The sequence below is a fragment of the Piliocolobus tephrosceles genome, chromosome 6, assembly GCF_002776525.5.
Source record: "Piliocolobus tephrosceles isolate RC106 chromosome 6, ASM277652v3, whole genome shotgun sequence".
Classification (NCBI taxonomy): domain Eukaryota; kingdom Metazoa; phylum Chordata; class Mammalia; order Primates; family Cercopithecidae; genus Piliocolobus; species Piliocolobus tephrosceles.
The window spans coordinates 95,086,551-95,158,639 of NC_045439.1; the positions used below are offsets into that span (position 1 = coordinate 95,086,551).

At 45.2% G+C, this 72,089-nt stretch overlaps 1 protein-coding gene across 5 annotated transcripts; it reads right to left on the reverse strand.

Annotated features, from left to right (window-relative positions):
- Positions 1 to 1,844: 1,844 nt before the first annotated feature.
- On the reverse strand, positions 1,845 to 57,641 carry ZNF592 (zinc finger protein 592). 5 transcript variants are annotated; one of them, XM_023187162.3, is made up of 12 exons: positions 57,333 to 57,641; positions 42,042 to 42,150; positions 35,726 to 35,809; positions 29,662 to 29,791; positions 23,146 to 25,384; positions 17,117 to 17,295; positions 9,652 to 9,828; positions 9,223 to 9,382; positions 8,823 to 9,110; positions 8,488 to 8,600; positions 7,723 to 7,858; positions 1,845 to 5,920 (listed from the first exon to the last, which is right to left on the reverse strand). In XM_023187162.3, exons 5-12 carry the CDS (start codon positions 25,363 to 25,365, stop codon positions 5,390 to 5,392), a joined length of 3,804 nt encoding a protein of 1,267 aa, XP_023042930.1. In that variant the 5' UTR covers positions 25,366 to 25,384; positions 29,662 to 29,791; positions 35,726 to 35,809; positions 42,042 to 42,150; positions 57,333 to 57,641; the 3' UTR covers positions 1,845 to 5,389. The 5 variants fall into 5 exon arrangements, with proteins under 5 accessions (XP_023042930.1, XP_023042928.1, XP_023042931.1 ...); XM_023187160.3 differs by lacking the exon at positions 35,726 to 35,809; XM_023187163.3 differs by lacking the exon at positions 29,662 to 29,791.
- Between the last annotated feature and the right edge of the window lie 14,448 nt (positions 57,642 to 72,089).

Here is a 72,089-nt window from a genome sequence, read left to right on the forward strand (position 1 = left end):
CAAGAAAAAAATTGGGTTAAACTCCCAAGGAAATAATTCTGCAGAAGCAAGAAGCTATATGCTCAGGACTCTTCATAGCATTGATGAAGTAGAGAATTTAAATGTTAAACAGGAAATGGTCCATTATATTGATTTGGCATGATCAATAGAACTCTATCTGAGAAAGCATAAATATAATGCAAACTGAAAAACAAATGTAAATAAAAGTGATATTGCCTTGGAGGGGCTGAGTACCAAAATTTGCCTCTAAGGCAGTATTACAATTACTGAATTATTGAATTCAATTATTGAACATGATGATTTAGGCCGGGCACAGTGGCTCACACCTGTAATCCCAGCACTTTGGGAAGCCCAGGTGGGCAGATCACGAGGTCAGGAAATTGAGACCATTCTGGCTAACATGGTGAAACCAGGCCGGGCGTGGTGGCTCAAGCCTGTAATCGCACTTTGGGAGGCCGAGACGGGCGGATCACGAGGTCAGGAGATCGAGACCATCGTGGCTTAACACAGTGAAACCCCATCTCTACTAAAAAATACGAAAAACTAGCCGGGCGAGGTGGTGGGCGCCTGTAGTCCCAGCTACTCGGGGAGGCTGAGGCAGGAGAATGGTGTAAACCCGGGAGGCGGAGCTTGCAGTGAGCTGAGATCCGGCCACTGCACTCCAGCCCGGGCGACAGAGCGAGACTCCGTCTCAAAAAAAAAAAAAAAAAAAAAAAACATGGTGAAACCCCATCTCTACTAAAAATACAAAAAAAAATTAGCTGGGCGTGCTGGCAGGTGCCTGTAGTCCCAGCTACTCAGGAGGCTGAGGCAGGGGAATGGCATGAGCCCGGGAGGCAGAGCTTGCAGTGAGCCGCGATCACACCACCGCACTCCAGCCTGGTCGAAAGAGCAAGACTCTGTCTCAAAAATAAAAAAATTTAAAAAAAAGAAAGAAAAATAAAATGATGATTTAAAAGCCATATAGAAACATGTACTGGACATTTTCCGCGTTCAGTGGAGAAAAGTAGGGTACAAAATCAGAGACAGTATACTGTTAGTATACTGTCTGAGTGTGAATTCCAGCTCTGAGTGTGAATTCATCCCTGAGTGTGAATTCCAGCTCTGCCCCTTATTAGCTCCATGGCCTTAAGGAAGTCATTTAACTACTCTGAACCTCGATTTTACTGTCTCCAAAAGAATAGTAGTAGTATGTATCTTACAGGACTGTTGTGAAGCTAAATAAAAATGAATGTGAAAATAATGTCTGCCATATAGAAATGTTCAATGTTAACCACTGCTACTGTCATAATTATACCATAAATTCAATTATGAATGTGCTGAAAAAGGATTGGAAAGTTATAGGCAAAAAAGAAAACAACTGCAATGGTAGGAGGAAAAGATTATAAATTTTATGTGTGCTTTTTAATTTTCTCTAAAATGTTACATCATTTTCCAATAAAGAAAAAAGCATTTTAAGTAGGAACCTTAAAACCAAGCATTTTAAGTAGGACCTGGGTCTCAACTTTTCCCTCCAGGGGCCCAAGACTTCCTGTGCCCAGTTCCTAAGGCTCCTGTGGCATCTGTTGGAGAAGGTGAATAGTATCCTGAACCCCTTAGTCAGGAGAACACATTCTAGAATCTAAAAGGTGCTGTCTTGATCAGATCAGACCCCAAGAGAACAGCGGTAGCTACCAATTGAATCAGATTCATTCATTCATGCAGGCATTCACTCATTCATCCATATACTTTTTCAATCACTGTTATACGCAAGGAACTTTTAAAGAATTACTCTGACCCAATGTATGAATTTGGAATAATCTCCAAAATACTATATAAGAAAGCAAGCTTCAGAACACTGTGTATAGAATTCTACTATTTGTATTAAAAATAGATATATAAATATACATATTTATAAACTTGTAAATGCATAGAATTGCTCTGAAAGGATACACAACATATAGATAACAGTGATTAACTCTGGAGAGGAGACTAGAGGCTGACCTCCATGGGGAAGCTTACCATTTATTGTATACCCTTTTGTATTGTGGAATGTCTTACCATGTATATGTATTAATTTTTCAAAACAAACAAACAAAAAATAAAAGAAATTGCCTGGTGCTGAATATACAGTGGTGAACAGGACAGAGGTTCCTCAGTCTTGGGGAAGGCAAAGTTTTGAGCTTACTGGGCCACAATTATTAATTTTTTTAAAACCAGACTGTTTACATAAGTTAAGGGGAAAGTTATTTCTACAACAATTAGCTTATAATAATTCAGCATATCATTTTACAGAGATAAAGCAGTTGGAAAATAAATACTAAGTAATTTGTCAAGTCTTAGAGTGTATTAAGTTGTAGTTTCTACAAGGGTAGGGATCTTATCTGTTTAATTTGATCAGTAGAGCATTCACTGCAGCATAATGTGCAGATAAACGCTTGTTACAGCAAGCATTTTCTGATGATGACAAATGATAGCACAACCATTTAAAAAAATCTTGCAAAAGAAAAGACCAGAAGATATTGGACTCTGTGTTCCCTGTGAGGGTTAGGCAACCTTTTCTAGATAGTCCTCAAAAAATGATGGTGTTCAAATGGCAAGGCAAATCCCAACGAGAATGAAAGGTTGTAGAGATACCACATGTGTTTTGGAATGTCACAGCGTGATGCTCGAGGTCCTCCTTGGGGTGACAAGGCACAGATGGACTCCAAAGAGAACCTGGCACTTGGCGGGGCACCTCAACTGCATGGGAAGTAGGAAAACAAGTATCTGGGGGGCTGCAAACCACTGACAAGCTGGCAGCCTGTCAAAGCAGCCTTGGTCACTAAGGAGCACAGTGGTTGACAGGCTTGACTCAGCACCATCACTACAGGTGGCCTCTGCACATCGTTTAACCTCTGTGAGCCTCGGTATTCTTCTCCGTAAAATGGAGGACAACTGTGAGATCTTTGTGAGGATTAAAGGAGAGAATCACCAGAAAGTGTTCAGCAAGATGCTGGGCACACAAGCAGGGCTTAAAATGCTATCTTCACTCTTACTAAAGAATGGCTAGGTGTCTGGGCCACTTCATAACTGCTCATCAGCATCTAAGTCCGAACAGCAGACAAAATGTGCTCCACCCTCCATGCCCTAAGGTCAAGTAAAGGTTTCCCCACATTCATATAGTGTTTTATAAACTAGAAAAGACTTTCACATTCATGAGTTCACAAAAGCCCATGAAGCCAGTTGGATGGGAATTACTAACTGTATCGTGAAGGGGAGGAGAGAGTGAGGTTAAGGGATTTGTTAAGAGCTGGCTAAGGGCAGAATCCAGGCCAGGACCCAGGTTTTCTAGGGAGTGGCTCAACATTTTTCCAACTCATGTTCTTCCCAGGAAGGAGATGTATATCTGGGGTCAGTACAGGTGGTCAAACCTGCAATTCTACCATCTCTGCCTGCTCTCCAGCTACCACTGTGTCTGAGCAGGACGGGTTCAACCAGTCATTTCAAACCCTTCCATCAGCCTTCTCTGGAACCTGTTCCTGTGAATGGACCCAGGGTACAGGGATGGCTGGGACAACAGCTACGGCAGGGCTAGGTCTGGCTTCGCAGGTAACTGGAAACACGCCTGGGTTGCCCCACTGCCAGTCTGGGAGGCCGAGAGGGGGCAGCCTTGCCAGGAAGAGCAATTATTAAAAGGGTGCAGACAGTGAGAGTCTCTCTGAAAGTGAGGCAGCCTTTCCCACTGCCATTAGTATTTCCACTAAAAACTTGGCATTTGATAGAGGAAAAAAATGTATTTTTTTCAACTGTGAAAAGGCCAGGAATATTTATCTGACTTAATAATTTATAATTTATATTTAATGCCTCCTTGAAAGATGACCTCTAGGCACCCAGCTAGCACCCTCTTCCCTTTACTCTACTAGATCCTGCTGGGCCCAGCCCCATGCCACCTGGGTTAAAGGTCACAGGACACCTCCACACAGCCTGTTCCTCCTGCTTGGGTGGGCCCTGACTCCACCATCAGTGAAAAGACAGCCAGTCTTCCAAGTCTAATCCCAGTTCTGCCACATCTGAGTTCTCTGTGGCAGCAGCAATGCTGTAAGAAATAAGAAACCTCTTGAATGCTGTAAGAAAATTATAAAATTCCTCTTCTCCACCCACTTTTCCCTTTTTACCAGTAAGGGGTTCTGTTAGGTTGAAAATCATGTGAAGGAAAGATGAAGGTGCCCAGAAAATTTCGATAGGCCCTAAAGCCAATGCCACTAGCCTAGGGGAGATCTTAGAGGTCTCCACATGGTGGAGTCCCTCCCCTCACCCCTTCAGAAGGTCTCTAGAGAACTAAAAAGCACAGGGCTCCTGGCTTCCTAACCACAAGCTCCAGAATCTAGAGAAGACCTTCCTTAGACAGTAGGAAGTGTTGTCCTCCCTCAGAGATGGGACAAACAGGGGAAGTCTGGGAAAGACCCTTGGGTGGAACAGGGTGGGGCCAGGCTCACTTGGAGAGGAATACAAGAGCCTACCTGCATGGTGAGAAGATTTTTTATTTGAAATATAGTCTGAGCAACATGAGTGTAGCCAAGAGGAGGAGGGGCTGGCCTGCCTGGGGCAGCAGCCTCTCAAATGGCACGGGAGCAGGAGTACAAATATTCCAATGTCTGTGTGCCCCAATCCCACCTGTCAGGAAAGGCAAAACGGCAGAACAAAGACCCACCCACAGCGCCTTCTCAAGGGGTCTGGCTCTTGGTACCTGCCTGCCTTTGCTTTACCTCCTGCTCTCCCCAGGTTCCAAACAGAGGTGTGCAGCAGAGGTTTCTCCCACCCCACCCACAGAGACATGATAAGCCAGTGTGACAATTAGTTCTCAGGACTATTTTGAGGGAAAAGAATCAAAAACAGGGAGGAGGGGCAAGGCAATCAAGGGCCCTTGCCAAACCAGGCTAGGCAGAGCTCTCCCAGAGGGACTGTGTCAGCACCCCTCGTTTCCCTCCTTCTCAGGATCTAAAGGCAGGAAGGAGAGCTGGTGTCTGCAGGAAAATAGAGCTCTGAGGAGCGCCCTGGCTGAAGGCAGCAAGCGGGAACCTCCCAGAAGAGCACAGCCGCTGTGGCGTTCAAGCCTAGTTGACAGCATCGGGGTTGGGCCACATAAGCAGCCTGGGATTGGAAGGACACAGACAAGAGATGGGGTACCAAAAAGCAGCACAAAGCCATAAATAACAGAAGCAAATTCAGAGCTGTGAGAGTCCTGGCCAACCCCACATTTCCTGGGGCTGGGGGATACCCAGCACTGGCAGCTCAGGGCAGACACTACTCCAGGGTACAACGGGCCACACTCACACCGGGGGCAGAGCCTTTTATTTTCCACGGTCCGCACGGCAGGTGGAAGATGCTTTGGCACCACCCCTGACTATGCACACTGCAAGGTCTCCAGTCACACCTGAGGGGATAGTGCGTGGCTGTCCTGGTCCTGAGAGGCCTGTGGTTGACTGTGATCATTGTGGCCACCATCGTCCTCAGGGGCCTGGCCCAGCAATCTCCTCACCTCTGGGTCAGCCGACAAAGGCTCACCGGCACATTCTTCCAGTCCATTCTCTGTAGTCTCCATGGGCACCTCCTCCCCGGAGCCCTCCTCTGGCTCTGCCACCTCCACTGCCATCTCTGCTGCCACCACCTCCTCTTCCTCTTCCTCCTCCTGGTCTCTCACCTTGTGGACAATGAAGAGGTGACGGCTGAGGGAGCTGGCAGAGGTGTAGCACAAACCACAGAGGAGACATTGGGCTGTGGAGCTGTCCGCCTGGTGCTGAGGTATGTGGCTCTGAAACTCGAGCCCCGAGTCTGTGGCAAAACTACATTTCGCGCACTGAAAAAGGGACTTGTGCCTTTTGGTGGAAGAGACGGTTGCGCCATTGCTGGTGCCTGGAGCGTCCCCTACTCCACTGACTGGTCTTTTCAGATGGTTCACCTAAAAGGAGAGACAGCGTGAGCAGAGTCCAGGCCAAGCCCTGGACATGAACCCCCAGATGTAACCATGAGTCCAAGGACTCAAAGAAAGCACCACCCAGGCCAGGGTCACCCCAGCCCTGAATGCTGGTTTATGTTTGGTTTGTTTCAATTCTTTGTTTGTTTTGTAATGTAACATATGCATGTGTCACAGGGTATAGAGACTATCCCACTCCCCAGGCCTGCTCGCCGAAGAACATATTACCTGGGTTTGTGGCTCCTCCAAAAGGTATCCTATGCATATACAAAAACAAAACTATTGTCTTTTGCAAAATGATGGCACGCCATGCATACTTTTCTTTTTATTTTTGAAGCAGGGTCTCACTCTGTTGACCAGGCTGGTATGCAGAGGCACAATCACAGCTCACCGCATCCTTGACCGACTGGGCTTAAGTGATCCTCCCACCTCAACTTCATGAGTAGCTGGGACTACACCTGGCTAATTTTTTTTATTTTATTTCATTTCATTTTTGAGACAGGGTCTCACTTTGTTACCCAGGCTAGAATGCAGTGGCGTGATCACAGCTCACTGTAGTCTCGACCTCAGGACTTAAGTGATCCTCCCACCTCAGCCTCCTGAATAGATGGAACTATAGGTGCACACCACCACACCCAGCTAATTTATTTACTTATTTATTGTAGAGATAGAGTCTCCCTATGTTGCCCAGGCTGGTCTTGAACTCCTAGGCTCAAGTGATCCTTCCACCTTGGCCTCCCAAAGTGATGGGATTACAGGCATGAGCCACCACACCTGGTATATGCATGCTTTTCTTCACCCTGTTTTGTTTTTGTTTTTTTTTTACTTAACAACATATATTGCAGTGTGTCTCCATAGGAGAACATAGAGACTTCATTCTTCTACAGGCAGCACACTAACCCACTGTGGGAATGAGAAGTACCCAATGGCTGACATTTAGCTGAGTTCCATCTTTGTTACGGCACACAGTGCTGCAGCAAACATCCTTTAGCAGACTTCTTTATGCCCAAGGCAAAAGATCCCTAATAGATAAATCCTAGAAGCAGAATTGCTGGATCAAAGGCTATGTGAATTTTGGGGGAAGGGAGGATGTGCATTTTACAATTGGACAGGTTTCGATACCCCCAGCTCCTATGCATGAAAGGGCCTTTGCCAACCACTGACTTGCCTTATCAGATGGTTCTGATTAGGCAAGAAAGTTTTAAGAATGCCCTGAAACTCCAGGCAGCTCTTAGGGCTTCCCAGACACACCTGACCCTTCTGTGGAACAGCCCCCCACCATGGTATGGAGAGAGGCTGCAGTGAGGAGGAAAAACCAGGCTGCTCCAGAAGCTCACAAGAAGGGCAAGGGGCCAGGATAGCAGGTTCTAGGCCTGGCTCCTCCTATAACTAGTGAGAAGGTTGGGGGGTAAGTTGGTCAAACATTATCCTCATCTGACAAGGAAGTCCTACGTGCACACGCCTCAGGGCTGCTGTGAGACAGAAAGAGAATGGTATGTGTGAAAATGTACCAATGTCCACAGAGCACAGCACACTGCTACAGACGGGGCCATGGTGACAGGAAAGCAACAGTAACAAAAGGCTGACAGGCCACCTTATGGGTCTTTGTCCTTATCCCCTACTTGTGTCCAGTGCCAGGTGGGTCACACAGGACTAGAGAGTGACCCACATTGAGGGAAGCTGTCACTCTGGTTGCTCCATGGCCGCAACAGTAGCCTTCCTAATGCCCTTCCAGCTCCAAGCCTCACTGAGCAGCCAGCTCCAGTGGGCAGGGAGCCCACACTCACCTGAGGGGAATGTCCACCTGGAGGTTTGACTTTGGACGTTTGGCTCAAATCAGGGTTTCTGATGCCATGCATAAGGCTGATGTGGCTCTCCAGGAGGGAGGGCCGAGGAAAGCTGGGGCTGTCCTCTGTGCAGTACCTGCAGAAGCACAGCAGAGAGGTCAGGTAAGTGCCTGGGCTGCAGGCTCCCTCAGTGCTATTCACACCAAGGCCAGGAGGGAGAGAGTCTGGAGCAAACTCCTGGGCTGGCTGGTGCTGGGATCCCCAGAGAGATCCAGCCAGCAGGTCAGCCGAGGTGGCAGACAATAGCACGTTAGAATACTTGTATTCTTGACACCTGGCCCTCAGCCACAATCTCACTGAACACTCCCTGATGTCACCGCCCACAGACCCAAGTGCTAGGCTAGTAGTCATAGTGAAAGGGCCTGGGTATATCCTAAGGCACAGGCAGACGGTGTAGAAGCCTCTCAGTCCCAGGGGTGCATGGTCACATCACCAGCCCTCCTCCTAAACCTCAGGGTGCTTCATGACTGATGGGCTGTGCAGTCCTGGGCTAGAGAGTGACGCGGCAGGGCTCAGGAGCTACCAGGTTCTGGAAGCTGACTTCTGACCTGCCCGATTTCTGACTTAGCTGCAATTTCTTCCAGTTGGAAATCCCTTGTCTCTTGTCTTAGACACCTGATCTTGCAGCAGAGAAAAGCCCCAGTGGTGCCATGGACAGAGTCTTTTGAACCTCAGGCCTCCTCACTACTATACCCAGGGACTCACCCGCAGGTGTAGACCTTCTTTACTGTGTCGTGGTTGTTGCGGATGTGTTTGCGCAGGCTGTTGGGGGTGTGGAAGGATAGTTCACACTGCCGACACGGGTACCGCTTCAATGTCTGAGGAAGGAGGTGGCAACACACAAAGCATCAGAACTGTAAGATAGTTCTGGGTGCATCTTTTTTCTCAGATGCTATAGGCAGAAAGGAGGATAATCCCAAAGACCTCAAGATCTGTGGTACCCACGCTGCCCAAAGCACCAGGAACACTAGGAGTTCTGGCCTCACAGAAAGAAGTCCAGAGGACTGGGCTCTGCATTATGACTGTGTGGCTGCACTTACCCGACCGTGGCTCTTTTTCATGTGGGACACATAGCTCTCCCGATCTGGAACCCACTCCTGGCACTCCTGGCAGGTCCAGCCAGTGTTCCTCAGCCGAGGCCTGGCTTCCACCCTGCGGTGGGCTTCAGGCCTACCCCAGCGGCCAGAAGGCAGGGAGCTGCTCCGAGCAGCCACACTAGTGGCTGGGGGCTCAGTGGGAACTCGAGAGCTGGGGCGGCTTGAGGATGTGTCCACTGAAGACTGGAGGCTTGACAGCTCATCCACATTTCGGGGAACACCGTGAGTGCTCTGGGGATGGGGAAAGCGATTACTGATGGGCAAGGGGAAAGACGCACAGAGTCAGACCCCCAACCTGAGGCATGTGCCCTCCTCCCCAGCCTCCTCCCACAAGGCATCCCACCTTGACATGTTGCATCAACTCCGGCTTTTGCACGAACAAGAGTGGGCACTCAGGGCACTTGAAGACGCCCACCTGCGTCTTGCTGACATTCTGGTAAAAATGCTGCTGAATGTGCCTCTTCTTATTGAAGACCATTTCACAGGAGCACTTATAAATGAGCCTGATGAGACAAGCCCCAGGGTGTGAGGTGGCCAAGGCACCACGCAGCCCCTCCACCCATCTCTGCTCTCTCTGAACCAGGGTCAAGTTTGGGAAAGCACTACCCCGAGCCAATGTGGATGCTCCCCTGCCTCAGGACATCCTTAGTATGACCCCAGGCACCTCTGCCACTAACCCTAGCTCCCTCACCCATTCCTATGCCACCCACTACAGCACCCAGGCTACTCCTCTCTGCCCCACAGGGCCTGCTGGCCCTGGAGCTGCACTCACTGGGAGGGTCTGTGGGGCTGGGTGGGGTGCTGGGTGGCACTGTGGTCCGCGGTACTGCTGGCAGTCTTGAAGGCCATGGGGCAGAATGCACATTTGTGGAAAACCTGGCAGTGTCGCTCCTGGATATGGCTTTTCAGCAAGGCCAAGGTCAGGTGGACGACACCACAGTGGATGCACCTAGACAAAAGTGGGGTAGTGTGGGTGGAGTAGAGGGAGTACCAGACCGAGAGGAGGTGCTGCAAGAGGAAGGATGGAGAAGAGGAACAGAGCTATCCAGGCACCTTCTCCCTCCCTCAATCACTCAGACTTCCACCCTCCACAAGTACATCCTGAGGGTCTGCTTGCTACAGTCTGGCACAATGTGGCCACACAGGGGCCCCCAAGCCCAAGACCATGCCTTGTACAGAAGGGAGAAACCCCAACCTTCCCTGCACTGGCCAGAGGATATTCTGCCAACCAAAAACCTGAGCCTACCTAAGAGAAGTCGGTGGAAGTGGAGAGGGAAGAAAATGGTTCAATAATGGCATAAACAGTATTTAAGTGTGAGACAACTGCAGAAGTCCAAGAAATTCCAAAGGAGGCTGCACAAAGCCCATGCCTTCCCACAGGCTGGTGGTACGAGTAAGCAGGGATGGTCACTTAACAAAACATACAGTCAGGCAATGCTATGCTCACCAAAACAACAACTACATTAAAACAACCCTTAAAGACCAGGAAGAAATACTCCATAGTGTTGTTCACTGGAACTTGCTGTGATGAAGGAATGGTCAATAGTTCCACTGGGGCAGGCACAGTAGGTCACGCCTGTAATCCAAGCACTTGGGGAGGCCGAGGAGGGTAGACCACACGAGACCAGAAGTTCAAGATGAGACATGGCTGACATGGCAAAACCCATCTCTACTAAAAACACAAAAATTAGCTGGGCATGGTGGCCCGTGCCTGTAATCCCAGCTACTCAGGTGGCTGAGGCAGGAGAATCGCTTGAATTCGGGAGGCGGAGGTTGCAGTAAGCCAAGATTGTGCCACTGCATTCCAGTCTGGGCGACAGAGCGAGAACCGGTCCCCTGGCTGGGGGGAGAGGGGGGAAGCTCCACTGTTCATGTGGCCACGTGGCTATTTAAATTAACAAAATAAAATAAAAATTCAGTTCCTTAGTTGCACTGGCCAAATTTCAGGCACCCAGTAGCCACAAATGGCTGGTACTATACTCTACTGGACCACGGAGCTCAAAAGTGCTGTGATCTTCTTGGTGGAACTATGGGGATAACTTTTCATTTCTTTTTCTCCCTATCAATTTGTGTTTTCCGAGTTTTGTTTGGTGGATTTTTTTTTTTTTTTTTTTACAATGCATAAATAAGATATACAATTGTCTCAAACCATTTTTCTGAAATTGAGGCCATATGGAACTTGTTTCAACTTCACAACATCTCTCTATAAATACTGCCTTCCCTTTTTTTGATATCGGAGAATAATATGACCTTTCTCCATGTCAACCTGCATCCATAAGATTACTAGTCCCTTGGCCAGGTGTGGTGGCTCACGTCTGTAATCCCAGCACTTTGGGACACCAAGGCGGGCAGATTACGAAGTCAGGAGATCGAGACCATCCTGGCAAACACAGTGAAACCCCGTCTCTACTAAAAATACAAATAAAAAAATTAGCCGGGCATGGTGGCGGGCGCCTGTAGTCCCAGCTTCTCAGGAGGCTGAGGCAGGAGAATGGCGTGAACCTGGGAGGCGACGGAGCTTGCAGTGAGTGGAGATTGTGCCACTGCACTCCAGCCTGGGTGACAGAGCGAGACTCCGTCTAAAAAAAAAAAAAATTACTAGTCCCTCTCTTGTGTTCGGTCTTTCCTCCTGCCTATGAACACACACAGGTCTCCCCTACATGAGGAAACATCTTTCCCCTCTCTGCTATTTCTTTTTATCTTCCTTTTGTTGCAATACTGTCTGCCCTCATAATACTGACATCCCCATAGGCACTAAAGAGAGGCAGCTGCTTTGCTAAAATAAAAGGCATGCCTTCATTTAAGAATTCTTTGACTCCTGAATGTTACCCTTCATTTTACTATATATATATATTTTTTTTTTGGGGGGGGGGACACAGAGCCTTGCTCTGTCACCCAGGCTGGAGTGCAGTGGCGTGGTCTCGGCTCACTGCAACCTCTGCCTCCTGGTTTTAAGCGATTCTCCTGTCTCAGCCTCCCAAGTAGCTGGGATTACAGGCACCTGCCAACACACCCAGTTTACTTTTGTATTTTTAGTAGAGACGGGGTTTCACCATGTTGGCCAGGCTGGTCTTGAACTCCTGACCTCACGTGATCCACCGACTTCAGCCTCCCAAATTGCTGGGATTATAGGTGTGATACATTTTCACAGTCCACATAAATCACCAAAGAATCCTGAACAATCTTTTTTCTTCCTTGTATGTATTGGAAGGGAAGGGTAGAGAATCACCTTCGAAAATTTAATTAGCAATGAATAGCAGCCCACAGAACCAGAAAGCTTTTTGCAGTGAACTCCGTAGAGCATTCATTACTAAATTTGTGTATGCTTTAAATTAGGGCTTCTATACAAGCTACTTACTTAATTTTCCTTTCTCTCCTGCTAAACAGAAGAGTGAAACCAACTTCTAGCACACACAAGTATTTCCACACTACAAAGTATTATGAGGAGAAAAAAGCACATAATTCCACATTCATCCAAAGTGGCCAAGTACACCTGATAGGTGTAAAGAATCTCTTAAGCGGCTTTATTTGTGTCGTTTGACCAAACTCCTGCAGAAACAGTAGAAATATATCCTTCTCGAATGCTACTGAAAATTCCTTCTATGTATCTTGTAGACATTTCTTTGAGAAACCTCACTGAAAGTGAGAACACATGCAAAGTACCCTCAATGAAGGACTGAATCCAACGGGGTTTACAAGTTGATGAGAAAGTATGCAGAAAAGAGTGCCAACCATATGACACCACACTTGACCACAGCTTAAGAGAAAATAGACAATTATAGAATCATATGTTGTGAAATATGTAGTTTTAGAAAAGATAAACAACATAAAGTATTTAACTTTGTTAATAATCACAAATAAGAAAATAACATTAAAACGGTCTAAACTTGCTTCCTTATGACATCATTAGCCACTCTCCAAATTATTAACAAAGAACAGAATAATTTATAAAATTCTGAAATATGTGTATGCATATTTTACATAAAATACATATAAATTATATATATATTTATATGATATAAATAACCACATATAGAGACTTTTTACATTATCATCAAGCAAAAGCAAAAATAATATAAAACATAAAATAATATTGTAAAACTCTGTAGCAGAGTTCAATAAAATGGAACATAGGTATCTTGAGAATGTACTAAAAAAATTAACATACACAGAATGGGAGAAAATATTAGCAAATCTGACAAGGAACTTGTATTCAGAAGATATAAAAAACTCTTACAACTCAATTATAAGATGTCAAATAACCCAATTCGGAAGTGGGCAAATGATCTGAATAGACATTTCTCCAAAGAAGATGGCGTCCAGGCCGGGCACAGTGGCTCACGCCTGTAATCCCAGCACTTTGGGAGGCCGAGGTCAGGGGATCACCTGAGGTCAGGAGTTCAAGACCAGTCTGGCCAAAATGGTGAAACCCCATCTCTGCCAAAAATACAAAAATTAGCTGGGCATGGTGGTGGGCGCCTGTAATCCCAGCTACTCAGGAGGCTGAGGCAGGAGAAGTGCTTGAACCCGGGGAGGGGCGGAGGTTGCAGTGAGCCGAGATAGTGCCACTGTACTCCAGCCTGGTCAACAGAGTGAGACTCTGTCTCAAAAAAAAAGAAAAAAAAAAAAAAGATGGAGTCCAATAAGCACATGATCAACACCGTTAGTTAACCACCAGGGAAACAAGATTCCATTTCATACCCATAAGGATGGTTACAATCAAGAAGACAATAACAAGTGTTGGCAAGGGTGTATAGAAATCAAAACCTTCATACACTGCTGGTGGGGATGTAAAAATGGTGCAGTCACTTTGGAAAACAGTCTGACAGTTTCTCAAAAAGTTAAACAGGGTTACTATTTTTTTTCCTTTTTTAAAATTATATTTTAAGTTCTGGGATACATGTGCAGAATGTGCAGGTTTGTTACATAGGTATACAAGAGCCATGGTGGTTTGCTGCACCCATCAACCCATCACCTACATTAGGTATTTCTCCTAATGCTATTCCTCCCTAATCCCCCACCCCGTGACAGGCCCTGGTGTGTAATGTTCCCCTCCCTATAGAGTTACTATCTGACCCAGCTATTCTACTCCTAGGTATCCAAAGCAACTGAAAACATGTCCACATGATAACTTGTACATGAATGTTCTTCAGCAGCATTATTCATATTATTCATTATTCATGAAGCCAAAAGGTAGAACCAACCCAAAGGTCCATCAGCTGACAAATGGATAAACAAAACATGGTATATCCCCACAATGGAATCTCATTCAGCCATAATAAGGAATGAAATACTGATATATGCTACAACATGGATGAACCTTGTAAATATTATGCTAATATTATATAATTCCACTTATATGACATGTCCAGAAGAGCTATATAGAAAGTAAATTAGTGATTGCCTAGGGTTACGGGGATAAAAGAAGTGGTGGATATGAAGTTTCTTCTTGGATAGTAAAAATGCTCTAAAACTGTCTGTAGTGATTGCACAACTCTGTTATGAACACTGCAGTGTTGTGTATGTCTTCTGACTTCAACTGCAGATCACTGAAAATTTTAATATCACTATCTTCAGTAATCCCTTTAGCTGAATCACAATACATTTGGTCTGGAATTCCTTACAAAAAGGTTTGATAAACTGAATTGCTTTTGAGATATTTTTTTTTACTTGTACATAAGAAAATATGTAATTAAAAATGAAAAGTATTAATCCATACATACAACTAAAAATTTCTTGGGCCAGGTGCAGTGGCTCATGCCTGTAGTCCCAGCGCTTTGGGAGGCCAAGCCAGGTGGATCACCTGAGGTCAGGAGTTTGAGACCAGCCTGGCCATCATGGTGAAATCCCATCTCTACTAAAAATACAAAAATTAGCCAAGCATGGTGGCACATGCCTATAATCCCAGCTACTCAGGGGACTGAGGCAGGAGAATCGCTTGAACCCGAAAGGCGGAGATTGCAGTGAGCCAAGATACTGCCACTGCACTCCAGCCTGGGTGACAGAGCGAGACTCCATCTAAAAAAAGAAAAAGAAAAAAAAAATTCTTGGATTCAAGATTCAAAGATAAATATTTAGGTGTTGATTGTATTACTATTGGATTGGATTTGATCTTAGAATAAGCAGCATACACTTAAATCAAGGCTAGAAAGGTATTTTTAAGTGTTACAGGATACTGTAAAAACATACTCAGATGTTTGGTGTAAAATGTAGCCTAGGATGTTGCCAAGCAATGCTCTTCAGCAATTTGGTGGTAAGTGCTTTGTATAATCCTGTCTTAGGTTTGTCTTGTTTTTAATGTACTTTAGATACTTCATCCTCCATAAGATGAAAAAGAAATCAGTCTACATTTTTAAATGTTTATACCAGCCAGGTGCAGTGGCTCACGCCTGTAATCCCAGCACTTTGGGGAGTTGAGGTGGGAGGATCGCTTGAGCACAGGAGTTCTGCAACCAGCCTGGGCAACATGGTGAAATCCTGTCTCTACAAAAAGCACAAAAAGTTAGCCAGGCATGGTGGTGCGTGCCTGTAGTCCCAGTTACCTGGGAGGCCGAAATGGGAGGATCACCTGAGCTCGGGAGGTCAAGGCCGCAGTGAGCCACGATCACACCACTGCCCTTCAGCCTGGGTGACAGTGAGACCCTGTCTCAAAAAAATATAAAAATAAAATGTTTACCCCAAGTCAGCAATGTGGGAGTCACTGCAAAACTTTAATATATGTGTTAGCTTCCCAGAATGATCTTTCTAAAACACACTAGCCAGATTACTACCCTGCTGCAAATCTTTCTGTAGCTCCTCAATGTCCACTGGAAAATGCCCAAATGCCTGCCAAGAAATATAAGGTCTTGCATAGCCTCGCCTTGCCTCTGCCAAACTCCTCATCCCTCATTTTACATAAAAGCTATTATCAAATCTTGATGCTTCTTCCTAAACCCCTCTCAAATCTACCTTCTCTCCATTCCCACGATCATAGCTTCAGTGAAGCCCTCAGCATCTCATCTGGATCATCACACTTGCCTTTCAAGATGTCTTCAGTCTCTCCCCTCACTAATATATGTATTTGCTTCCCAGAATGATCTTTCTAAAATACACTAGCCAAATCACTTCCCTGCTGCAAATTTTTCTGTAGCTCCTCACTGTCCATTGGATAAAGTCCAAATGTCTGCCAAGAAATACAAGGTCTTGCATGGCCTGGCCTCTGCCAACTCCCTAGTCTCATTTCTCCCCACTCCCACAATTCATACTGACATTCCTCTATACAACCATACTCATCATTCCTGACACCCCTTTTGTGTATGCTGGTATTCCTGCTCAGGCCCTTGCCAGGTATGGTTTCCCCTTCTTCTGCCTGAAAATCTCCTAATATCTCCTTGAGGAAGCCTTCCTGACCATTTCTCTATTGTGGGACTTAGCACTCTGAGTTATAATTACTTATGTTCTTATGTTTGTAACCTACGAGGGCAAGCGCTGTTTCTTAATCATTTTTGTATCCTTAGTGTCTAACACAATGCTAAAGACAATAATAAGTACACACAAAAGTCAAATGAACTTAAAACCAAAAAATATTTAATGTCAAATAGCAGAAAACAAATTACAGATCAATGAACTCTAGAGGGAAGCTTTTTCCCTCACTTCGATCTTTTTCCTGAAAACGACTTCTTGCTTATGTTTGACACAAAGGAGGAGATTCCATTTAAAATAAGAGTTTTCTTGATTTTACCAAGAGGCTGATCCTTTCTTCCAGTCTCAGGTTTTGCCTATTTTGCCACAAACCGACAAAAATTAACAAAAAGAAAGATACTAAAGCCCTTTGAGTTTGGCATCTTGCAGCCCCATTTGTTAAAACCTGCAAACATTTCCAAGTACTGTAATTAGTACATTCATTAATGAAACAGTACTTTACATTTAATGTGCCGAATGTGATAACTTTGTGAGCAAATTAAACTTACATACTTTTAAAAACCAAATAGACAAAGTATTATATGTATTCTAATCTCCCCAAAACTTCAAAGCTAATTTTTTAATATTTAAGTTTTTTAAACTCCTTATTCTTCTCTCTCTTGCTCTTCCCATCTGCTACCAAATAAAAAATGTCTGTCCACATACCATACAATGCTCTTGTCCTGTTAGACTGGAACTCAAGCCTCTTAAGACCAAAACTATCTGAAATGAGTTTTGGTTTAGGAAAAGGACCAGCCATTGGGCAATACCAGGACAGCAAGCCAGGCAGCACCCACCTGTAGCCCACCTTGCGGGCATAGTGCAGGCAATTCTCCTTTACATGGGTCTGGAAGTAGGCAGAGCGGCAGAGGACCCCACACTCCGGGCAGCAGTAGGGGGACTTGTGTGCGTGAATCCGCTGGTGGGCACAGAAACTGCACTGGTTGGGCAGCAGCATCTGGCATACCTGGCAGGTCTAGGAAAGAACACCAAGAAAGCAGATCATGCAGGAGCCATAGGCCTGTGGCTCTCCAACAGGGGCTGTCTGGCTTTCTAGCACATGGGTCAGAATAACCCCTTCCCCCAACCACTCTCTCTTCCAACTCTCCTGAACACTTCTGACACCCCTAGACCTCATTTCGAATGCTGATACTGATACCCAAGAAAGCTTTGTCTGACACCCTATTAATTGGAGACAGACCTGACTCTATTCTCTCAAAGACCAGTTCTGCCCCAGGACTGTGTTTCTTTCCTGTGGCTTAGCAGAGGATCAGCTTTTCCTTTGTAGAAGCCGAAAGCACATCTTGAATTCTAAGACCTCACTGCACTGCTAGACCCACCAGGGTCTCTGTCAGAGCTCAGTAGAGGCAGTTCTTGCCATCTACCCCCAACGCTGGCCTGGTAGAGACCTGCTCAGCACCTCTAGTCAGGTAGTTCAGTGACTTCCAAAGTGGATCTGAGTCCACCCTGACTGGTACTCAGAAGGCTCTCAATATAGACTGACTGAATAGTCTTGTCAGTTTCCATTGCTCTAGTCCTGTTTGCCAACTCTAGGGGGTAGGAGAGTTGCGGGGGTGGGGGGTGGGGGTGGGATGGGGGGCAGGGGTTCCCTGAGCCACAGCTAAGCAAATATACCCACTGACAAGGGCAGATTAGGTAGCAGCTCCTTTGTTCCCAGCCCCAGGAGAAAATCAAGGGAAGTACAAGTCCTACAACCAGACTCATTGAGCTCTGATGGGCAGAGCTCTGACAAGCAGCCAGCCCAGAGGGAAAAAGTAAAAGACTTAGCTGGTGCCTGCATGCTGGAGAGGCCCTTCTTAACTTCTTAGTAAAGGGGATACCTGTCCTACTCACAGAGGGAGACACTGATGTGGGGTCAAAGGAGTTGCCTAGAGGGATATAGAAGCCAGCTCGAAGGGACTGCCACTGACCAAAGATAGGATAACATGAGCATTAAAAAGAATGACTGAATATGTAAATACACTGAATATATAAAAACAATGAGCCATTACAACATAAAACTAATAGAGGAGGTAACCTCAAATATACTAGGATGGCTACCGTTTGAAAGAACACAAAATAAGTGCTGGAGAGGATATGGAGAAACTGGAACACTTGGGCACTATTGGTGGGAATATAAAATGGTGCATTTACTGTGGAAAATAGTACATTGGTATCTCAGAAAATTAAACACAGAAGCACCATATGATCCAGCAATGCCATTTCTGAGTGTGTACCCAAAAGACTTAAAATCAAGGTCTCAAAGATATATATACTTTTATGCTCATGTTCATAGCAACATTGTTCACAATGGCTAAGACGTGGAAATAACCCAAGTATCCATCAACGGATAAAAGGAAAACAAAATGTGTTATATACACACAATGGAATATTATTCAGCCTTAAAACAAGAAGGGAAATTTTTTTTTTTTTTTTTTTTTTTTTTTTGAGACAGGGTCTCTGTCGCCCAGACTAAAGCGCAGTGGCACGATCTTGGCTCACCACAGCCTCCACCTCCCAGGCTCAAGCAATTCTCCTGCCTCAGCCTCCCGAGTTGCTGGGATTACAGGCACACACCACTACTGCCTGGCTGATTTTTGTTTTTTAGTTTTCCAGTTTTTTTTTTGGGGGGGGGGGGGGTTTTTAATAGAGACAGGGTTTTACCATGTTGGCCAGGCTGATCTTGAACTTCTGACCTCAAATGATCCACCCACCTCATCCACCCAAAGTGCTGGGCTTACAGGCATGAGCCACCGCGCCCAGCCAAAAAAGGAGATTGTGACATATGCTACAACACAGACGAACCTTGAGGACGTGCTAAATGGAAAAGCCAGTCACAAAAAGACAAATGCTGTGTGATTCCACTTGTATGAGATCCTAGAATAGTCAAACTCCTAGAGACAGAAAACATAAGGGTGGTTGCCAGGGCTTAGGAGGAGGAAGATAAATGTGGAATTGTTTTTTGTTTGTTTGTTTCTTTTTTAAAATGAATACAGGGTTTCAGTTTTGCAACATGAAGAGTTCTGGAGACTGGTTTCACAACAATGTGAATATACCTGACATTAACACTACTGAACTGTACACATCAAAATGATTGTAATGGGAAATTTTACGTTACATGTATTTTACCACAATTTTTAAAAAATAGAAGAGGGACTCTCAGAACACCAATTGAGATTTTCAGGGTATCAACTCACAACTCTGAGAACTATTAATTAAAAGAAACAAATTATCCCATTTTCCAACATAAACTATATTTTAGAGTAACCAAAGAGCCCTCATGGAAGCAAAAAAGATACTTTATACAGAACTCTAGCTAATAAATGAGAAAGAAACAAAGAATTAGAAAAACATCCTTTGAAACTCAATAAAATTAGACTCAAGCAGTGATTACTGATGGATAACGAGGTAAAAGGTGGGGAGCTTTACATGGAAGGGATCAGAATATTATCACCTAAATTCACTCTCATCAATTCAGCATCATTAAAAGCGAGACAATCAGGCACTTTGTGCCTCCTTAAGTTATGAAACAGGAAGAACAGAGCACCCTCCACTCCCACCCTCCATCAAAACTGACCTGAATCTAATCAAGTCTTTACTGCTAACTTCCAGTCTACAGAAAAAAATATGGGACATGGAGGAAAAAATTCCTTGCATGAGGAAGTAATCAGCAAAACTCAAAGTTCTGGAAAACTTAGGAAGCAATCAGTTAAACCCAGAATTGTTCTGGAAAATGCTCAGAACACATGACCCAGTTTCTTCAACAAGTCAATGGCATAAAAAGAGGGTGTCTACTAGGATGGAGTGGGAAGAGGTACTGTTCCAGACTGAGCTATTTATTAAACATAAACAAATGTGATGTGTAGCCCCATGTTCAGATCCTGACTCAAAATAATCCCAACTGTAAAAAGACATTTTTTGACATAACTGGAAAAATCTGAATATGAACATATAGTAGGTAATATTAAGGGACTGTTATTAATTTTGTTGGGTGGAATGACAATATCCATCTGGCTGACATCCTGCCCCACCAACGTAGCTTGGAAAGCAAGAGGAAGGATGAAAGACTCCCTGGGTCACTACAGAGGGAGGCATGCTCCATTCAGGGGCAGACTCCCAGGAAGAAGATGGAAAGCTCAAATCAATGCTGTTCCCGCAGCCCCTGCTGTGGTGTGGAGCCCAACCTATCTGTCCACCCCCTGCCCTGGACACGTGGGCTGAAGCTAGGTACTGTCCTGTGGAAAACCCAAGCCCAGCAGCCATCAAGCCTAGTTTTTAATCCCATCGCTCAGGGTTCACCCTTTCCCTGAGACTCAGAAGCCAGTGGCAAGAGGTTTTGTGAGGGATTTGGAGCTGGCTGAGAGAGGCCTGATAGCCTCCTGTGCACTCCTTCCCTTCCTGTTGGCTGGTGCTCTTCTCCAGCTCCCACTAGGGCAGAATGACACAGAGAGGATATAAGATGAGAAAGGTGCCATGCCAGCCTGGGATCCTACATCCAGACCTCTGCCTCCTCAAATTTTAGAAGATGCACAAGGAGGCCCGGTGTGACGGCTCATGTCTGTAATCCCACCACTTTGGGGAGCCGAGGCAGGTGGATCACTTGAGGTCAGAAGTTCAAGACCAGCCTGGGCAAACATGGCAAAACTCCACCTCTACTAAAAATACAAAAATTAGCCAGGCATGGTGGCGCACACCTGTAGTCCCAGCTACTCGGGAGGCTGAGGCAGGAGAATCACTTGAACCTAGGAGGCAGAGGTTGCAGTGGGCCCAGATCATACCACTGCACTCCATTCTGGGTGACAAGGCAAGACTCCATCTCACCCCCCCCCCAAAAAAAAAAAGAAAGAAAAAAGAAGAAGATACGTAAGGACCAATGTGAAAAACTCCCAGGCCCAGGCATCAGATCTCCACTGCCAAGGGTCCTCATGGCCCCTTGACTCAGATAAAATAAACCTGGCCCAACTCAACCATGCTGGGGCAGCAAGAACACTGAAGCACCAGGGGAAGAGACCCAAAGTGACCACACCCCATGTGACGCATCAGAAGAAAAACGCAAACTGAAACAGAGCAGGAGAAGATGAGAAGCCATAGTGGGATCCTATAGAACCTTCTGGCCCTTTTGGGGGGCTGAGTCCTCCACAGAAGCCCTACAGGTCCACCAAACTCAACCTCTGACCTCTACCCTAATATTCCCAAGACCAGCCTCATGCATAACAATTTCCTCTTCTTCAAACCCACTCTGCTCTCTCATATTCCTTTGCTCCCTATACACAGAACACCCTTGCCCCTCCTACTCCTCCAAACTCATCCTTGCAAGCCCAACTTAAATGTCACCTCCACGCAGCATCTTCCTCATGCATGGAGTCACCATGAATTAGTCCCTCTGAAGCACTCTACGCAATCAGGTTTATAACCTTGGTTTAGCCCCACTCAGTCAGCCACATATTGTAGCTGTTTGGGTGGTGACCACTGCCCTTGCTAGGCCACTGTGAGCTCCTAAAGGTGAGACTACCTTCTGCAGGCATCCCCTGGTTGGCACAGACCGCCAGCCCATGCACAGTGGGCACTCAGGGAACGCATGCAAAGCTCATCAGCTACCAACACATGCACAGACCCCTGGCTGAACTGAAGCAAAAAGAGCTGTTTTGCTTTCCTCCCACCAGGCCTCTGTAGCACCAGCTTAGGGAAGTACCATGAGGGGTGGGTTTGGCTATGTCATGAAGAGAACCACCTTCTGGAGGCCTCCTTCTTCAGGGAAACCACTAACACATAACACAGACACAGAAGGCGCCAAAGGGTATTCTCAGTGCAGAAGGCTTTTTTTTTTTTTTTTTTTTTTAATGAATCTCATCAAGCATAACCAAGAATCAAAACAAGCAGATAAACACAGTTGCTTTCCTGGAGTGGTGAGAATGCAGTTGAAAGAAGGAGGCTCCAAAAACCTCTGCCACAGGCCCCACATGTCTGTCCACTCTCCTTCCTTCTCTACCCCAGCCCTGCCATTGGCCCTACTGCAGTTTCCACAAAAGGACTGCAAAAACGTCTATGTCACTGGACTGCAAAAACAGCTGTGTCACTGCAGGTCAGAACAACAACTTATTAAAGGCACAGTTCTTTGGCTGGGCACAGTGGCTCACACCTATAATCCCCGCACTCTGGGAAGCCAAGGTGGGCAGATCACTTGAGGCCAGGAGTTCAAGAACAGCCTAGGCAACATGGTGAAACCCTGTCTCTACTAAAAACATAAAAATTAGCTAGGCATGGTGGTGCACGCCTGTAGTCCCAGCTACTTGGGGAGGCTGAGGCACAAGAATCTCTTGAACCCCGGAGGCAGAGGTTGCAGTGAGCTGAGATCCCACCAGTGTACTCCAGCTTGGGTGACAGAGCGAGACTCCGTCTCAAGTGAAAAAAAAAAGACAAAGTTCTTAGAACAGACTGAGGTGCAGAGGCGGTGACTCACCTATCTCTGCCCCCAAGTTCCTTGGTCACACACTAAGACTGTGCTGACACCTGCCAGAGACCAGAGGGAGATCATGCAGTAAAGACCTATCTCCGGCCTGACACTTGACAGACCCTTTGAGGGGAAGCTAAATAGAAATGGGACATGTCCATAAATAAACTTGCTAATTTAGGGTCTCACCTCAGTAATGGGCAGGACACCTTTTCCAACAAACACCAAGCACTAAATATTCAGGCAGACGTCCTCTTCTAAGACTCATAAGATTCCATCACTGCCCCCATATCAATGAGCTTTCCTCTCCATGCCCAGTCATGGAACCTGTGTGAGCCAGGGGCCCAATACCCATAACAGTGAGGGTCTGCTTACCAGCCCCTCTGTCTCCTCTGTTGTCCTCTGGAAATGTGCAGCCAGGACCATGTAGTCCCGCATCTGCTTGTGACATTCAAGACACTTGATTGAGTACCGGATGAGCCTCACAGGGTCTGGGTAGAGTGGCAAGGCTGGAGGAGGAGGACTGGCACTGCCCGAAGTGAGGCCATGTTTGGGAGACGATGAAGGGGCTGGGGCTGCTGGTGCCGTGGAGTTCACAGGGGCCGACACGAACATTTGGTCTGCAGAGATGGGCTTCACCAGCAGCTGGGAACACTGCATGACGAGCCCCTTGCTCTTGTGGTCACGAGCATGCCGGAGCAGGCTGCACTTGTTGAAGAAGAGCAGCGTCTTGGAGCACAGTGTGCACAGTACCTCAATGTGGACGCTCCGCCGGCCATAGTGCTGGCTCAGGCTCTTCTCTAAGGCAAATGCGTCTCCACACTCCAGGCAGCAGTACCCACTGGCCGGCACGTGGATCCTGCTGTCCGCAGGCGGGCTGAGATTTGGCGCGTAGAGGGGCACGGGGTTGGAGCTGTGGAGGACCTTGTTGAAGACCTCTACAATCAGTGGAGCAGCCTTTTTCACCTGGTGGACCAGGGGCACCGACATTTGTGTAAGCTGTGGCTGGCTCCGTCTTTGCACTGAGGACTTGGCTGTCACTGATGCAGCAACACTGTGGGGGACGAGGTTCAGGTTGGCCAAGTGCACAGCTTTGGGCAGGAGGTTGGCAGGGGCCAGGGTGGATGCCTGCAGTGCTGTGCTCTGTTGCTTCTTGCCTGTCTGTGAGCCTGGGGCAGCCCCCTTTGGGACCTGGGGCCCAGAACTGCAGCAGGGAGATGAAGAGTCACTGGCCTTTGTCATGCTCTCGTCCCCTTTCCTGGCCCCCTGGGGGCTCCCTGAATTTGTGCCTGCCTCAGGAAAGTGCTCTTCCACAGGCACCTCATCCCCTGGCACCTCGCTTGGGGCCTCGGCAATGGCACTCCCTAGAGGTGACCCAACAGGGGACTTACTTGGATCATCAGGATCTGGCAGGATCCTCGTGACAGTCCGTTTGATTTCCCCTGATGATGTCTTAATGGTTTTGATTCTCACTTTGGGAATTGCTGGTGGGGAGCTGGCAGCCACAGACGGTGAGCCTTTGCTGCTGCTGTCACTGCAGATGCTACGAGGGCTGTCCGATGGCTTGATACTTTTTCTAGTGGCCTCCAGAGGGCTCCGGGGACTCTTTGGTGACTTGGGCATTTTGGGGCTACCTTTAGAACCCTCTTTAGCGGGCCCTGAGAGATCCTTTGTGTGGCCAGGCTGATCCTCCTTAGTGACACTAGCCACTCTTTTGGCCTGCAAGGCCACCAAGGCTGCCACACAAGAGGACAGCTTGGAATGAGCTGGCTTTAGACGCTGCCTAGGGGGGACTGATGAGCAGGTACCAAGCTCCCGGGCAAGCCCCTTGGACTCTCCGATACTGTTGCTAGGATGGCTGTTGAACTCCAAAGCTTCCCCAAAGAACTGAGTGGCATCCGGATCCTTGTGAGGTTCCACTGCGTTCTGCCCACCTCGCTCGTGTTCCTGCTGGCTCCCCAAGGGCTGGGGTTCTGGCTTGGGTTCTTTCTTACAAAAATGATCAAACATATGCAGCTCTGGAACCGGAAACTTAGCCAGAGCCTCCAGGACTGGGCCCCCCGCAGCCCCGCACCCAAGAGCGGGTGGGAAATAACTGTCAGAGTGTTTGGGCTTTATCCCGAATCCGTTATCTTTGATGGGATCCTCAGGTTCTGGGCTGGAGATTGGACTGAACTGGTTGAAGGTGGGTAATGGCTCTGACTTGGGAGGCTCCAGTTTGCCAGGGAAACTCCTGGCACTGTCTCCATTCATAAAAGTAGAATCAAATTTCCCACAGTTGTGGGGATCTGGAGGCAGATCTGAGCCCCGGAATCCATTGTGTAGGAGACTGGGAGTAATGTGGTCTTTCTCTGCTTCAAACGACTCCTGGCGGCTGGTGTTCTTGACAATGACACTCACGGCCGGCACATCAGGGGCTGATCCTGAGTGAGACAAGGACACACTTTCATCCATACATATGCCTGGAGGTTTGAGGGGACTCTCATTCTCCTCACTGGGTGTCTGGATGGCCTCCTTGGCATCAAGGCTGGTGGGGTCTGGGATGTCAAAGGCAGCCAGGAGGTCATCAAAATCTGGGGTTTTCATATCCCCCATGGCTGGATGCTGGCAAGGGCTATAACAGAAACAGAGAACAGAATCAGTGACCACCAGGGTCCCACTGGACCATCTTCACTACACACCCATCAAACTAATGCACACACAGCCAGGACACCCATGCAAAACCCCACATACTATGACAGGAAGCCACCCACCTCAGTTTTACCCCAACAGGTTTCTAAAATGCTAGAGAGGTGGGGGCAGAGATGGAAAGAGTAGTGAGATGTAGCAACAAGCCTGCTTGGATGATCTTAAACCTCAGTACCTGGAAATTGACGGCTAGTTACAAAGTCACAAAGAATACACTCCTACCATACTCCCCCAGCTTCTCAGGGAACCTCATCCCTCCACAATCATGTGCACTAGCAAAAAGCCACTCAGCACTTCCAGCCTTTAGAAAACTACTGATTAATACACGGAACCTGGCTATAACTTCTTCTGCTAATTTACTCTCAGTAATTACTCACTAACTTTACATAACTTTGGGGGTTTTTGCTGCATAAATTCAATCAAATCCAAAATGATTTGCTATTTGTGTTGTCTTATTAATAAACTCTAGAAAATTATATCATCCCTAGGTATTTTTTCTCTGTTCAGCAGACACACTTGATTCCTTTTCACCCTAAAACTGTTACCAGTTGCTAAATGCTCCTCCATTAAACCTGAGGAGCAAGGTGACTTGCAAAGTACCAACAGTTATCAAATTGGTCAGCTGACAATTTGGGGGAAGCCTAATTCTATTTTGACTTAATATACAAAGAACAAGATAATAATTCTATTTCAACTTCATGCACCTGTTTCCTTCATGATCTGGGGAAGCAGAGCTACAGAACTACTGCAACAGGGGAAACAGAAGGCCCTAGAGAGACCTTCCATTAGGAAATTCTCATAAAACTCACACTTAAGATGAAACATGAAACTGGCTGGCTCAAACCTGCTGGAGGGAGAAGAAAAACCTCACCATCTCCCTTTAAATCCTGGATCTGCTTCAGCATTCCAGGGCCTTTACTGGCTTACATGTTTCTTACGTCACATTTATGCTGAAAACCTTTCTGGATGCAGACTGGCACAATTCTTTTAGAAAGCAGTATGGTAGCTTCACAGAACCAGAAAAGTGGCAAACTTTAGGTCCAGGAACCCCACTTCCAGAAATTTATCCTAAGAACAAAAATTCTCAAAAACTATATGCAAAAATTATATGTTACAGCATTATTTAAAAAGCACAAAAGAGAGAGAGACGCACACAAAGAATTTAAATGTCTTAAGACCAAAAAAAAAAAAAAAACTTGATAGGCTGTAATGCAGTCATTAAAAATTCTCATTATGGGCTGGGCGTGGTGGCTCTTGCCTGTAATCCCAGCATTTTGGAAGGCTGAGGCAGGCAGATAGCTTGAGGTCAGGAGTTCAAGACGAGCCTGGCCACCATGGTGAAACCCTGTCTCTACTAAAAATACAAAAATTAGCCAGGTGTGGTGGTGGGCGCCTGTAATCCCAGCTACTCCGGAGGCTAAGGCAGGAGAATCACTTGATCCCAGGAGGCAGAGGTTGCCATGAGTCGAGATTGCACCACTGCACCCCAGCCTGGGCGACAGAGTGAGACTCCATCTCTAAATAAATAAATAAATAATTTTTAAAAGTTCTCATTATTAAATCTATATAGCAACCAGGAAAATTACTTATAATGTCAAGTTTAAAAACACTAATACAAAAATGTTGTCAGACTATAACAATGTAAAATTATGCATGCATTTAAGCCAAGATTTAAAAAAAAATGAAAATGATTATGTGCAGAGTAGTGGAATTACTATTGGGTTAGTTTTTCAAAACTTTTTTAGGGGGCTGATAGACTGCTTTTATAATTTTTAAAGGGAAAAATAACAACAATAACAACAAAAACCCACTCAGAACCACAGGGCAGCAGGTGGCATAGCAGAGGTATATCTCTTACCACCCCATGGGATCAACAGGTTTCCAGCTTTGGTTTCTTGCCCCCCTCCCAACTCCCAGCAAAACACATCTGCCTGCATAAGAGTTTTCACAGAAAATGAAAATTATACTCCCTCCCATTGGGAAGATATCTAATTATGGTAATAATAAAGTACAATACCAATTACCTAAACATGGGTTGGCAGAATACACCACTGGAATGAGATATAAAGTTTTGAACAGAACAAATGTTTGTCTCTTGGAGTAGGAGGTGTTGGAATCCATAAACAAGAGGAACATACCCGATGTCACTGAAAGCAGTGGGTACTCGATACCAAGTGACTTACTATGCAGGGTGATCATAACTATAAGGAAACACCTGCATGATATTCACTTTATAAGCTTCTTTTTTATTTTTGTTCTTTCTTTCTCTTAAATGTCTAGGAAAGGCCAGGCACAGTGGCTCACTCCTGTAATCCCAGCACTTTCGGAGGCCAAGGCAGGTGGATCACCTGAGGTCAGGAGTTCGAGACCAGCCTGGCCAATACAGTGACCTCTCGTCTCTACTAAAACTACAAAAATTAGTTGGGACATGCCTGTAGTCCCAGCTACCTGAGAGGCTGAAGCAGGAGAATCACTTGAACCCAGGAGGAGAAGGGTGCCGTGAGTCGAGATCTTGCCACTGCACTCCAGCCAGGGCAACAGACTGAGACTCCATCTCAAAAAAACAAAATAAAACTGTCTAGGAAAAAAAAGATTGAGGGGAAAGGGCAGAATAGATTTCCCAGCTCTCATTAAGGAGATGGAGAAAGCATGTGGGAAAAGAGGAGGAGAAGTTGATTGTGTGTATAAGAATTAGCTGGGAGTCTGCTATTATCTAATATGAAGTTGCAGAGGCTTGAAGCAGAGAAAGATTACATCAGAAGTAAAGCTCTCCTCATAGAGAAATCTCAGGGATTGACTGAGAATGGTCAGAAGTAAATCTTTTGCCGGAAAATCAGAGCTAGTAAATGGTGTGAGAGCTCAATATTAGCAGCAGAAAAAAACTTTTATAGAGATTTTAGGTCAGGCACAGTAGCTCACACCTGTAATCTTAGCACTTCGGGAGGCCAAGGGAGGAAGATCACTTGAGCCCAGGAGTTTGAGAGTAGCCAGGGAACACAGTGAGACTCTATTTTTAAGAAGAATAAATGTTTTAAATGCCAAAGCTGAACGCCTTTAAAAGCCAAAGATCACATCCTGTTTTCTATTTAGCCCCAGTAAGAAAAACCAAAAACAGCAGCAATCAATAACTGTGAATAAGGTACTCTATCGTGTACCTACATGTTTATATTTACTTGAACCTTGCTCTAAAGCATCACATTGTTTTTAAATAGAAATTAATCAAAATGTACCCTGTTACAAAGCAAAAGAAGAAACTGTAAAGAAAAAAACCAACAAAAAAGTTCTATTTACCAAAAACCTGCCAGCACAAAGTTAAAAGGCAAACAACAAATCAAAAGGAATATTTGCAACATATAATTATCATTGATATCTTAACTAAGACATAAAAAGCCCTTATAAAGAGACCTCCTCTTTCGGCTTTGGAGCCCCCCTCCATCTGTCTCTGTACAAGGGAGTTTCTTCCTTCTGTCTTCTCCCTTCCTTCTTGCCTATTAAATGCTCCACTCCTTAAAACCACTCCACGTTGTGTCCGTGTCGTTTTCTCTAAACCAGCATGAGGACCAAGAACCCTGGTGTTCCTCCACTCATCAGAGCTGTATCATTTTGATGCATGGGCCAGGAAAGGAAATTCAATCATCAGACTGCAATCAAACTCCAAATGGTGCTATAAACTGAACCACACATGGACACGCCATCTTCTGAGGAGTCTTAGACCAACCCCAGGAGGAGCCCTAGCTGCTGTTCCCCATTTGACGCCTCTTTTCAGCAGGAAGTAGCCAGAAAAGAGTCGTCGCCCAAAACCCCCCAATAGAGTTAGTATGGCATCTCCACAGTGGGGGAGTGTTGTAGGAAAAGGGGTCACTGGGAAGTTTTAAAGCATCTCTGGAAAAGTTTCTTGTAAAGCCCGGGCTCTTACAGCCAGGCCAGCAACCTTTGATATGCAAGTCGGCCATTAGAAACTGGGTCCACCCAAACATGGAGATTCCTGTAGCCTTCTTGCCCTTTCCCTACAAGTTCCTGGCAACATGGCCACCCCCACATATCCTCACGTGTGTAGAACGTCATGGCACCATGCATTTGTATATTAAAAGACGAAGGTGGGAGGGCCAGCTTTTTCTCTATGTGAATGACATGACTAGTCAAACCAATCTCCTGAGCCCTATGCAAATCAAACACCGCCTCCTCCAGCCTCCGCATATATACCTGACTGGTATCCGTGGCCAGTGGGGACCTCCTTTTTCAGCTTTGGAGCCCCCCCTCCCTCTGTCTCTGTACAGGGGAGCGTCTTCCTTCTGTCTTCTCCCTTCCTTCTTGCCTATTAAACTCTCTGCTCCTTAAAACAAAAACAAAAACAAAAAGCCCTTACAAAGCAATAAGTAAAAGATGAGCAACCCATTAGAAAAATGAGTGAGGGTGATGAGCAGGCAATTAAAAGAGGAAAGACAAATGGACAGACTAGAAAAAATACTCCAGAATGGAGTTAGGTTACAAGAATATTCCAAATGTTAAAAATATCTCGGCTGGGAGTGGTGGCTCATGCCTGTAATCCCAGCACTTTGGGAAGCCGAGGTGGGCGGATCACGAGGTCAGGAGATCAAGACCATCCTGGTTGCGGCCAGATGCGGTGGCTCAAGCCTGTAATCCCAACACTTTGGGAGGCCGAGACGGGCGGATCACGAGGTCAGGAGATTGAGACCATCCTGGCTAACATGGTGAAACGCCGTCTCTACTAAAAAAAAAAAAAAAAAAAAAATACAAAAAACTAGCCAGGCGAGGTGGCGGGCACCTGTAGTCCCAGCTACTCGGGAGGCTGAGGCAGGAGAATGTCGTAAACCCGGGAGGCGGAGCTTGCAGTGAGCTGAGATCCGGCCACTGCACTCCAGCCCGGGCGACAGAGCAAGACTCCGTCTCAAAAAAAAAAAAAAAAAAGACCATCCTGGCTAACACAGTGAAACCCTGTGTCTACTAGAAATACAAAAAAATTAGCTGGGCGTGGTGGCAGGTGCCTGTAGTCCCAGCTACTCATGAGGCTGAGGCAGGAGAATGGCGTGAACCCAGAGGTGGAGGTTGCAGTGAGCCAAGATCGTGCCACTGCACTCCAGTCTGGGCGACAGAGCTAGACTCCGTTTCAAAAAAAAAATAGTATCTCAACAGATGAAATTATTTTCTCTTTTGTTTATCTTCATTTTAAAATTATTCAAACTATTTGTTTCAAATTGCATTACTTACGTAACTTCATTATTTTTAGCACTTTAGTGGGAGGCCAAGGTGGGATGATCGCTTGAGCCTAGGAGTTCAAGTAACATAGGCAACATAGTGAGACCCCATGTCTCACTTAACGAGCTAGATAGATCCAGACCTGGTGAGCTCTCTGAGTGATCTAGAGTGGCCTAGTCAAGAGGCAAGGCAGGATCACTGGTTTGGAGGCTGGGAGTAAATTTCACTCAAAGGTGAGATAATGGAATTTGCAACAATATGAACAGCCCCCTTGGGGGTAAAGAACAACTCCAAGACTGGCAGACTGACGACTATACTCTCTCTCAGAATAAGTTTCTACCTAGGGAATATCTGGAAATATTTTTTAAAGATGAACATAAATCCCATTGTTTATTACAGGGTCTACTAGTTTGCCCAGGAAATTTTACCAAACATTTAAGTGAACATATCAACTAGATGTGGGTAAGGAGCATCTTAGTTTTGAAAGGGCCTCAGCATGCCAAATCACCCTGTTGGAATTATTTGAGGGTATAAAAACAATATGATTCGGCTGGGCACAGTGGCTCACACCTGTAATCCCAGCACTTCGGGAGGCTGAGGTGGGCAGATCACTTGAGGTCAGTTCGAGACCAGACTGGCCAACATAGTGAAATCCATCTCTACTAAAAATACAAAAATTAGCCAGGAATGGTGGTGTGCACCTGTAAACCCAGCTACTCAGGAGGCTGACGCAGGAGAACCTCTTGAATCCGGGAGGTGGAGGTTGCAATGAGCTGAGATTGCGTCACTGCACTCCAGCCTGGGCAACAGAGCGAGACTCCGTCTCAAACAACAACAACAACAACAACAACAACAACAAAACCCAGTATGATTGGCTGGATACAGTGGCTTATGACTGTAATTCAGCACTTTGGGAGGTTGAGGCAGGTGGATCCCTTGAGGTCAGGAGTTCGAGACCAGCCTGGCCAACATGGTGAAACCCTGTCTCTACCAAAAATACAAAAATTAGCCAGCTATGGTGGCAGATGCCTGTAGTCTCAGCTACTTAGGAGGCTGAGGCAGGAGAATCACTTGAACCTGGGAGGCAGAGGTTGCAGTAAGCCAATATTGCACCACTGCACTCCAGCCCAGGTGGCAGAACGAGACCCTATCTTAGGAAAAGAAAAAGAAAACAGTGGCCAGGTGCTGTGGCTCATGCCTATAATCTCAGCACTTTGGGAGGCCAAGGCGGGTGGATCGCCTGAAGTCAGGAGTTCGAGACCAGCCTGACCAACATGGCAAAATCCTGTCTCTACTAAAAATACAAAACCTAGCCAGGCATTTTGGTACACACCTGTAATCTCAGCTAGGGGCAGGAGAATTGCTTGAACCTGGGAGGCAGAGGTTACAATGAGCTGAGATGGCATCATTGCACTCCAGCCTAAGCAACAGAGTGAGGACTCTGTCTCAAAGAAAAAAAAAAAGTATGATTATATATAATTATGGCAGAACTAGTAGACTAGTAGACAGAATTTCTACAGACTTTAAATACTAAGATCCCACCAAAAAACAAAAAAAAACCAGAACAAAATAACAACTGACTTCCATAAAACTTGGGTGAAGGTATGTTGTCTGTGTGCATCTGTATATATGTCTTCATGTAATTCTCATTCATGGGGAAATATAACCAGTAGAGTTTTTAACCCATTGACTAGTTTTGGACTAGAGCTTTATGCTTTCATAAATTACCTAGAATGGTGGTTTCCAACCCATAAGGGAACCCAGCTTCACATCCACATATGTGTTCTCAAGGACCAGCCATTAGACACACCACTACCGAATAATGACTCATGAAAAATTTATTTTAAAAAGGAAGTCTTCATAATTATATAAATGCCTTGGGACCCAATAATCTAGCAGAAGAATGTTAGGATGTAAGTTTCATGAAGGAAGAGGCTTATTTATTTCACTCATCACTGGATTCCCCATTAGGTACTCAATAAATATTTGTAGAAGCAATAAAGTAAAACCTTCAAGTTTGCAAATGGCCTTAAAGCTGTTCCTAATCAAAACGCAAAATTAAAAGACAGGTTCTCATGAGGCTGTATAAATAGGCAAAATTATAGCAAGTCACCATCAGTGAAAGCAAATGTGAAGGAACATTCAGGGAAAAGCAATACCAATTATACTTTTAGAATAATGGATTTTAAGCTACACTGTTCAATCAGCTTAGACTGTTCCCTTAAGATACCACATTGCATGTTTGATCACAAAAAGTCCAGAAAATGCTGGGCATTATCAGAAAGAACACTGTAAGCAAATTAGAACTTGTGATCCTGCCCTTATTCAAAACCACTCTGTGTCTGTAGCTACATGTGCTGTGCAGTTTGGGTTCCCTGTATCTCAAGAAAAACATATCAGAGTTGGAAGAGGTCCTGAGAAATCTCAGAGATTGAAGTTATAAAGTAAATGAAAGGGCTTTCTAATGAAAGCCTAAAAATTAGAGCTCTTTTTTTCTGGAGAGATGAAAATTTAGGAGAAAGGAGAAAGTATAACTAAATTATAGGTTTGTTCATCAAACCTCATAATACTAGAGAGAAGAGGGCAGTATTTTGAAGTTTGAAATAAAATATGTACTGGGCTTGGACATTCCCAGGGTGCTCTGTAGATCTTCACCCCTGGATGGCGACAAGGCAGGGCCCCTCTCTGAACTGACTTTTTTATTAGGAGAATTAAACCCCTGGTGGGTGGTGACTTGTTAAAAAAAGAAATAAAAGATGTAGACAAAAGATGATTTTATCTATTGTCAGAAAATATCCTGAATTGTCACAGGCACAAAAATATATAAATGTAGTAACATGCACATATTCAAATCTAAAAATAAAAAAGGTTCTGAGGAACTAAGAACAAGGACTTAACATTGAACCCATGAGCTTTTTCCCCCTCTGCAACAAAGCCTTCAAATTTCAAGTAATATTAAACTTTGTTATCTCTTACTTCAGCAATGCTAAGTTCAGTAATAGTAGATTAATAAAAGTTCAGTAACAGGACATTAAGGAGGCAGGGGCACTCCAAAATGCATTAAGAAAAATCTGATCTCTAGTCAATATATTCTGTTTAATAAGACAAAGAAGCAAATAAAATGTTGTCGATTTATAAAATGAAAGTGAAAGGCAGCATGATTTAAGGAACACTGAACTGTGAGACAAAAACAAAAACAAGTTTTCTTGAATTTGCCATTGTTCATTGTATTAGGACTGGAAGGAAGGATGGATGGATGTTTTACAACCTGTGGGTGAACTCTCAACCCTGCTCCCCCACATGACTGACGATGGCTTAAATACTGGTATCTGTGTTGCATTATTGTTTGTAATTGTTAAGAGTTTTTATTTTTTTGTTTGTTTGCTTTGAGACAGGGTCTCACTCTGTCGCCCAGGCTGGAGTGCAATGGTGTGATCATAGCTCACTTCAGCCTCCACCTCCTGGGCTCAAGTGATCCTCCCGCCTCAGGCTCCTGAGTAGTTGGGGTTGCAGGCATGCACCACCATGCCTGGCCAGTTCTTTTAATTTTATAGAGACAGGGTCTCCCTAGGTTGTACCAGGAATGGAAGCAGACAAGGGGAAAGTCAGAATGAGCAAACAAGTTCAAGAGTAAGCTGCTGCTCCCAAGATGTACAGAGCCTCTGCCTGAACTCGAGCAGGAACATTAATCATCGAGACACTGCTTTCATGGGTGGTAGCGAAGGGAACTCAGTGAAACTTCAGTAGGATCAGAGGACACAGAAAAAAAGAGCCTCAGAACAAAACCCCAGATTGGGAATGGTATAGCTAAAAGAATAAGGAATTGTGACCACATGGAATTGGCTTTCACTCCTATGGTATCAATAATTACTTGTGTGAAGACCCTAGGTAGGCATTGGTTTAGTATGTAAAATTAAACTAACTTTAAAGATCTCTGAGTCCTTGAACAGGCTAGGATACTATGGCTGGGCAAATTAATCTAGAACTTAACGGATTTCTACATAAAAATCAACTTCTAAGGTGGACAAGCAGACTCCATAGCATATACATCTCACTGGCCTCTTGAATACACATCTGAGGCCTGATTATAGGTCTATGTCACTCCAAGTGTCAGATGTTCTGAGTCAGTCAACGGCCAATGTTTCATTTTATGAGGCACCTGCTGTTCAAGCCAGCAGCAAAAAATGGCCCAAAGAGATTCTCAGCAGTACATAAGAAACAGCTGCTCAGGCAAAAAAAAAAAAAAACCTTTTTTACTTGTCTTTCCTCCACTTAGTGTAGCCCCTCTAATGCACATGTTGCCATAAAATTTGCTGTGAAACATACATCTGATCACCCAGATGTCCCTGTTCAAAATCTCCATGGTGTTCAGGATGGAGCTCAAACCCTTCAGCCTCACATGGAGGATGCATTCCAATGTGGTCTCTGCCCCTCTCCAGCAACTTGTCAGGATACCTTTCATTCTGACCCCAGTGGTGGTTATCTCACACTCTCTCATGCCTCTGTGCCAGGGTTTGAGCTATCCCCCTGACTAGAGAAGAATACCTGATACCCCAACCCACCAGGGCCCCAAACACAAACCTGCCTAAGAACTCCTCATCCCCAAGTTTCGGCTCCAGGGTCCCCTTCTGATGCCTTCTCTGAGTGCTGGAACTCCAGTCCTCTGCCCTCCTCCTGCTCCACTTTTCTCCTGACACCCAGGCCTCTCTTCCTCTGTGGCAGCACTTCTCACAGGGGGTTGGAATCATTTGTTTTCTCGTCACTCTTTCCCATCAGTATGTGAGCCTCTCCTGTGTTGGGGTCATGTCTTTCCCCTCTATTTCTGTGACCTAACACACCTGGCTCCCCATGGCAGGTGACTTGTCACTGCTCCCACAGCCATTCCTGGATGTCTCTTCAATCCCCTGGCTGATGTACCTGCCCCTGCTTGCCCTGTGCAAGGTGTCCTTTGCCCAGAGGCAGCTTCTCCTCTCCCCCTGCCATGCCTTTTCCATGCCAACTGAAGATTTCAAGGACAGAATTATATTGCAAACATTCTAACAAGACTCACAAGATGTTAAAGCCGAAGGGGCCCTTAGAAATTATCTGGTCCAGGGGCTTCCAAATGCCTGTCTGAAGGCTGCTGGTGGACGGACTGCAAAAGAATAACATGGGGAATGACTTAAAAATACAGATACACAGGCTCCACCATGAAAATTCTGATTCAATAGGTCTAGGATGGATCCCTGCTTTTGGGGTTTGTTTTTAAAGCTTCCCAGGTAACTCTAGTGCACTGGTCTAGTCCAAACTCTTCATTTTTTAAACATGGAGAACTGAGGCTCAGAGAGGGGAACCGTCACCAAATGCTAAGACTTATGACTGGCACTGAAGGCACAAAGCTGAAGGCCCAGACCCTGCTCTTGAGCACCTATACATACATAATCCACTGGAAACATCTTTGGGCACCACTGAGGCTCATCAAGGGCACAGAATTCCTACAGAAGTCACCTCACTCTCCCTTTTGCTCCCTTTTGCTTTATTCTTCCTCACATCATAATTTTCTACCTTTACTGTAGTTTACTGAACATTTCAGTAAAGTGTTCTCTTTCCTGCTATTTTATAAGCCCCTCAGTAGACACTCACTAAATTATTATTTCTAGATTTGGATCTCTACTTGGATATCTAATAGGCACCTCAGATCTACTATGTCTAAAATCTAGCTCTTCATTTCCTCCTACAGCCTTCCCCATTTCAGTAAATGAAAATGCCATTATTCCAGCTGCTTAGGCTTACACCTCTCTCTCTTTCACACCCTTCATCCAATCCACAAGCATATCCTGTCAACACAACCTTCAAAATATATTCAAGTCCAGCCATTTCTCACTACCTCTACCATCATCTCTCTCCTGTGTTCCCACAAAAGCCTGCCAATTGATCTCCTTGCTTCCACCCTTGCCTCTACTAGTCATTCCCAACACAGCAGCCAGAGTATTGCTTTTGAAACGTACATTGCCACTGGGCACAGTGGTCCATGCCTGTAGTACCAGCTACTCAGGAGGCTGAGGTAGGAGGATCACTTGAGCCCAGGAATTTGAGGCTGCAGTGAGCCAGGAATGCACCTGAGGATAGCCACTGCACTCCAGCCTAGGCAACACAGTGAGATCCCATCTCAAAAAATAAGAGAATTTGTTTTCAAACTTTTTATTATACTTTAAGTTCTAGGGTACATGTGCACAACAGGCAGGTTTGTTACATATGTATGCATGTGCCATGTTGGTGTGCTGCACCCATTAACTCGTCATTTACATTAGGTATATCTCCTAATGCCATCCCTCCCCCCTCCCCCCACCCCATGACAGGCCCCGGTGTGCGATGTTCCCCTTACTGTGTCCAAGTGTTCTCAATGTTCAATTCCCACCTATGAGTGAGAACAATTTTAAAATGTTAAAGCACACATCACATCATGTCCCTACTCTCTTCAAAACCCTTCAACACCATCCCATCTCCCTCAGAGTGAAACCCCATCTTTCCCACAGCCTCCACAGCCGGGATGAAGGCACCGTCCCCATCTCCTATGCCTCTCTCTCACCCAGTCTGTCCGGGCACACAAAGGCCTCCATACATTCTTCAGGCATGCCGGTCATGCTCCATCCCGAGCCTCTGCAGTCACCATTCCCTCTGCTTGAAACATTCTCCCACCAGATCTCGGTGGGCTCACTTCCTCACTTCTTCAGGCCTTTAATCCAATGTCCCTTTGTCAGGAGCCTTCCATGACCATTCTACATGAGATACCAATCTCCAACCCCACCATCAATCTTTATCCCTTTACACTGCTTTATTTTCTTCCCAGCACTTATCACCACCCAGCATATATTATATAATTGTTCATTACCTTATTGTCTTTTTGTAAATTCCAGTGTGTTTACAGGAAGGTAATCCACCATTAGAAAGGAGGAACAGGCCAGGTGCAGTGGCTCAAGCCTATATTCCCAGCACTTCGGGAGGCTGAGGTGGGCTGATCATCTGAGATCAGGAGTTCGAGACCAGCCTGACCAACATGGTGAAACCCCATCTCTACTAAAAATACAAAAATTAGCCAGGCATGGTGGTGGGCACCTGTAATCCCAGCTACTCAGGAGGCTGAGGCAGGAGAATTGCTTGAACCCAGGAAGTGGAGGTTGCAGTGAACTGAGATCATGCTATTGCACTCTAGCCTGGGCAACAGTCTCAAAAAAAAAGAAAGAAAGGAAGAGGAACAATTTGACAAGCTCATTTGTCCAGAGTTAAGATTGTTCAAGATAGTCACAGATTCCCAAGTGGGTTTATTATAAATCAAACATTTTACAAATATGTAAATTTTTGTTTCACTTCTTAAAATTTTAGAGAGAACTTCAGTGGTCATAGGACTTCGCCAGTGGGAAGGGATCTACCTAAAGTGCCCTTGTCTATGAATCCTGGATCCCTGTAATGGCTGATTAAATTAAATATTTTATCAGTGGGGAGTGCCTATTGGCCGATGTCCCATAAGGTCATTTATTTTGAGGATGGGATCAGTGTGACACCAGAGGAAAGAAAAGGCTAGCTCTGAGAACCATAGGGAAGAGGTAGGTACAGGGTGGGCCTGAGTCTTAAGAAAAAAAGACACAAAAGGCTGGGCACAGTGGCTCACGCCTGTACTCCCAGCACTTTGGGAGGCTGAGGCAGGTGGATCACTTGAGGTCAGGAGTATGAGACCAGCCTGGCTAACATGATGAAAACTTGTCTCTACTAAAAATACAAAAATTAGCCAGGTGTGGTGGCGCACGCCTGTAATCCCAGCTACTCAGGAGGCTAAGGCAGGAGAATTGCTTGAACCCAGGAGGCAGAGGTTGTAGTGAGCTGGGATCGCGCCACTGCACTCCAGCCTCAAGCCTGGGCGACAGAGCACAACTGTCTCAAAAAAAAAAAAAAAAAAGAAAGAAAGAAAAGAAAAGAAAAGAAAAGAAAAAGAAAACGAAAGAAGATAAGAAGATACTGGCTAAGCACTATGGCTCGTGCCTGTAAGCCCAAACAAGAGGCTGAGGCAGGTAGATCATTTGACGCCAGGAGTTCAATACAAGCTGGGCAACATGGCAAAACCCCATCTCCACCAAAAAAAAAAAAAAAATTAAATTAAAATTAGCTAGGAGTGGTGGCACATGTCTGTAGTCCCAGCTACTCAAGAGGCTGAGGTGGGAGGATTGCTTGAGCCTGGGAGGTTGAGGCTGCAGTGAGCTGTGATTGCACCACTGCACTCCAGGGTAAGTGACACAACAAAACCCTATCAAAAAAAAAAAGAAAGAAAAAGAAAGAAAAGAAAAGAAATCTAAAAAAAAGAAAATACAACTCTGAACAAACTGAAATACCATTGAATTGTACACTTTAAATGGGTAAATTTTATGGCATGTGAATTATATCTCGATAAAGGTGCTCTCTTTTTTAAAAGATAGAAAAAGATAGAACTGGAGGGAGCTGGGATTATAGAAGACAATAAAACTGACTGGGACAAGTAGAAACTAGGCATAGGCAGCAACTGCAGTTTACACAGAGCTGACAATTTAGATACAAACTGATACTTTTTAACCTGTACCCCCTTTACCTTTCCTTATTTGCAAACAGATATCAGCAATAACCTGGCACCACACTTTGTTAGAAGGAAACAGGACCCAGAGATTTGAGAAAAAGGGGGACAGGACTCCTTTTGTTCACACACCATCCTGGCGTGTTCCTGCCAGTGAACTTTGTAAATGCATCATCTCTTGGTAGTGGGGGACCCTAAATTTAAGCAAGAAGCCAGCAGCCTCAGACCTGCTGTGAACCAAGCCTCAACTCCCGATGCAAAGGACCCTAGAAAACAGTGTTGGCCGGGCACGGTGGCTCGCACCTGTAATCTTAGCACTTTGGGAGGCCGAGGCGGGTGGATCACCTGAGCTCAGGAGTTTGAGACCACCCAGGGCAACATGGTGAAACTAAAAACACAAACGATCTCTATGAAAGATACAAAAAAATTAACCGGGTATGGTGGTGCATGCCTCTAGTCCCAGCCACTTGGGAGGCTGAGGCAGGACAATCACTTGAGCCCCAGAGGCGAAGGTTGCAGTTAGCCGAGATCACGCCACTGCACTCCAGCTTGGGCTACAGAATGAGACTCCATCTTGAAAAACAAAAAGAAAACAGAAAGTGGCCATTCCACAGGTTCACTCTTTCTTTGGTGGTTTTGAGGGTGCCACCAGTCTCATCTACCATAGACAACCTACAGTTCCAAAGCTTCCTAAACTGACAGGTCTAGAGGGACACAAAGAGCATGCTATTACTCTTAGAGGCATCTCTATGGCTGCCTTAGATCACCACAGAAGTTTAGGAGCTGGTGAGTCAAAGAGGTGCTAAAGTTTCTCTTCCAAGTGTTCTGTTCTTATTCCCCTTTTCTCACATACACACACACACACACACACACACACACACTTCTCTTTCTCATCCTCTCTCCCCCTATTTCTTCCTTCAAGGTACACTTTCTCTCCCTCTCTTCTCTTCCCCTGTCCTCTCTCTCTCTGTCTCTCTCTCCACCCCCTGACTCTCCAGATCCTGCTCCCTCCCTCATACCTCTCTTCCTCCCTCTTCTCTCCTTCCCGTCTCAACAGATATCTGGGTGTGCTCTTTCACCGAAACTGCTCAGACCTGAGGGAAGCCAGCCTTCAGCAGAAAAGTAGGGCCCCAGCCAAAGCAGCCTTTCACCAACAATTCAGCATGGCAACAGATCCAATATCCAGGTGTTCTATATGTGCCTACTGTATGTCCCTGGTGATCCAAGGGAATGATAGGGAATAACATGTCCCTATGTGCCTTTCTATGATCAGACAAATGGAATATTAAGAGCCTTCACAGAGTGAAATGTTTACAGATAAAATAATGTGACATTTGGAATTGGCCTCACAATAACACAGGGCAAGAGGAAGAGAACAAGGAGGAGATACATAAATGAAACAAGATTGATCATGTAGCCAGGCATGGTGGTGTGTGCCTGTAGTCACAGCTACTCGGGAGGCTGAGGTGGGAGGACTGCTTGAGCCCAGGAGGTAAAGGCTACAGTGAGCCTTGATCGCGCCACTGCACTCCAGCTTGGGTGATAGAGCGAGACCTTGTCCCAAAAAAACAAAATACTAAAAACAAAACAAAAAAAAAAGATCATCAATTGATAACTACTGAATCTGACTGAGGACACTGAGGTTTATCATATTTTTTTTCTATATTTGTACATTTCAGCACAATAGGGATTCACCCCTTGGCTAGTAGACTTTATGGGTCCAACTAAGGTAACCACCAAGATCACACACCCATCAGGATGGCTATTATTTAAAAACAAAACAAGGCCAGGCGCGGTGGCTCACACCTGTAATCCCAAAACTTTGGGAGGCTGAGGCGGGCGGATCACATGTCAAGAGATGGAGACCATCCTGGCCAACATGGTGAAACCCCGTCTCCACTAAAAATATAAAATTTAGCTGGGTGTGGTGGCACGCACCTGTAGTCCCAGCTACTCAGGAGGCTGAGGCAGGAGAATCACCTGAACCCAGGAGGTGGAGGTTGCAGTGAGCCAAGATCACGTCACTGCACTCCAGTCTGGCAAAAGAGTTAGACTCTGTCTCAAAAGAAACAAAACAAAAAAACAAAAACAAAAACCAATAATAACAAGTGCCAGGGAGGATGTGGAGAAATGAGATTCCTTGTACATCACTGGTGGGAATGTAAAATGGTACAGCTGCTATAGAAAGCAGTTGGCGGTTCCTTAAAAAATTAAACAGAATTACCATATGATCCAGCAATTCCACTTCTGGGTGTATATACTCAAAAGAATTAAGAGTGGGGGGACACAAGATATTTGTACACCCATGTTCATGGCAGCATTATTCGTAACACTCAAAGGTGGAAGTAACCCAAGTATCTGTCAACAGATGAAAGGATAAACAAAATGTGGTATATACATACAATGGAATATCATTCAGCTTTAAAAAGGAAGGAAATTCTGACACATGCTACAACAGACAAATATTGAATGATTCCACTTATATGAGGTCCCTAGAGTAGGCAAATTCATAGAGACAAGAAGAATTGTGGCTGCCAGGGGTTAGCGGGAGAGAGAGGGGGAGTTATTGTTTAATAGGTACAGAGTTTTAGTCAGGTTCTAGAGATGGACAGTGGTGATGCTTGCACAACCGTGAAAGTATTTAATGCCACTGAGCTGCACACTTAAAAATGGCCACTTTTGTTATATGTATTTTATCATCAAAAAAACAAAATCCAGGGAACAAAAAAATCTCATGTCTAAACTCTTGGCTTTTTAAGGCCAGCTCAGGTCAGCCTAGACATCATACCTTAGAGAGGATCTCAAAACAAGGGTGTGGCGAGCGTTGCTAGGGGAGCAGAGCTGCAGAGAAAGGAAAAACTTCTACCTAGGCACATGGTCTAGAGTCCAAACACCACCTAAGGAAAGAAGAAAAACAAAATGTTTTTTAAGTGGGTCTGAAGGTAAATGTTAGAGTAAGGAAAGATAGTTTAAAAAACTAATAATAATAATTCAAGTGTAAGACCCAGAGAAAAATCCCCAAACATAAATTCAAGCAGGCCACAAATGTAATCAAAGACAAAACTCTTCCCAGCTCCACGTCTGCTCCCCTCCCTCTATTATAGCCTGGTGGTTCAGAGCACAGACTCCATCTGGGTTCAAATCCTAGTTCTACTACTTACTAGCGGTGAGACCTGGGGCAAGATTCTTAATCTCTGTCTGTTTTCCCATATGTAAAATGGGCTATTATAGGGATAAAATGAGTTAATAGTTATAAAGCTCTTACAACACTGCCTTTCACATAGCAAATACATGTTTGTTAAGTATTATGCCACCAACCTCAGTGGCGAGCAAGCTTTCCGTCATAAGTTTTCAGAGTGCCCCAGAAATTGCTGGCCAGAAGCATGGAGAAAGGACAGAAAGACAAGGGAAGTAAAGCCGGGTTTAGTTTACCCCTCCACACAACTATTCCTCCAGTGCTCGGGATGCCCGCTGAAGCTGAAGAAGCAGAGGGCCAAGCAGGGGCCAGTGGGGCAGGTGAGCTGCAGAAATCATGGTGGGGGCAGATAGCGGTGTAGGAAAAGGTCAGCACAGAGCAGGTGATGAGGAGGAGGGACAAAATGAGCAAAGTCGGCAGAACCCTTTTTTTAAAACTAGGTGGTCCTCAACTGTAGCTGAACATGAGGATCACCTTGGGAACTTTGGAAGCTACTAATACTTGGCCACCACCCCCCTAAGATTCAGATTTAATTGACTAGTGTTGAGAAATACTGGTTAATAGCCCATCAACTACATATACCACAAATTACGTAATAAAAGGACTCATTCCCCGAATTTCTCATTCTGCCTGTTCTCACTCTAATCCCGCATTCCCTCACTTGACTTCATTCCAATTTTGACAGACCAACATTTAGTTTGGATTCTAAATAGTAATACAGACAATATTAATGTAAAAATGTAGAAGGAAAGGGAAAGAAACCAATTATCTCAATTCTACAGAAAGAAACTACAGAAAACTATCCTGGAAGTTTTTCCTTTTTTTATTTGGACTTTCACATTTCAAAACATAAACTAACAAGCAGACACTGTGCTATCCAAATGAGGACAAAAGTTAGAGATCGGGGCCAAGGGGTGTCTTAGGTCTGTTGTCCAATAGTAAATAAATTGGGAGGTGCTCCAATGAGTATACCTGGTTATTTACTTCAGATTAACCTTGGTTCCTCTGGCCACCAGTTTCTGTTGGGTTATCCAGACAGTCTCTCTCATATGTGCAATCATGTAGTTTGGCTGCAGAACGGCTAACAAACCTCAGTGTCAGTCTTCACTACCAGGCTGGCTGCTCCTCCCAGGTCACCCTAATCACACACTGATGCTTGGATGTATAGGAATTTTACAGTTTATAACACATTCTTCACACAGCACAAGGAACTCACCAGTGAGTGAACTAAGACTGGCACTCAGGCTTCTGCCTGCCTCCAAGGACCAAGCTGCCCTTGTACAGGCAGGTCAGTTTTCACATTTCAAGTTTCCCAACACACTCATCTTCCCAAGCTGCTATGGGATAGGGCACAAATTTTCCTTCAATTTGGTATTGAGACATTCACCATAGCCCTTGCCATAATGACACACCTTAGAGTGTTGTAAGACCAGGATTAGACAATATTGCTCTAGAGCATTGTTCTAGATTAGAGCTTCTTCCAACACGAGAAAGATTCAGGACTATCGGAGCCAAAGAGACTCTAGGAAACCATTAAATTTAAACCACTTACTTTACAAGCAAGGAAACTGAGGCCCACAGAGGAGAGGTAATCAAATAAGAAAAGGGACATAAACTGAAGAGTTTTTATTACTGTGGAAGATTCCTGTTATTCCTGGCAAGGTCACAGGGCCCTTGCGTGTCCTTCCCATCAGAACAGCTGAAGTCACCCACTCACAGTTACCCATTCAAATCTCTCCACCAAATATAGGGGATAAGGCTTATTTAACCCTCAGACCAGTGCTTCTCAGCCCTGGAGTGATCCTAATGCCTAACTCCAGCTCAGACCAATTAAACCAGAAATTCTAGAGGTGGAGCCACCAAAGGATCCCCATAATCCATACCTTCCCCCATGGATTCCTTAAACCCTCTCCAGCCTGAGGGGCTTTTGCACTTGCTCTTTTCTCCAATCTGAATGCTCTTTCCTCAGATATCTGTGTGGCTCCCTCTCTCACTTCCTTCAGACCTCTGCTCAAAGGCCATTTAATCAATGAGATTTCTCTGACTTCTCAATTTAAAATAGAAAACCTACCTCCCCACCAAACCCCTCATCCATCATCCCTGCTTTATTTTTCTCCATAATACTTTTCACCATCTCTTATATTGTATCTTACTTATTATCTATAAAGGCATACAAACCAGAATGAGCCCCATAAGAGTAAGACTTGTGTTTATTTTGTTCCTTGTTATATTCCCAGTGCCTAGAATAGTGCCTGGTACATAGCAAACCATGAGATGTATATTCTAAATGAAGACATCAGGAACACAAATCTCAAAATATGACTCATACCAAAAGATCATAAAGCAGCAGCCGTTTGGTTGATTATACCAAAAACACTTCTTCACTGATCTCATCTTGGCACAACCCTTATCAAAAACAGGACAGAAGCCTAATGAAACAGAATCCATTCAGAAATACTTTCAGAAATAAGTATTTCTAGTCAATTAATCCAATCCAATGGGTTTGTTCATCAAAGACAATTTGTTCTGAGAAATAAACATACAGAAATAGAAAATGAAGTTGAAAGGTGATGGAACAAATGGCTCTCAGATACCATCTTAGCATATGTGCAGATTCAGAAGAAAGCCTGAGAGCACTGACAGCTGCACTCAGACAGGAAGAGTTTTCAGCAGACCAGAAAGAACAGACAGGCTCCTCTCCTGGGATTACAGCCCACGAGATGAAGGTGCCATCTGGGATACTACTGCCTGCTTATCCCCAAACCCCCCAACCTGATGAACACCTTCAGTGACCTGAGGAGGACCCTTCCTTTTCCTTTCTCCTACTTATAGCCCACCTGCTAACTGATTTGAAACCACTGACAACACTTTAAACTCTACCACATTGGGAGCACTGGAAGCCTTTGTCAAGGCAGCCACACAGCAAGTCTCACTGATGTCATCTGTTCCGTTCCATGTCTGCCGACTCCCTGTCCTTGCTCTTTCCTTGCTGTCTCTGGTCTTTCCCTACTTGGTCATCCCGCAAGTTTCTTTAAGACTAATCCTTCCCAAACACCATTTTTATCAGGTCACTTACTCTGCTCAAAAACTTCCTGGACCGGGCGTGTTGGTTCATGCCTATAATCCCAGCATTTTGGGAGGCCAAGATGGGTGGATCCCTGAGGTCAGGAGTTCGAGACTGGCCTGGCCAACATGGCGAAACCCCATCTCTACTAAAAATACAAAAAATTAGCCAGGCGTGGTGGCACATGCCCTGAAGTAGAAAGAGTAGAAGATGTAGCTGGGAAGCAGATGATGGCAGGCCATTGCTAGGTCTTTGACTTTGACTCTAAGATGAAAGGCTACAGGAGGATTTGGAGTAGAAGAATGATATGCTCAGACCAATATTTTATTTGTTGTAGGTGTTTTTTTTTTTTTTTTTCACCACTTATCCTCAAATTCTATCAGACTGACATTTTAAAAGGATCACTCCCCTCTGCCTATCCATCTCAACTATCGTTAGGAAGATTACAAGAATTTCTTCTTGAATGTTCCCAACTTTTCTAAACTGAGCACATATTATTTTTCAAATGAGTGGGAAAAAAAAAACAATCTCCCCAATCCTTAAAGACTTGGTTCAAAGTCCAACTCTGCCTCAAAACCCCTGTAACAGGCAGGGCTAGCCCACACCGTACCCTATGCCCCAGCCAGCAGGACCACCAAGGTGGGCCCACAGTCAGCAATGAGATGGTACAACAACGTTCACTGCAGGAACTGATATGCATGAATGTTTCTTTTGCTGCCCTCACTTCTCTCCTCCCATGCAGAATTGTGTCCCTTCAGACACTCTTGCCCCCAAGTGCCTGCCTGGGTCCCAGTCTTTCTCTCAGTTGACTTAATTAATTTCTGGTAATTAAAGCTACTGTTTGGTGATGATGTACTAAGAGTATGACCTCTCCCAGGGGGTGTAAATAATTTAAAAAAGGACTCTAAGATGGAAATGCAAAAGCCTTAGACTCAGAGGAATGAAGCTATAATGATGGAATGACAGGCACTGGGGTTCATATTTTATGGATAGGAGGCCAGCTTCTCCTAAAGGGTATAGCACTTAGGTAGGAAGCAGCGTCAAGGGGAGACAAGTAAAGTAATGAAAGATGAGAATACTTCATTGCCACCACCTCTCTCCTCCCAAATGGCCATTCAATACATTTTGGGTACTAGAGAATGTTCCCTAGAGGTAAACCCAGCCATCTCAGAGGTTGACCTGTATGCCAGTAACCACCACCCTCAGAAAGAAAAGCCCCCATAAGATACTTCTGGTCTGAAAGCAAATTATTCTCTAATTGCTTTCAGTGGGGGAAATCCTGGAGGGCAAAGTTCATCTCACATGATTCTTTTATGCTCTACAGAGCACCAGCTCTGGATTGGGTCCACAGTTGCTTATAAAAGCAACTGTGGAATACTGATCTTAATTAGAATGTTTACTTATATTTAAAATCTTGAGGGTGTTCCTTTAGCAAGGCAAAGGGCATAGGGAGACTATAAGAAGAGGCTTTAAGGTAGGTATCTACTGTAACTGAATTGGCAAAAAAAAAGAGTAGAATGCTGTTGCAAAAAGGCTCCATAAAATTTTACTTATTTAGTTAGTTAGAGACAAAGTCCCACTCTGTCACCTAGACTGGAGTGCAGAGGCATAATCATGGCTCACTGCATCCTAGACTTCCCAGCCTTGGGTGATTCTCCCATGCCAGCCTCCCAAGTAGCTGGGACTGAATACAGGTCTGTGTCACCATGCCCAGCTCTTTTTTTCTGTATTTTCAGTAGAGATGGGGTTTTGCTATGTGGCCTAGGCTAGTCTCAAACTCCTGGGCTCAAGCAATCCACCCACCTCAGCCCCCAAAAGTGCTGGGATTACAGGTGTGAACCACCTTACCTGGCCTCCCCAAGACTTTAAAGACAAGTAAACATGCTAATTAAGAATAACAGGCCAGGCGCCATGGCTCTCACCTATAAGTCCAGCATTTTGGGATGCCAAGAGGGGCAGATCGCCTAGCTCAGGAGTTCAAGACCAGCCTGGGCAACATAGCAAAACCCCATCTCTACAAAAAAACAAAAAACAAAAAATTAGCTGGTATGGTGGCACATGCCTGTGGTCCCACCTACTTGGGTGGCTGAGGTGGGAGGATCACCTAAGCCTGGTTGGTCAAAGCTGCAGTGAGCCATGATCACGCCAATGCACTACAGTCTAGACAACAGAGTGAGATGGTCTCAAAAAAAATTTTTTTTTAAAGGATTAATGGCTGGGCACGGTGGCTCACGCCTGTCATCCTAGCACTTTGGGAGGCCGAGGTGGGCAGATTCCCTGAGTTCAGGAGTTTGAGACCAGCCTGGGCAACACGGTGAAACCCCATCTCTACTAAAATACAAAAAAAAAAAATAGCCAGACATGGCAGCGTGTGCCTGTAGTCCCAGCTACTTGGGAGGCTGAGGCAGGAGAACTGCTTGAACCCGGGAGGCGAAGGGTACAGTGAGCTGAGATCATGCCACTGCACTCCAGCCTGGATGACAGAGTGAGACGCCATCTCAAAAAAAAAAATGAATGAATGGCAGCCTGAATGGCAGCCAGGCACAGTGACTCACACCTGTAATTGCACATTTTGGGAGGCCAAGGTGGAAGGATCGCTTCAAGCCAGGAGTTTGAGAACAGCCTGGTCAACACAGCAAGACCCTGTCTCTACAAAAAAAATAAATAAACAAATAAAACTAATTAACCAGGCATTGTGGCCCATGCCTGTAGTCCCTACTCTGGAGGCTGAAGTGCAAGGATTGTTTGAGTCCAGGAGGTCAAGACTATAATGAGCTATGAATGCACCACTGCACTCCAACTCCAGCCTGGGTGACAGTGCTGGACCCTATCTCTTGAAGAAAAAAAAAAAAAGAATAATGACCATGACTAGGGGCAGTGGCATACCTGTAGTCCCAGCTACTGGTGAAGGTGAGGGCCACATGCTGTGGCTCATGCCTGTAATCCCAGCACTTTGGGAAGCTAAGGTGGAAGGATTATTTGAAGCCAGGAGTTTGAGACCGGCTTGGTCAATACAGTAAGACCCCATCATCGCTACAAAAATAATTTTCTTTTTTAATTGAGACAGTCTCACTCTGTCACCCGTGCCAGAGTATACTGGCATGATCTTGACTCACTGCAACCTCCAACTCCCAGGTTCAAGCGATTCTCCCACCTCAGCCTCCCAATTAGTTGGGACTATAGACGCACACTACCATGGCTAGCTACTTTTTTGTATTTTTAGTACAGATGGGGTTTCACCATGCTGGCCAGGTTGGTCTCAAACTCCCGACCTCAAGTGATCCACCCACCTCGGCCTCCCAAAGTGCTGGGATTACAGAAGTGAGCCACTGTGCCCAGCAAAAAAAAAAAAAAAAAAAAAAAATGTTTAAGGGAGGATCATTCGAGCCTAGGATTTCCAATCCAGCCAGGGCAACGAAGCAAGACGCCTATCTCTTTAAAAAAACTAATATTTTTAAGGGCCTAAAGATTTACAGCTTTAATAAAGTATTAAATGGTGAAGTAGTTTTTATAACCTCAGCCAGTTAAGTTCAAGTCTGGGAAGAATAACAGCACAAAGGCAGATAGCAGCCCAGCCACACAGACCAGAGCTTTGGCTGGGCAAGTCCAGAAAAATCTGAACTGCTCAGTGCCCATCCCTGGGCCCCCTTTTCTGAAAATGCCAAAGCTCTGCCTCAAATGCGTCATCAGGCCCTACAATGTCCCTGAGATGGCTTACAGTTACAATGGACACCTATCTTCAAAACCTCTCTGTGTAGTCTCACTCTGCCCTTTGGCTTGTAAAGGAATACCTTCAATTTCAGGAACTGAACTGACAAAAAAAGTAGAATGTTGTAAACTACAGCAAACCAGGGGGATAAAAGCAGAGCCAGAGTACACTCTGCTGGCTCACATTGGCTGTAGCTTGCCAACGGCAACGTGGGTAAAATGTTCCTGCATCCAAAGACTGGCTATAAGGAGCAGCCCTCCACCTTGCCCCTAGTATGAGCTAAACTCCTAAAAGTTGGGAAATCCCAGGAATGCATGTGAGGGTTACACATGGGAACTCTCTCTCTTCACAGTCACTTGATCCCCAGGTTGTAACATCAAGGCCTCTAGAATCCCCATGCTGGTGTGTGAGAGACTGAGCCCAGTGGTCCATAGGACGCAGCCCAGAGCCACACCAGAAAAGGAATGGTTTCTTTAGAAACACCCCTAAAGAAAGCAACCAACTAATGAAGCTAGAAGCTAAATCATACTCTACTCATCAGCTCCTCCCAGATGGGTGCAGCCCTGCCTCTCTGAATTCAGGGACTATCCCAATCAGAGGTGCTAGCCTAATCCACCCATTTGAATGCATATCTAACAAAAGCATCTTATCCTGAGAGTGACAGAGGAGGCCAACTCCAACATCATACATCTCTATAGGGACATAGTTCTAGGCAGCTTTTGAGTTTTTGCTTTAGGGCATTCAATGTTTGTCTCCAAAATGAAACTAGGTTTACAGGATGCTTGTTTGTTTTTATAAAGATGATATATATATGTCTGTATAAAATTCAAATGATAGGAAGAAAATATAAAGAAAAAAGTAAAAATCACCCTACCCCTCAACTCAGAGGTAAGATCTTACCGTAAACTCTGTCCTTACAGAGAAGCAAGTCTATTCTGAGTTAGACCTGGGGTATAGGTCTCGTGTTCTCTGGATGAGTCTGTGGATTTATTTTAATGGAAGAGGACCCTTAATGCCACCTCTGGACTACTCAAAAAAGTTTCAGGCTGGGCACAGTGGTGACTGTTTATAGTCTCGGCTACTCAAGAGGCTAAGGCAGGAGGATTGCTTGAGCCCAGGAGTTTGAGGCTAGCCTAGGCAATATAGAGACCTCATCTCTTAAAAAAAAAAAAAAAAATTTAAAAACACTTTTTTAAAGTTTTCAAATCTCAGCCAGGTGCAGTGACTCACGCCTGTAATCCCAGCACTTTGGGAGGCTGAGGCAGGAGGATCACTTGAAGTTAGCAGTTTGAGACCAGCTTGGCCAACATGGTGAAATCCCATGTCTACTAAAAATACCAAAAAAAAAAAAAAAAAAAATTAGCTGGGTGTGGTGATGGGTGCCTGTAGTCCCAGCTACTCGGGAGGCTGAGATCACTTAAACCTGGGAGGCGGAGGTTGCAGTGAGCTGAGATCGCACCACTGCACTCCAGCCTGGGCAACAGAGTGACACTCTGCCTTAAAAACAAAACAAAACAAAAACTCAGTTTTTGCAATAATCCTAGACCTCTCAAAAATAAAAAGTTAAAGTCATGCAGTCCCCCTACCCCACCACACATACTGATTGGAGATCAGAAGTTAATCTGTTCAGCAGACATACTCCTTTTCTTCACTCAACACAGTGGCAGTCGTTCTACAATCTATCACACACATAGACATTATCACCCTTTTCATCCCCCAAAGTGTGTTGATGAGAGAAAAGGAGACACCGATACCTCCTTTTTTTTTTTTTTTTTTTTAAGAGATGGGGTCTTTCGATGTTGCCTAGGCTGGTCTCGAGACCTGGGCTTAAGCAATTCTCCCACCTCAGCCTCCCAAAGTGCTGGGATTACAAGTGTAAACCACCATGCCAGGCCTCATCATCATCACCTTTTTTTTTTTGAAATGGAATCTAGCTCTGTTACCCAGGCTGGAGTGCAGTGACATAGTCTTTGCTCACTGTAACCTTAGCCTCCCAAGCTCAAGCGATTCTCCTGCCTCAGCCTCCCAAGTAGCTGGGACTACAGATGTGTGCCACCACAATCGGCTAATTTTTGTATTTTTAGTAGAGACAGGATTTCACCATATTGGCCAGGCTGGTCTCGAACTCCTGACCTCAAGTGATCCACCCACCTCAGCCTCCCAAAGTGCTGCTGGGATTACAAGCATGAGCTACCGTGCCCAGCCGCCCATTATTACCTCTTGATATAACACTTTCAGAATTTGAAATGGAAAAGGTAAGGAACTTAACCAGTCACGCAGTGACTAGAGGACAGCCCATAAGTGCTGACAGCTTTGAGGAATGACTGTCGTGGCACCAAACTCGAAAGGTATTCATTAACTTTTATTTGAGCCACAAAAAGGATCAAATGTGTCATTTCAACAAACACACACACACACTTCCCCTACTGTTAAACAAAAGCAAATGGTTGGCTGAAGAAGCACTCTGATCCTCTGAAAACATTTCCCAAAAGTAATTAGCTAATGGATATCACATCCTACACCCTTGGAGCAAGCAAAGGGAGGTCCCTGGACCAGATGCCCACAAATGAAAACACACAGATTGTGGGTACATGCAATTACTCTATCTCAGGGACATCAACATTCAGAACTCTCTCCTATTCATGATGTTCCTATTTTTTGAGAAAAGAAAAGTTTAAACAAATTTACATGTAAAGATAGGAATAAGGCCAGGCATGAGGGCTCAAGCCTGTATCCCAGCACTTTAGGAGGCCAAGGCAGGCAAATCACTTGAGGTCAGGAGTTCAAGACCACGCTAGCTAACATGATGAAACTCCACTCTACTACAAGTACAAAAATTGGCCGGGTGTGGTGGCGCATGCCTGTAGTCCCAGCTACTCAGGAGGCTGAGGCAGGAGAATCGCTTGAACCCGAGAGGTGGAGGTTGCAGGGAGCCAAGATGGTATCACTGAACTCCAGCCTGGGCAACAGAGTGAGACTCCATCTCAAAAATAAAATAACAAAATAAATTAATTTAAAGCTCACCATGACCTGGCTGAGTGGAGGGTGGGAACTATTTTCTTTTCTGTCTCCAATGTATAGGGAAGATAAAGATCCTAACCAGTGTCTCCTTCACATGTAGCCAAAAGCCCTCTACCCCCTCCAAGAGTTCATAGACCTCTGTTCCCAGAACAACTTCCAATGCATCTGCCCACAACCACTGCTAGCCACAATTTATCCACACTACTTAGAATCTGCATACCCATTAACCTAATTCTATGCAACACTCCTTTCTGATATTTTATTTCTGTTATTTCTCCCATTCCTTAAGTTTCACAAATACAGGATCCCACATAAACAATACAGAATCATTCATTCTATCAATTAATAATCATTGTTGACTACACTGAATAGAGCTTGAGGAAAGATTATGTTAACAGAAAGGGTTTGTTTTCATGGAGCCTGAGAAAAACAAACAGGAATTGAGGAGCAAGTGTTTGTTAGTATGCCCCGGCCCTGGCCAGAGAGCAGGGAGCAATGGCCAGAGGACAGAAACATCTGTCATTCTGCAGTTTCATTTCTCATGGTCAGTTAATATCCTAAGTTTATTCATGAGTCTCTTCCAAGTTTGGTTAGTGAGTCAGTCTCTCTAGATCCGATCAGCTCTGAGTACCCTACAAAACTAAATTTCTGGTCTACGAAGCAGAGAACCAGATCCTGAAACATAGTGATGCCCCCCAAATAAAGCCACCCCATGATAACATCTATCTCCACTCTAACTGCAACGCCTATCATGGGATGTATGTGATGTATCTAAGACTCTCTGGTAGCTCCCCACGGCTTACAGAATAAAATCCAAACTCCTTGACCTGCCTTTCACAGCCCCAAATTAGCTTTCCAGCCTCATCCCCAAACAATGGGGGCTACCATGGCTCCATGCTTTCATACCTATGACTCTATCTACCTAGAATGTTCTTTGCTCAATCTTATTTGCCTGTGAAACTCCTATTTTTCCCCCAAAGCCCAGTTCGAAAGTCACCTCCTCCCTGAAGTCTTTCCTATTTACCCAGGGATTTCATTCTTACTGTTTCAAATAGCTCTTTAACCACAACTGTGCTAGAGAACTTAAGTACACTGTAACTCATCCTTTAAAATATCTGAGCTCCACTGGATACTCTGAGCTCCTGGAAGAAATTCACTATGTATCCCACAAGCATGAAATGGGAGCTTGATGTTGAATGACTGATCACATGAAACATTAAGAGACGGCCAGGCGTGGTGGCTCAAGCCTGTAATCCCAGCACTTTGGGAGGCCGAGACGGGCGGATCACGAGACGGGCGGATCACGAGGTCAGGAGATCGAGACCATCCTGGCTAACACAGTGAAACCCCGTCTCTACTAAAAAAAATACAAAAAACTAGCCGGGCGTGGTGGCGGGCGCCTGTAGTTCCAGCTACTCGGGAGGCTGAGGCAGGAGAATGGTGTGAACCCGGGAGGCAGAGCTTGCAGTGAGCTGAGATCCGGCCACTGCACTCCAGCCTGGGAGACAGAGCGAGACTCCGTCTCAAAAAAAAAAAAAAGAAACATTAAGAGACAATAAGAGGAAAAAAAAGTCCCACAAAATTCAAGAAATAAATTATCTACATATTTAATCTCATTTAAAATGACCACAATATGGCTGAGACACAACGTGAATATTTCAAACGTTTAAATAATAAAACCAAAGGCCTGTCTGGTGGCTCATGTCTGCAAGACCAGCACTTTGGGAGGTGAAGGCGGGAGGATCACTTGAGGCCAGGAGTTCAAAGCCAGGCTGGGCAGCATAGTGAGACACTGTCTCTAGTTTTGTTGTTGTTGTTGTTGTTTGTTTTTTGAGATGGAGTCTCACTCTGTCACCCAGGCTGGAGTGCAGTGGCTTAATCTCAGCTCACTGCAACCTTCGCCTCCCAAGTTAAAGCAATTTTCCTGCCTCCACCTCCTGAGTAGCTGGGACTATAGGCATGTGCCACCACACTCAGCTAAGTTTTATATTTTTAGTACAGACGGGGTTTCACCATGTTGGCCAGGCTGGTCTTGAACTCCTAACCTCAGGTGATCCATCCACCTCAGTGTCCCAAAGTGCTGGGATTACAGACGTGAGCCAACACATCCAGCTTGTCTCTAGTTTAAAAAAAAAAAAAACTAATAAAAATGTTTAAAATAATAAAAGCAACCAACATTGAACCCAGTGCTAAACTGTTTACATGACTTAATCTGTACAACTGTATGAGATAGGGACTTTCATCTGCACTGAAGATGAGGAAATTGAGGCACAAGAGAGGTTAAATAACTCAAGATCATTTGGTTTGCAAGTGACAGGAGCAAAATGCAAACTTCAGTGGTCTGGCTCCAGAGCCAGTGGGCTCTGAATTCAGGCAGACGTGCTTTGAATCCAGGCTATGTTATAAATATGGCTTTGAATAAGTCATCCATCCCCTCTGCATTTATTTCTTTGTAAAATGGGTATGATAACCTCTTTCTCTTAGGATGTAGAGAGGACTAAGTTAAATATAATAATGTATGCAGAAGTCTTTAAAATTGGTTCTCCCACCTGGCAGGTACTCCATAAAAGCTAATTCATTTTTGCCTTTCCTTCCTAAAAGCTAGATGAAGCAGATTCAGAGGCAAAGGATCTACCCCAGACTGCTTGAGGCTTTTTCAAACAGATCAGGTAGTTAAGCCACTCAACCCAGAAAGCCTTGCCTTACCTGCTTATCTCAAAAGTCCATTCCCTGCACAGGGGCTAGAGACCTTTTAAAATGTAAATGTCATGTCATTCCCTTAAACCCTTCAAAGGTTCCTAATTACACTGGAGATACAAATGAAACTAAAGAGGCAGGCATTCTGCCCCCAAGGCCCCACTGCTCTAACTTGGCCCTAGTCTTCAGACTAATCTCCCCTCTCCCTTTCCCCCTCCAGTCCCACAGGCCTCTTTCACTTCCTCCTTGCTACAGTCAGCTCCACACATGGTTAACTCTTAACCCTCCTTCAGATCTTGGCCTAAACGTCACTTCCTCAGGGAAGCCTTTCCTGAGCCCCCAACTCAAATCAGTCTCTTAACCCTCTCTTCATATTTCTCTCCTTATACTCACTATAGTTTGAATTATTAGTTTACCACTTCCTTCAAAGTTTTACTCGAAAGACACCTTCTTAGGAAGCCTTCCCAGGCCACCCTAATAATATAAATTCAACTACCACCCCTGATACGTCAGATTCTCCTTCCCTGCTTCCTTTTTCCCCTTAGCATTTCACAGTTTTTAACAGACTATATTTTTGTTATATATTTTATTTGTTGTCTTCTCCCCCACTTCCATGAAAGCACCACAAGGGCAATCATTTTTGCGTTCTTTGTTCACTGTATCTAGAACAATGCCTAAGACATATTTGTTGACAAATATTTGTTGTTGAATAAATTTCCACGACTATTTATTTATTTATTTTGAGATGGAGTCTCACTCTGTAGCCCAAGCTAGAGTGCAATGGCATGATCTCAGGTCACTGCAACCTCCATCTCTCAGGTTCAAGCAATTCTCGTGCCTCAGCCTCCCAAGTAGCTGGGATTACAGGCATGTGCCACCACACTCGGCTAATTTTGTATTGTTTTAGTAGAGACGGGGTTTCACCATGTTGGTCAGGCTGGTCTCGAACTCCTGACCTCAGGCACTCCACCCACCTCAGCCTCCCAAAGTGCTGGGATTACAGGCGCGAGCCACCACGCCCGGCCACGACTATTTATTGTTAGACTTTCCCAATGGCTAAGAACTAAAACATGGTATCTTTTTAGCTTACCACTGTACTGCCAACACCTAGCTCAGTGCCTGGCACATAGTAAGTGCTCAGTAAAAATTTATTTAATAAATCAAAGCCACAACTAGTTGAAAAATTGGAAAATGATCAAAATGGACGCACTAACACCACACTTCTGCCTCTTTCACTGTGTAATGTAACAGTGAGGTTGAGGACACAGACTACTGAAATAACCACCAAGCATCCACCAGGCCAGGAATCTGTCTGTCCACATCCTCTGCACTCTGCCATACCGTGCACTACACTGCACCCGGGACAGAAGCACCCTACAGAGGCCCTCCATGAACACAGGGTTGAACTCAAGTGGGCAAACCATAAGCCAAACACCATCTTACCCCCCAAGTCCCATTCTTCTACTGCCAGTCCTATTCTAGACTAGTCCTGGATGCCAAACATGCTTCCCCAAGTGGGCCTGTGGACTTATTCCAATCCAGGACCTTTAATGCCACCTTTGGCTTACTCAAAAAAATGGTTTAAAATTCCTAAACAGCTTCAATAATGCTGTAGTTCTCAGGAGCAGGCACACCTAAGGTCATATGGACCCCTCCCCCTCACAAACGCTGATCCAAGGCCAGGAGGCCATCTGTCCAGCAGACGCTCTCCTGTCCTCCCTCAGGTCACACTGAGCCTCCCGCCAACACCCTCGTTGGCAGGAAGAGCCCTTGCAGAGAGACAATTTTCACCCTGATCAACATGCCTGGTCACCCCTGAGGATCCCAACTCTGGAGCTCTAGGAATACCTGTCTGCTCCGCGAGAAACCTTCCCCAGGGTCAGAACTTGGGCTCAAGGGAGGGGAGGACTGAGGGGCGCCGAAGAGGGTCGTTCCCCGAAGTGTCTGCCCCGTGACGGCGACAGCTCTCCGGGCAACGGGGACGGTCGGGCTGACAGGCCGTCCCAGGGGGAGAAAGTGGCACCGTTATCCGTGCCCGGGCGGGGGGCCGCGGGCTGTAGCCGAAGGCGGCCGCACGTCCCGCCCTGCGCGGAGGACAGCAGCGTACCCGGCCTGCCGAGGAGCGGCGGTCACAGCGGCGGAAGGGGCCGGCGCCCGACGGCCGGGGGCGGGGTGGGGTGGCGGCCTGGGCCCGCCAGGCGGCGGTCGGGGGAAGTGGCTGCCGCCTCTGGCGGCGGGCAGGGTCCGCCAGGCTGCAGGGCAGGGCCGCGGCTCCAGCTCGGGCTCGGTCCCGGCTCCGATCCTCCCAGGCCCAGGCTGGGGCTGCCCCGGCCCGCAGGCCCCGCTCGGCCCCGCTCGGCCCCGCTGGGCCCGGCCCCCGGGGGGCGCTTACCTGGCGGCTACGGCGGCGACTGCAGGCCCGGGTCTGGGCCGCGCGCGTCCCCAGCGCCGGCTGCGGGAGCCACAACATGGCGACGGCGGTGGCGGGCGGGGCTGCGGCTCCGGGGGCGGAGCGGGGGCGGGAGCCGGCTTGGCGGCGGGACCTGGCTGGGGCTGCCGCGGGGAGGAGTTGGGGGGGGGGACAGGCGGAAGGCGACTCGGACCTGGGCACCGGCCCAGGACGGTGCGGTTGAGGGGCTGCCCCGGCCTGGGCCCGGCCTCCCGCCTCCCGCCCGAGGCGGGCTGCGCGGCGCAGGCCAGGCGACAGCGACGACGGCGGCGGCGGGTAGGGCGGGGCAGGACGGGACCGTACGGGGCGGGGCGGGGCGGGGACGGCGCCGCTCAGGGTTGGATCCCCGACCCCTGGCGTCCCCCGCCCGGCTCCAGTCCCCTACACCCCCGCTAGGCACCCCGTGCGGTCCGGCAGGCAGCCGCTCCCTGCGACCTGAGCCTCTTGTCCTCTGACGCGCCTCGGGGCAGGGGCCGAGGCTGCCCACTAGAGGAACAGGATCTGCCTACGCAGCTGTCTGGCCGGCAAAGAGCGCCCAGGACCCAGGACTGCGTCCTCTTCACTGAGACCTGGCGCATAGTGGGGCCTAGTCGAGGCTGTTAAGTGAAAGGAAGCAGGGGTGGCGTGGGCCTGGCTCTCAGGTGCGCTCTAAGTGTTTGGTCATACAAGGACATTCGCGCAGGCTTGGAGGTGCGGGGCACTCTGACATGCTGCCACTGGGGTAACCGAGGGACGCGCGGCAAACAGAGATGGAGGACTGGCAACGGGTGCCTCAAAGAGGTAGACTGGGAGATCTCTCAGGGTTACTGGGGAAGCGTTGACTATGCAGGGTGAGAACTCAGAAAGTCTGGCAGAAGGCCGGGAGGGTGACAGGCAGGACCTTCCAAGAACCCGGCGTACCTGGAAACTGGGTCCGCAGCATTAGGGCGGCAGCAAGGTCAGGGTGTGGGAACACGGAGATGAGGCCCTGGTGCCTGGCAGTGAGCACACACTGCTAATCGTGGAGAAATTCCTTCTCCAGGAAGGAGATGCAAATTTGCAAGAGGGCTGGAACTAACACGCAACCGGGGCCTGCTGTGCACCAGGCGTGGAATTCAGTTGAAAGTTTGGCTAAGCAGTATGTTAGCGATGAAGCAATAAAGTCAATAAAGGGTGATGATTTCAAGTATTTGGCAGTGGGAGAGAGAGAAAAGTAGGCCTGGAGCTCAAGAAGTACCAAGAATAAAGGAGAAAGTTGGGTCCTACTGTGGAAGCTGAGGCAAAAGCATCCCTTAAGCCGAGAAGTTTGAGTTCAGCCTGGGCAACATAGCGAGACCCTCCCTCTCTACAAAAGAGTAAAGGGAAAAGTTGATTTTTTTCTCTCTCTCTTGAGACAGAGTTTTGCTCTTGCAGCCCAGGCTGTATTGCAATGGCGCAGTCTCGGCTCACTGCAACCTCTACCTCCAGGGTTCGGGTGATTCTCCTGCCTCAGCTTCCAAAGTAGCTGGAATTACAGGCACACGGCACTTTAGACAGAGTTTCGCTCTTGTTGCCCAGGCTGGAGTGCAATGGCACAATCTCGGTTCACTGCAACCCCTGCCTCCTGGGTTCAACCGATTCTCCTGCCTCAGCCTCCGGAGTAGCTGGGATTACAGGCATGCACATGCCTGACTAATTTTGTATTTTTAGTAGAAATGGGGTTTCAACATGTTGGTCGGGCTGGTCTCAAACTCCTGACCTCAGGTCATCCGCCCACCTCAGCCTCCCAAAGTGCTGGGATTAACATGCGTGAGCCACCGCGTCTGGCCCTAATTTTTGTATTTTTAGTAGACATGGGGATTCACCATGTTGGCCAGGCTGGTCTTGAACTCCTGAGCTAAGGTGATCCACCCGCCTTAGCCTCCCAAAATGCTGGAATTACAGGCATGAGCTGCCACGCCTGGCCGGTGATCTTTTTTTTTTTTTTTCTAACTTGAGTGGGGAGACCTTAAATAAAGGAGCTGAGAGGGGAGAATGGCAGATAAGATGTAGGATAATTGATGGTGCAAGATACCAGAAAAGGAAAAGTAGATGAGAAGGGGGAAGGGGGAAAGGGGAGAGCAAAAAGTCAGAGAAATCCACCTCTTACTACACGATTTAAAGAGTGCTTAAAGATTGAAATATTTTGAGGTAGGGAGGCATGCATGCTTCCATGGATGAGCTGCCTGGATTACCCTCTACAATCATCCTTAGGGCAGCTGGTCTCACTGTCCTTTAAAATTTAAGTACAATTGACTCCAAACCCGTGTACCACTTAAGAAACCCAGCATACCTGCCAATATCTCCAGAGTTTCATTGGGAACTTACATTTCTCCTAATTATCTCAGGCCCTAGTTTCTTGTTTCCAAAAAATACTGTGCTCTTTGGAAGATTTGTCACCATATCCCAGATATTAGTCCATTTATATTACCTCAAAATATTTCACCCTACCTATAAGCAAGAAAAAATGCTCCAAATTATATGATTATGTTATAGTTACATAATTGTTAAATAAACTAGAGTTTGTAGCCATTAAAAATCATGGTAAAGAAAAATATTTAATGATGTGGGAAATCTTTATAATTAAAAGTACATTATAAGGTGATATAGCAGATGGTAATATATAAATATACATAAATATGTATAATGCATAGATTTTAAAACAGGACTTTGCTTCTGTGACATCTATATTTTCTTATTTTTATAGTGCATGTGTATTTCTCCTGGAAGCAGGGAAATGGTATCTTTAAGTAGCTTAAGTATTTTTAAGAAAGGAATTTTTTAAAAGATATTTATGGGGTTTGAAAGAAAAAAAATATATTAGGGCTGGGCATGGTGGCTCACGCCTGTAATCCCAGCTCCTTGGGAGGCCGAGGCTGGTGGATCACCTGAGGTCAGGAGTATGGGACCAGCCTGGCCAACATGGTGAAATCCCGTCTCTACTAAAAGTACAGGCATGGTGGCACGCCTGTAGTCCCAGCTACTTGGGTGGCTGAAGCATGAGAATCACTTGAACCCAGGAGGCCGAGGTTGCAGTGAGCTGAGATTGCGCCACTGCACTCCAGCCTGGGCAACAGAGTGAGACTCTGTCTCAAAAGAAAAAGAAAAAGATATTAGGACTCTGGAAAGGAATTTGGAAATGAATCTTTGAAGTGTAGATGGGACTTTAGCAAGTAGAGATGGACTGGGTTAGGAGACTGTCCCAGGCAGAAGGAACAGTACAACCAAGAACCCAGAGTGAGAAATAGATGGAGTGTTCAGAGGGGAGCACCAAGAAATTCATTTGGCTGGAGCACAGGACTGGTGTAGAAGAAAAGTAGGGGAATCAGTGTGGAAAAGTAAGGTAGGACTATATCAAAAATGGTCTGGAATGCCAAGCTGAACCCTGTGTCCTTTGCATGTCAGGAAGAACCACTGAGGCTTGAACAGTGCAGGTAATAAATTTGCAAATAAATTGTCCTGTAACCTCTTACTCAATGAGGTTTTAGGTCTCAACCCATCAGTCCTAATATTTGGACATTTGATTGACTCAGAGCAATGAGTTAGGGGCAACAGTCTTTGCATCCCAGCTGTTTACAGACTGAAAATTGGGTCTTGCTTCTCTGGCTATTAATTACTACAATTTCTCTTCACCTTTCAGGAGAGTTTCAGAGCAAGAACAAATTAGCAAAGAGCAAAATGGAAAGGAAAAAGAAATATGTACCTTACACTAGTACTTAGAAAACTTTTTTGACTACGATCCTCCATAAGAAATATATTTGACAAAAAAAAAAAAAAGAAATGTATTTGACATCTCAACCCAGAACATACGCATGCCTATACACACACACACCCCTGTAAGACAAAAGTTTCATGAAATACTACCCTTATTTTATGAAATGCATTAATACGTTCTGATATTTTCAACTAATTAATCTTACTCTTTTTAAATGCTGATCAGGACCTACTACATTGATTCCATAACCCCCTGCTGGGTCACAAAGGACATTGAAAAGAGGCTCAACTATAGCCAGATAGCCTGCACCCTTAAGCTTGCCATGTTTACATGTCCCAGAAATCAACAGGACAGACGAGACCCTTCTAAGATGCTGTGGAGGGGTGAGATGGAAGGATTAACAGGAGCCATGTTTGGGTTTCTCTTCCTTTGTCAGCCTATGTTTCCTAATATCAATATTTCTCGGGGGCTATAAATATTTTCTTCTTTGTCCAACTCAAGATACAGATTAAACTTCAAACAAGGTAGACCAGAGACAATTTTTTATTTGAATGAATAGAATCATGGACTAAAATAAAAGGAAAAATAATTTATTGATTGTAACTGTTATGTTAGTTGTGACAATACATTGAGGCTATCTTATCTAACACTGTTGGAGTATTATAAGGGCAATAAGTTTAATCTCTTCCTTATAAATTTGGAAGCAATGGAAAGGTGAAAATATCAACTTTATTGCCAATAAAGCTGAACTGAAGAATGTGGCTTAGATGGTGGTCAATAAGCTTTTTAATATTTTTCCCTGAATTAAAATTATTTCCAGCCAGGCATGGTTGCTCACACCTGTAATTCCAGCACTTAGGGAGGCAGAGGTGAGAGGATTGCTTGAACCCAGGAGTTAAAGACCAGCCTGGGCAACACAGCAAGACCCTGTTCTCCATAAAAAGGAAACAATAAAAAATAAAATTATTTTCCCCAAACCTCCATTCTCCCCTTTGCAGAGAGGCCTAACAATATTAACCATGTCTAATTAGAGAAGATTGCACCCTCTCTTAGGTCAGGCAGGTCTGAATTCAGCAATTAGCTAAGTCTCTGGTGGAAGAATCAGAACAAATTGACTCCTACCTGCCCTTCTATGGAAACAAAAGGATTTAAAGATAAGGATAAGAATTTACATCCCCTTCCCGACCCCTAATGCCGAAACAAATTAGACCTGGCCCAATAGTTCATCCTTTAATTGGAAAAGAATATTTAAGCAGTGAATAACAACAAATGGCAAATATATACCCTAATATTTCATTTTAACTTCAAAACTATAAAGAACACGCACTTGCCTTGCCAATCTTTAGACCTAGGACCAAACCTTTATTGATTATTGTTCTTGAGCTGTCTGCTGTCTTTCTTACATAAATCATATCCATGATGTATTTTCTATGCTTTCCTTTTTTTTTTTTTTTTTTAACAGTCACCTAGGCTAGAGTGTTAGAGTACAGTGGTGTGATGATGACTCACTGCAGCCTCAACCTCCTGGGCACAAGGGATCCTCCCACCTCAGCCTTCTGAGTAGCTAGGACTACAGGTGTGCACCACCACACTTGGCTAATTACAAATATATATATATATATTTACAAATATATATATTTGTAAAGACATATATATAAAGATAAATATATATATGTGTATACACAATATACATATATTTGTACAAAAATACACATATATTTGTAAAGACAGGGTTTCCCTATGTTGTCCAGGCTGCTGTCAAACTCTTGACCTCAAGCGATCCACCCACCTATTCCCAAAGTGCTGGGATTATAGGTGTGAGCCACCACACCTGGCTTCCAAGTTGACTGTGTACTTAAAACTTCTTACAAAGCAGTATGAGTAGAGGCTTAAAAAAAAAAAAAACTTTCATAGTTCTTTTGCTCATATCTGGTTTAGTAGTAATTTCAACTGGTCTTTAGCTAATATTTTCAAAGCATGCAACTGACATGTCATAGAGACAGCTCTTTTCATGCTTATGTTTCATCTGTTTATGTAATTTTAATAAACTGATGGATAATTCATCAGTTTATTAAACTCCTGCATATAGCTACCATAAACAGGTTTAGGACGGCAGACTCTTGTTAAGCATGTAGCTCAACTGGCAGGAATGAGTATGTAGGTATTCCAGAAAGTAACCCAAAGCATTTATCTGTCCTTGAGCATTAGCACCATATTTATTAGAAGGGAATGGAAAGTGTTGATTCCGGAGAGTCCATTAGAAGGAGAGCAGTTAATGCACAGTTAATGCTCATATATTAGGATGACCAACTCTGTGCATATTTCATAACTTTCTTCTTCCATCATTTATCCATTTCATAAATGTTTATTGATATTGTGGACAGTGCCAGACACTATCCTAGGCCCTGAAGAAGCATAGCTCAATAGCTCAATGAAGAGAAGGAAACTAATGTATAAACAAGATGAAGAGTCTGGAAAAATAGAAGGAAGAAAGTTGGACAGCAAATCCTTCTAACCTTCTCTCTACCCCATGCCCTCAAAATTACTGACCCTCCAGTCCTATTTAGCTAAAATCAGCTTTAAATGGCTTAGAATTGGTATGGCTGTCAAAGAAGTTCAAATGTTAAGACTACTTACTACATTAGCAAAGTATACATACCTTATGTACTTTCAATGTTAAAGAGATGATGTAGTTGTACAGTCAAGAGAAAACCATGGCAGGGTAAATTGCTATCCTTTAAAAAAGCAATTTGAGGTCAGGCATGGTGGCTCATGCCTATAATCCCAGCACTTTGGGAGGCTGAGGCAGGTGGATCACCTGAGGTCAGGAGTTCAAGACCAGCCCGGCCAACATGGTGAAACCTTGTTTCTACCATAAATAAATAAATAAATAAATAAGCCAAGCATGGTGGTACATACCTGTAATCCCAGCTACTCGGGAGGCTGAGGCAGGAGAATGACTTGATCCTGTGAGGCAGAGGTTGCAGTAAGCTGAGATCATGCCACTGTACTCCAGCCTGGGTGACAGAGAAAGACTCCATCTCAAATAAATAAATAAATAAATAAATAAATAAAAAGAGAAATACTACTCCCCAAAAGAAAATGGCCACATACACAACAGTATTTATCATAGTACTTATTGAATGATAGTGAAAATTTAGAAACATTATGAATGGTTAAGTAACTGGTGATGTGAAATGTGTACCTTATTGACACAAGAGAAACATTTGATTACATGTGAAATGAAAAAAGATACAATTTGCTGGCACATGCTAAGAACTACTAAATTGTATGCTTTAAAGGGGTGAATTTTGTGAATCATTTCAATTTTCTTAAAAATATACTATTGTATTTTTTTGCTTTTGTATCAACTAAGATCAGCGGGAAACAAATGAACCACTCAAAATGTGTATCCGAGGAGAGTTAATAAAGGGACAGTGTACAGAGATGTAAGCAGGGTTGAGGGAAACCAAAAAGGGACAGTGAAGCACCCCAGGTCTAGCATCTACTGCGAAGCCATTATCAACCATTGGCCTGAAGGGGCAAAGAGATGGAACAGTTACCAGTCCTTGTGTAGCTGTAGGAGAAGGACAGCCAACAGGAGCTTGGAGGAAAGAAGAGCCCTTCCTCTCTTCTTTCTCTCAGATCTCCTTCAGTACCTCTCACTGGCTGAGCCCTGCAGGAAGCCTACAAGCAAAGAGCCCAGATGATGCTGCTTTCAAAGTCCACCTCTGGAAGTAAAGAGCAGAGTGCAAAAGGGTGAAGGGTGGATCGGTATGAGCAAAGGCAAGAATACCTAGCAGGTGTGTGATCATCTGACAGTGTGGAAACTGCCTAAGCATGTGGCCAAGGGCCTTAAGGGAACCTGGAAAACCAAGGCTTCTAGAGATAAAAAGCTGAGGTAGCAAGAAGGCAAGTAAGACAGGTTGAAGAGGTAGAAAAGAGTAACTGATGAGGGTGAGGGCCAGAAATGAGACCATTTTATTGTTTGGTTAAATACCAAGCTGGAGTCTGAGCTAGGGAAGAAATTAAGAGGACATATGTCTGAGTTGAGTTGAACTGGAGCATTAAAAATTCTTCCACGATTGGCTCTTAGCCTATATTTCTTCTTCCTAGCTAAACTACATGCATTAAACAAATAATTGTTTGGTGCCTATCATGTGCCAGGAACTGTTAGGCCCTGGGGATTTAGGAGGGAACAAAATTAACCTCCTTGGCCAGGCACAGTGGCTAATGCCTGTATCCCTGCACTTTGGGACACCAAGGCAGGAGGATTGCTGGAGGCCAGGAGTTTGAGACCAGCCTGGGCAACATAGAGACCCTGTCTCTACAAAAAACAAACAAACAAAAAACCTAGGCATAGGGGCACATACCTATGGTCCTTGGGAGGATGAAGCAGGAGGATTGCTTGAGCCCAGGAGTTCAAGGCTGCAGTGGCTGAATTGACTACTTATCCCCCTACCCAGTGCCTAATCTTGTGTTTATCATTTTCTTGTTTTATATATCTATATGTGTGTGTGCGTGTGTGTGTATATATACACATATGTATATATATGTATATCTATGTATATATATATGTATTTAGAGACGACAATGTCTTGCTCTGTCACCCGGGCTGGAGTGCAGTGGTGCAATCATGGCTCACTGCAGCCTCAACCTCCCGGGCTCAGGTGATCCTCCCACCTAAGTCTCCTGAGTAGCTGGAACCACAGGCTTGCACCACCACACACAACTAATTCTTGTTTGTTTGTCTTTAAATGTATTCATTTTTAATTTTATTTTTGTAGAGACAGTTCTCTCTGTGTTGCCCAGGCTGGTCTCAAATTCCTGGCCTCAAACAATCCTCCTGCCTTGGCCTCTTAAAATGCTGGGATTATGGGTGTGAGCTCCTGTACCCAGCAAAAACATTTTTGTTTTAAAAATTTATTAAAAATTGTAAAATGGGCCAGGTGCAGCGGCTCACACCAATAATCCCAGCTCTTTTGGAGGCTGAGGTGGGCAGATCACCTGAACTCAGGAATTTGAGACCAGCCTGACCAACATGGAGAAACCCCATCTCTCCTAAAAATACAAAGTTAGCCGGGCATGTGGCACATGCCTGTAATACCAACTACTTGGTATTACAGGCTGAGGCAGGAGAATCGCTTGAGCCCAAGAGGCAAAGGTTGTGGTGAGCCAAGATCGCGCCATTGCACTCCAGCCTGGGCAACAAGAGAGAAACTCCATCTCAAAAAATAAAAAATAAAATAAAAATAAAACATTGTAAAATGGGAGCTAGGCACAGTGGCTCATGCCTGTAATCCCAACACTTTGGGAGGCTCAGGCAGGTGGATCACCTGAGGTCAGGAGTTTGAGACCAGCCTGGCCAATGTGATCTTTACTAAAAATACAAAAATTAGCTGGGTGCACACCTGTAATCCCAGCTTCATGGGAGGCTGAAGCAGGAGAATTGCTTGAACTTGGCAGACAGAGGTTGCAATAAGCCAAGATCACGCCACTTCACTCCAGCTTGGGTGACAGAGCTAGACTCTGTCTCAAAAAAAAAAAAAAAAATTAGAATGGGTACAGTGGCATGTGTCTGTAATCTCAGTTACTTGGAAAGCTGAGACAGGAGAATCACTTGAGACCAAGAGTTCAAGTCCAGCCTGGGCAACATAGTGTGACCCCCTCCATCTCTTAAAAAAAAAAAAGTAAAAGGGCTGTGAGCACACCATTGCACTCCAGCAGTATTTGTATACATGTGTGTGTACACACACACACACATATATATATATAAATTTTTGAAAACTGAAAAACCAGTTGGGTACAGTAACTCATATATTTGTATACACACACACACACACACACACACATGCATACATGTTCCCAAAATATATATTGTTAATTTTAGTTCTTGTTTTCTTTACTAAAACGGTGTCATTTCCTATGTAATATCCTGGGATTTCTTTTTCACTTTTTGTGTTATATTGTTAAAATTCATCTCAGGCTTGATGCATATAGTTGCATATATTTCTCACAGCTGCTATAGACAATTCTAATGTGTGACTATGCTAACTTTCATTTTTCCAGTGCAACAGAAACTCTTGGTGGCCTGTATTCTCCTTGGCCTGTTAGCCCTGAATATATGGTGGCCAGTTTCATGGGAGCGTTCACTTACTGACAATTTCCGCTGCAAGTGCCAGGTCTTCGGCCTCTCCAATTTCTGTTTCAGGGCCTTTTCAAAGCCGTAAGAGCCTACTCAGCCCTCTTACAGGCATAGCCTGAAAGTAAAGAGAATTAACACAACCTTCAACCAGTGGCAGGCGTGAGCCAAGGAATAAATGCCCCAGTCTCCTATCCTTCAGATGGACAATTCTGGGAGGCATTTTATACACTTTTCAGAGGTCTCCAAAATTCATGCACCCTGCGCTGGCTTTCCCTCCTACCCTACCTCACTCGTTACTCTCCGTTAGACCTGCTGTCCTCCACACACATCATCAATTCCCAAATACACAACCTGCACCCAAGTCCTTGTCTCAGGGTCTGCTTTTGGGGAACTCAAACTAATACAACCAATTGCCTGATATTGAGCATTGAGCTGTTGCAGATTTCTGTTATTGCAAAAGTGCTACCAAGAACTTTCATGTAAAACCCAATGGTGCTCAAGTGTAAGATTTTCTCTGTAGTATTTACATAGAAATAGAATTGGTAGCTCACAATTCTATTGTGAATGTTCAGCTTTACAAGATAATTTCCAGTTGTTTACCAAAGTGGTTTTGGGGTTTTGTTTTGGTTTGGTTTGATTTTTTTAAACCAATTTACAATTCTAACAACATGGTATATGAGATTCTCTTGATCCATGTCCTCTCCGATGCATGGTATTGTCAGATTTCTTCATTTTTGCCACTCAAATAGATATCAAATGGAATCTCACTGTGGTTTTGACTTGTACCTCTCTGATGATTAATGAAGTTGAATATATCTTTATATATTTATTGACCATAAATGTTTCATATTCTGAGAAATGCCTATTCATAGCTTTTGTCCATTTGTTCTATTGGTTCATTGTCCTTCCTTAATTTTACTAAGTTTTTGACAGTTATGGGCTTTTTCTTTGAACTCAAGTGTTCAGAATTGAATTAATCATAATTTTCATGTACTGTGATTTTTTTCCCCTGGTTACAAAAGTAATGCATGCATGTTATAAAAGAAACAAGTAAAGAGTGCAGACATGTTGAACATAGAAAAGTCTCCTTTACTTTCGGCTGCACCCCACCTCCAGGCAAGAATAACTCCCAGGGACAATTTGTCATTCCATGTTTTTAGATTTTTGTTTTCACATCTTTCTCCCAAATTAGATTGATGGTTTCTCAAGGGTAAAATTGTGTTGTATTCATCTGTGTATTCCCACCCCTAGCATAATGCCTGGTTCAGAGCAGGAATGAAATACATTATTGTTGAATGAACTGCTGAAAGATGAGTTAGAACATAGGCTTTGAAGTTAGAAGACTTTGGTTTGCCTGGGGCAGAGGATTCAAGCAGGAGAAAAATGAGAGTACTGGTAAAGTGTGCTGGGCTTTGATTACTGAAAACTTTGGCTATTGGTCCAGAGTGTTTGTTTTTTATCTTGGAGGCAGTGGGGTGAGGGCATTCAAGACTTTTTAGGTAGAGGAAACTTATTTATTCATATATATAAATAATTCATATATATGTTTGTTTGTTTGTTTTAGACAGAGTCTCATTCTGTTGCCCAGGCTGGAGTGCAGTGGCGTGATTTTGGCTCACTGAAACCTCTGCCTCCCAGCTTCAAGTGATCCTCCCACCTCAGCCTTCCTACCAGCTGGGATTACAGGTGCGTGCAACCGCACCTGGCTAATTTTTGTATTTTTAGTAGACATAGGGTTTCGCCATGTTGGTCAAGCTGGTCTTGAACTCCTGACTGCAGGTGATCTGCCCGCCTCAGCTTCCCAAAGTGCTGGGATTACCGGCATGAGCCACTGTGCCGCCCTGCCTATTCTTATGTTTTTACCAGCAACAGAATTAAAGTGAGACATTGACAATCTAGTCATCTACTGGCATTGTACAGGATGTAAGGGGGAGGGGAAGGAGGGAAATGAAACTGGAGACAGAAAAATGAATGAATCAAGCAGTTGTGGCCAAATGCAGTGGCTCACACCTGTAGTCCTAGTACTTCGGGAAACCAAAACAGGCAGATCACTTGAGGCCAGGAGTTCAAGAGCAGCTTGGGCAACATGGCAAAAGCCTATCTCTACAAAAAAATACAAAAAAAAAAAAAAAATTAGCCAGGTGTGGTGGCACACAACTGTAGTCCCAGCTACTTGGGAGAATCCTTTGCGCCCAGGAAGTTGACTGAGTGAGACCCTGTCTCAAAAAAAAAAAAAACAAAAACAAAACAAAAGTTATTAATTTGTTATGGACACAGACTCCATGACAAACTCATGAGAACTGTGGCTTCTTTCAGAAAAGTAGACATAAACCTAAGCCCCTACACTTTTTGAGAATCCCTGGATTAGTGAGTCTTTTTTTTTTTTTTTTTTTTTGAGACGGAGTCTTGCTCTGTCGCCCAGGCTAGAGTGCAGTGGCCAGATCTCAGCTCACTGCAAGCTCCACCTCCCGGGTTCACGCCATTCTCCTGCCTCAGCCGCCCGAGTAGCTGGGACCACAGGCGCCCGCCACCTCGCCTGGCTAATTTTTTGTAGTTTTTTTTTTAGTAGAGACGGGGTTTCACTGTGTTAGCCAGGATGGTCTCGATCTCCTGACCTCGTGATCCACCCGTCTCGGCCTCCCAAAGTACTGGGATTACAGGCTTGAGCCACCGCGCGCGGCGAGTCTTTTTTTTTTTAAGATAGAGTCTTGCTCTGTCGCCAGGCTACAGTGCAGTGGCATGATCTCGGCTCACTGCAACCTCTGCTTCTTGGGTTCAAGCGATTCTCGTGCCTCAGCCTCCCGAGTAGCTGGGATTACAGGCATGTGCTACCACACCCAGCTAATTTTTGTATTTTCAGTAGAGATGGGGTTTTACTATGTTGGCCAGGATGGTCTTGATCTCCTGACCTTGTGATCTGCCCGCCTCAGCCTCCCAAAGTACTGGGATTACAGGTGTGAGCCACCATGCCCAGCCTAGTGAGTCATTCTAAGAGTAAAAGAATAAGAACCTGCAGCATGTATTTATTCAGCCAGACATATTTATTAATCCCCTGTTATGTATGTGCAAGGCACTGAGCTGAGTGCTGAGAACAGACGCCATCCAGTGTGAAGTATGCATTGTGGTATGACATAGTGATCAGGGGCACAGACTCTGAGCCCAGCTCTCTGGCTTCAGGTGACCTTGTTTAATAAAAAAACAAGCACCCTGCCAGGTGACCTTGTTTAATAAAACAACTGTACTCTACGTCTGTTTTATAGGGACAATACTGACACCATCCTCATGGGCTGCTGTTAAGATTAAATGAATGCTTCATGAGAGCTTGGGCTTGATGGCAGAAATGAGGGAGAAGAGAGAGGGCAGTAACTATGCAGCGGGGGAGTGAGGGCAAGGAAGAATTTTAAAGGATGACAGGATTTTAAAGCAGAGCAGGAGAAGCTGAAGGTGCATCACTCATGATCTGTTCTGTCCCCTAAGGGGGACCAAATGGTGGGAGGGGAGAGATCGAGAGCAAACATGGAGAGGCTGAGTTTAGCTAGGAAGATACTTCCGCTTGTGAGCTGGAGGGGAGGAGTCAAGTGCGGGTGCAGGTGCTGACTCTGACTCTGAAGTAACGGCAGGCAAGAGGGAAGGAATGTCATCAGAGCTTGGGGAGCGGGGTGGGGGGGTGAAGAAAAAGGAAAAGTTGTGACACACTGTTTCAAAGAGGGGATCTAGGAAGATGCAAGTGTCAAGGATTATTCAGGACTGGTGGACTGGTGAACTGATAAGGGATACTGATCTGCCTGGTCGGGTGACTTCTGGTGGTCATGGGAGCTACAGTAGAAAAACATTTAAAAAAAAAAAAGGTGGGGTGGGGGAAGTGGTGAGTGCAGAATGTCACAGTGGTGAAATCCGGAAGAAAAGAGACAGATAGGGGAGGCTGGCCATTGTGGCTCACGCCTGTAATCCAAGCACTTTGGGAGGTCAAGGCAGGTAGGTTGCTGGAGCCCAGGAGTTCAAGACCAGCCTGGGCAACACGGATAAACCCAGTCTCAATAAAAAAATTAGCTGGGCATTGTGGCACCTGCCTGTAGTCCCAGCTATTCGAGAGGCTGAGATAGGAAGATCGCTTGAGCCCAGCAGGTGAAGGCTGCAGTGAACCATGATCATGCCACTGCACTCCTGCCTGGGAGACAAAGTGAGACTCTATCTCAAATAATAAAAGAAAGAGAGAGTTGGCCGGGTACGGTGGCTCATGCCTGTAATCCCAGCGCTTTGGGAGGCCAAGGCAGGAGATCACCTGAAGTCAGGAGTTCAAGACCAGCCTGGCCAACATGGTGAATCCTTCTCTCTACTAAAAAATACAAAAATTAGCTAGGCATGGTGGCAAGCACCTACAATCCCAGCTGTTTAGGAAGCTGAGGCAGGAAGAATTGCTTGAACCTGGGAGGTGGAGGTTGCAGTGAGCCAAGATCACGCCACTGCACTCCAGACTGGGCAACAGAGTGAGATTCTGTCTCAGAAAAAAAAAGGAGGGATTTGCTGGATTTGCCAACCCACTGGTCTTTACTGAAGTATCTTAAGGGTCACTAAAGTGTCACAGCAGGTGACTCATGGCAAAGAAGAAAAGGGAGAAAGAACGGTGAGGCAGTAAACCACATGCAATCTGAGAACACTGACTCTGCAATGAAAGGGAAAAGTAAGACATTAACCAGAAAGAATAACAGAGTGAAGTGAGGTGTATTTTTCTTTCTAAAGGTCAGGAAAGCTGTACTACTGCTATTTCTCCTCCTCCTCCCTCCTCCTCCACCACCTCCTCCTCCTCCTCTTCCTTCTTCCTCCTCCTCCTCCTCCTCCTCTT

Bases quoted from the DNA above. Each gene is read 5' to 3' on its own strand.
- ZNF592 (XM_023187164.3), bottom strand. From the start codon at position 25,365: ATGGGGGATATGAAAACCCCAGATTTTGATGACCTCCTGGCTGCCTTT. The intron at 7,859-8,487 runs GTGAGTCCCTGG...GTGCTTCTGCAG, and splicing joins AAGAAGGTCTACACCTGCGG to GTACTGCACAGAGGACAGCC. The intron at 5,921-7,722 runs GTGAGTGTGGGC...CTCTCCTTTTAG, and splicing joins CAGGTGGACATTCCCCTCAG to GTGAACCATCTGAAAAGACC.